The sequence below is a fragment of the Pteropus vampyrus genome, unplaced genomic scaffold, assembly GCF_000151845.1.
Source record: "Pteropus vampyrus isolate Shadow unplaced genomic scaffold, Pvam_2.0 Scaffold217, whole genome shotgun sequence".
Lineage (NCBI taxonomy): Eukaryota > Metazoa > Chordata > Mammalia > Chiroptera > Pteropodidae > Pteropus > Pteropus vampyrus.
This window is the reverse complement of record NW_011888998.1, coordinates 3407072-3478597: the sequence shown is the minus strand read 5'-3', so window position 1 is coordinate 3478597 and position 71526 is coordinate 3407072. Positions and strand designations below refer to the sequence as shown.

Below are 71526 nucleotides of genomic sequence, written 5' to 3'. Positions count from 1 at the left end.
AAGCCAGTGATCCTAATGTGCTCTCTGTCTTACCCTGATCACCACAGACAACCCTCAAAATAGCCAAACATCATGAGTCTAATCAAACCAGTCTTTGAACTGTTGGTTCTATGATCAAGGGATTTCTCTGGCTCTGGATATTAGAGCAATGGGATTTTATCACAATAAAATTGCATTTCCTTAAAAATAACTATTTGGAAACTTTAGGAATTCAGGAAAACAGAAGTTAAGTGGTAGTGTATAGGTGGATTTTCATTGAAAGGTAAAACTAAATTTACATTACAAATGAGGAAGGAGAGACCCATATCACTGAATTATTCCAGTTAATTTTCAAAACAACCTACCTCGGAAGACCACTGATCCATGAATCCCCATTTTACTAATGTTTCCTCTTGGCAGCTCACTGACAACAAATGTGATAGTTCCCAACCAAAACATTTGCCTACTCAATTAATCAATTAAAGCATTAAATCTGTGGCTGAGAAGTTATGAAATCATTCACATTTATTTATTAAAGGATGTTTTCATCATTGGAATCACTACTTAAGCATGTCATTTGTTGAAAGTTAACAAATTTGTTCTGGATTACTTTTGTAAACAGAACAAATAAAGATAAAATTAAAAACTTTAAATAAACAAAATTAATTTAGCATGTTAAATCATTAGGTGAAGAATTGTTTTGTACTTTATCAGTTTCATAAATTTAAATGGTGACATATCAAGTATCCTCAAGTGGAGAGGGACACACCTGGAAAAGATTAGCATGAACGTGTCTTGTTTTACATTAGTAATTATATTGTGTTATGAAACTGAGAAACTTAATCAAAGAACCAAATCACTTAGCCTCTTAAGTCTCAGTTCCCATATCTTCGAGATGAGAGCATGGAATAATCAGCAGTTTTCAAATGATATTAGCTACAAAAACACTTTCATCAAGTGAAATAATCGTAGCTAATAATGACAGTTAATCTTTGTGTTTTCATATATCTCCTCATTTCATCCTCACAACACCATATAATCAGTGTCGTTATGTGGCAGGTGAAGAAATCCAGGCTAGAAGACGTTAAGTAACGTACTCAAGATCACACAGTTAACCACAGAGCCAGACTCACTTCTGTCTGCCTTTGAATTCCATGCTCTTTAACCAGAGAAGGTGGGGCTCCACAAGCCCCACTACTTTTCAGCCTGGGAATTCAGTTCGAGAAACACCGTTTTTTTCCTATAAAAATGTATCTCAACTAAGAGTTTTACCATGATAGCTGATCAAATAACTTTTTTTAAATTTTTTCATCATGATTAAAACACAGTTTTTAAAATTCTCATAGCTCTCTTGTCCCTCCCTCTCTTCCTCCATTTGGTCCAGGGATTCCCAGGGGTCTGCAGACCCAGAATTTAAAAATTTAGGTGCAATTCAGGCTGACTAGTGACATCTACTGGGTAAATATTGGTATTATAGCCAATTTCTTTTTATAGGAAATAAAAGAAGCTGGTTGAGGCTAAATTCTAATCTTGCAGTGTAAATCAAAATAGAAGAAATTCCTGTTATACAGAAAAAGCAGAAGAAAAATCTTGGAATCTCTCAGTACAGTTAAAATCCTGAGTTCTCGTCCTGTCTTTGCCATCATTAGCTGTATAGATGAAGTCAACTCACTCGGCGTCCTAGCTGTAGGAGCTTCATCTTGAGTCATAGAAGATCTGGGCCACGTGGTCTCAGAGGCTTTATCATTGTACCCCAAAGCACTGAAGGCACTCTCAGAGCCATGCCAGGGAGGCAGAGCCAGGAGAGTGAGGCTCCTCTCTTCCCCTGTAAACTATGCATTTCTCTTTTTATCTCTTCATGTATTAATTTTTAAAATAATATTGTTTTCAAAAAGAATTCCACAGCTTGTTTTAAAATTTTCCAAAATTTTTGTTTCTACAAAAATGTCAGCATTCACTGTGCCTCCACATTTGAAGATCCTGCACTAACTCTTCTTTTTTCATACCCAACCCCAATCCCACCCCTTTGGCAACCATCAATTAGTTCTCTATATCTATCAGTCCATTTCTGTTTTGTGATATCTTGTTTATTCATTTGGGTTTTTTTTAGATTCCACATATAAGTGAAATTATATGGTATTTGTCTTTCTCTGTCTGACTTATTTCACTCAGTGTCATATCTTCTAGGTCCATCCTTGTTGTTGCAGATGGCAAGATTTCATTCTTTTTATGGCTGAGTAATATTCCATTATATATGTACTACCTCTTCCTTATTCATTCACCTATTGATGGACATATCTTGGCAATTAAAAATAGCCAAGTTTCCCTTCATATCTTGGCTATTAAAAATAATGCTGCTGTGGGACCCAGGCCTGGCTGGTCCCAGGACTGGCTGTGATCCAGGCTCACGGCTAGGACAAGGACTCTGGATTTAGAATGTTACATTAGTGTAGTAGGGTGCCTGCACATAAAATATGTAAACATGCTTCAGTTTATTGTATCACGCATGTGTGGCTGAATGCCACTATCATACTCTGATATGTGTGGAGCCATGCGGTCCCACGGAGAGCAGAAGGGGAGTACAAGAAGGGGAGCAGAAGTGTGTGCAGTACCGTGCTCCCCCCCCAACAGAAGTGTGCTCCCCACACTAAAGTTGGTGCCTGCCATTTCACTTTCATGTCAGCCTTTTGTGCATTCTTCCCTTCTTGATCAGCTAGGCACCGACAGCTGCAATGAACATTTCAGGGTTGCATATATCTTTTCGAATTGGTGGTTTTGTTTTCCTTGGATTAAATATCCAGAAGAGAGATTGCTGGATCATATGGTAATTCTATCTTTAATTTTTAATTTTTTGAGGAATCTCCATACTTTTTTCCATAGTGGCTGCACCAATTTACAATCCCACCAACAGTATACGAGCTACTATCAATAAATCAACAAATAACAAGTGCTGGCAAGGATGTGAAGAAAGAACCTTCATGCACTGTACTAACTCTTTATGAGCTATGAAATAGGAATCCCAGCCCCTTTCTCTTTAGAGAACTTACAATTTGATTGTGGAATGAAACAAGCGCATCATTACTCCTGCCTTAACTAAGCATTTTTGTCAAATCGACTGAAATATTTTTCCATGTGATCATCCCTGATTTTATAATACAAGTAAGTCAATGGGAGAGAGAATTCTTTTTATAGTTAATGTTGCTGGAAGGCATCTTTGCTATAAAATAAGTGCTTCAAGAGTCTCTCAGGAAGAACCCATGATGGAGTTGAGATTCACTGTCATCACTATGTAATAGTGTTCTTTCTCACAAGAAGTGAATCAGGTTACGAGACTTTATGAATATTATCTATTGTTCTTAAGCAAAGTATATAAGGTTCTGTGTGTTCCAATCTAGAAAACAAGCTATATATCTGCAACAAGGGAAGACGTGGAAGATAGCTTCAATTTCCCATTAAAAATTTATCTTTATTTAGAAATCAAGTTGTTTTATTTTTTGATTTTTTTTATTTATCTTTTTAGTGAAGTGAATTTTGCTCAACATAAAACTAACATTTTAGAGTGAACAAGTCAACATTTACTATATTTAAAATGTTGTATAGCCGCCACTTCTGTCTAGTTCCAAAACATTTCATTACCCTAAAATAAAACTCCATATCCATTTAGCAGTTAATCTCTGTTGCCCCTCCCCCAAGTTGTTTGATTTTTTAAACACTTCTATTAAAGATTAGGGAAAAATTTACTCTTCAGTGATCCAAATCAGGTAATAACATCATGAATAATTAGTACTGATTAGTGCTTATTCTGACCCAGAAACTGTTCTAAGAGCACTAACTCATTTAATCCTCACAACATCCCTAAAAAGTACATTCTATTTTTATCAGCATGTTATAGGAGAGGAAACTGAGGCACAGAGTCAGTCATTAAATAACTAAGGAAATTACAATTGGCTGACACCTCTGATCCAGACTTTCTGTCCTGGGGAAAATTATAAAAGAGGATTAGATCAGCTCCACCCTCTCCCATAGCCCACGGATTATTCATTGAGGCTTTGCTGTGGGCACCACCTGTGCCCAGCTCTGCGCTCTGGGATTATTTGGACACTGGAAGAATTTCACCTTTTGTACAGGGCCAGAAGTGGCATGGGCTATGCCTGAATATTGCTTAGCACTGTGTTCGATAAGAAAAAGGAAATTGAAAAAGAGAGAGTCAAGTTGTTTTGGCCTGTCTCTCTATCTTAGCATCCTGTATAAACAAATTTGATAAGATTAATCTAATTTAACCCTCTTTTAGATTAACTAAAAGAAGATTATCTCATCCTTCTCACACTGGGCCCACTTGGATGATGTTAAAGGCAAAGAGATGAGAGTTTCAAGACAACAACAGGCATAAAAGAATCAAAGAGTTATTTTACTTTACTCTTTCTCTATCCAAGAAACTGTTGATCATAATATGTGTAGTTTCCAGATCTTGGCTGGAGATGAAGTTTCCTTTTCAAATATCTGAGAACTTTAAGACCACCTTCCCTACCCTCCCCTAACTCTGACTATAAATTCCAGGCAGCCTTCAGGCAGTTTCCCTTGTAACCTGTTGAATGGGCTACGATTTTCTCAAGGTGTGGATTGGAAAACAGAAGATGTCTATCAATCTCTGCACTCTGCACCAGGCTCTGAGAGACCTCACAAATGCCCACTTTTCTATTTGAAAGTCCCACTTTTCTATTTGAAAGTCAATACACATGAAATAGGTAATGTTTCCAGTCCAGACAATCATCTGAGTCAATGCATTTAAAATTCTCTCTTTGTAATTCCCGGAGGAAATGATTTCTACGTCAGAAGAGGACAAATACTTCATGCCTCATTGTAACATGGACCAGAGAAGACTGAGCCTCATAGGACTATCATTTTGTAAAGGGTGGTGCCAAATTTGAACTTGTTCACTGCCTTGAGAAGGGGACAGGTGCTGGAGATCTCAAGGAGGGACAGGTGGCCGATGGCATGCCCAAGGCTCATTCATAGCATAGAAAGCATGAGAATGGAGCAGAAGTGCTGTGAGATTTGCTCTTGGTAAGGGCTGCAATGGTGGTTGGAGGGGTGCGGCTGCCCTGCGGGCTTCAGCTGCCACAACAATCACAAAGGGAGCCCTTCAAGCAGAGGTGAAACTGCCTGCACACATTGGCCACCTCTCTTCTTACCCTTCACACACCAAGAGATTTCTAAGGTGATTAAAGTCTAGAAAATATAAATTGTTTCCTAGGCTGAGACTGAAAGACTTCAAGAGGGACATATCACCTCTAAAAAAACATCTATTATAAAAGTGGAAATTCTCCAGTTTCAGGGAGGCAGTATCTCCAGGTGCAAACAGTAACTCAGTCACAGGGAGGTGATATCTCTAGGCGCCAGCCCCAGGAGAAGTGCAACATTCCAAGGTAAAAATAATAAAACTGTCTACTAGGCCCTGTTTGATCTGAGAGTTCCCCGGATACATTTATCTTTGTACAAAACGTTAATGACTAACTTCTGCTTCTTGTAATCTGCTTATTCAAGGATGTAGTAGGAGGCTTTATAAGCTTCCTCCTCTGGAAGCTCGGGGCTGATCTCCTCTAACCCTGCGTGGTTGAGAGTCGGTCACCGGCCGGCTAATAAAGGCTCATAATTCATCTCAATTGGCTCCGTGGGTCTCAGAATCATTCGCGCCACAACACTATCATTTACTATGCTGGACAAGCACGATTCTCCTCTGTAAAGAGAACATGGAGAAAAATACCAGATATAAAAATAATGGGACCAATATGAGGAGCGCCAGGCAAATTCAAAAAAAAAAAAAAGTTTCATCTGGCTATATTCTAGCAATGATTGAATGTCAAAAATAAAGAAAAAAGCCCGATAGCCATCCATGTAGAAAACAAAACCAACAGGCTATTTACACTGAGAAATCACAGATTTCTTTGCAAACTTAAATGCAAAAATGTCATTCACTAGCAGAACAGGTGATACATTTTTGTAATGGAAAATGATATGACAGTGAAGATGAGTATGCTGCTGCTACACACTTTAGTGCGGATGAATCACACACTCATAGTATTGGACAAAAGAGTATTATAAAAATACAGTGTGACTCTATATATGGAAAGACCAAATACAATCAAACTAAACAATGTGTTGTTTAAGAATATCTGCCAAGTAGGTTAAAGTATGAGTAAAAGCGAAGGTACATTAACTCAGAAATCAAGATGGTGGTTTTATCTGGGGAAGAAGTAGAGGGATGCTCTTGAAAACAACGTCTTGGTTTTGGTGAGTTTCTATTTCTCAGGCCAGTGGTGATTACGTAGGTGTTTGTTTTATTATTATTATTATCCTTTAAATTGTACATGTTATATGCTATTCTGTTTATACAATTGTTTAAAACTGTTATAAAAATGTTATTTTACTAAACAATTTATTAAAATTATCATAAAATACATGTTATACACTATTCTGTATATATGATTTTCACATAAAATTATAAAAAATAATTCTCAATCAAAAAATAAAATATATGAACAAAAAAGTAACTTTTTAAAGATTTACAGAATGTACCAGTTAATGCAGTATAAAAAATTAAGCATGGTCAGGATATGAAGAAAAAAACAACAAAACACCAAAAATAGAAAGAAAGAGAAGATTAATGAATTAATCTCATTTATGAAAATAGATGCAAATTCCTAATTCTTTAAAAATAGGAAATTACACTAAAAGGTGCGTTATTAGGACTTATTAGGTATTGTTAAGTATTGTTAGAGTTTATAATAAAAATACACATGTGATTTGACATTAGAAAATCTCCTATTATAATGTATTAGATTCAGAGAAAAGTCCCAGGATATCAGTAGGTGCTGAAGAGTCATTTGATCAAATTCAACACGTTACTGATATTATTACAAATTAAAACATCAGTGAACTATAAAAGCATACCTCTTTGCAAGAATGAAAAAATGTTTACTTCATACTTAGAAGTCAAACACCAGGGGCATTCCCATTAAAATCTGGTGTAATACAAAGAGGTCAGCTATCATGACTGTCATACAAAATTATTAGGAAGTTTTGGGCAAGTGTAATAAAGTGAGAAAAAATGAAAGTATACATACTGGAATAAAATATAAAATTAAAATTTTTGCATAATAATATAATTACTTGAAAAATGAAGAAAATTAACTGAAAAAAGTATTAATTAGAGATTTCTTGTAATGTGTCTAGTTATAAAATTAATATACAAAACTTAAGAGTAGTGGTCACAATTTTAAATACTTTCAGGAGGACAAGAAAAATTAATGGATCAGACTGGCAGGGACATTCTGTGACTACAGGAAGCAACAGCTTTATAGCTTCCCAGCTTCTACACATTTTTTTCCATAGGCAAGTGAACCCAGAGTTGCTAGATATTCTGATTTGTCAAGAGGATTTGTAAAACAAGATTTTTGTATAAAACTTCCTGATTTTTATATGTAGATTACTGATAATTCAAAATTATCTAAACTAAATTATCCATAGGCTAGACATGACCATGGGCCTCCAGTGTGCATCTTTGATCAGTGCTTTTCTATATAACTAATCTGCAAATATAATGGGGGGAAATGTGAAATGGGCCAAAAACTGATTAATTTTTGATTAGCTATTTGAAACAAAATTAAATTTCTATTTCTTATGTCACACAAAATAAAGACCACAGAGCAAAGATTTAAAATTAAAAAATGAAACTAAACAAGCATTTAAAATATACATATACATATATATGTGTATATATGTGTGTATATGTATATATATATGTATATATGTATATATATACATATATATATACATATACATATATGTGTGTGTGTATATATATATATATATATATATATATATATATATATATATATATATATAGTTGAGCTAGGGAATGCTTTCTAAGAATAACAACAAATACAGAAATCATAAAAGGCCAGTGGCAGAGTAGGAAAAATATTTAAAACACATATGATCAATATCCCTTATATAGAGACTGGTCTTACAAATCAAAAACAAGCACCTCCAGAAAAAATCAAGCACAAGATCTGGAAAAACAAGTCACAAAATGAGAAATCCCAGTGGCCAATGAATATATGGTAAATATTCAATCTTACTAGTAACCAGACAAATACAAATTAAACCAATAATGCAATGCTATTTTTCCCTATTGACTTGACAAAGATTTTTTAAAATTACTTTTGAGGTCCAGTGTTGACAAAGGCATTTATGTTGGTAGAAGTTTACATGAATACAACTTGTAGAACAATTTGCCAGAATCTTTTGACTGAGCTTCTTATTTCTGGAACTTTAAAGAAATAAGACTATATACAAGGATATAGTTGCAAGGGTGTCATTACTGATATAATAACAGACCATATAAAACAAAAACAAAACAATGCAAACACTGATTGAAAAATAGCTAAATTAATACACTCATACTGTGAAATACTTGGCAGTTACTAGTCTGAAGAAGTCTTGAAAAATATTTATTATTATTGAAAGATATTCACAATACATTATTAAGTTTTTTAGCATTTATTTTTAATTTATTTTAAATTAAAACTTAAATAAAATTAAGTTTATTTTATTTTTATTTATTTAAAAAATATTTTTTCTTTACTTATATTTTTTAATTAATTCATTTTTTATGGTGATATTGGTTATTTTATTTTTAAATTCGTGTAACTTCAAACTACACAGTATATACAGAGATGAGAAAGGATACACCCCAAGTGGTTACCTCTGGATTGTGGAGTTATGATTATTGTGTTCCAAATTTCGTTTTTTACCACTGTGGTTTTGTTTTTCTATCATGAATGTATTATTTAGATAACAAGGAGGAATATTTTATTTTTAATTTTAAAATAAAGAAATCTAGGGTCCTAAATATAGTTCATATGGCTTAGTTTGCTTTCTCTGTGTATAAATATATATACTATGTATAATCAGCAGCCTTGGATTTTAAAATAAAGTCATATGCTAAATGATGGTAAAGACAGCCACCCCAGAAATGCAAAATGCTAGAAGAGAGCTTTAGCAGGCTTTAATTTAACATTCTGAAAAAATAAAAGTTTATTGCAAATAAGCCACAAAGTGGATTTTCTGCGTGTAGTTTATTAGAGTTGCTTATGTACCTGATTTATCCACAGCAACTTAATACAGTTAATGGACCTTATACAAATATTTACAGGCCCAGAGAGAGATTTATTGGCAGACTTGGCCTTCCTTCCAGGCCCAGTTAACAGTAAAGTCCTGCCAGCCCCTACAACACACAGAAAGAGAAGCTAGAAAAAATTTGCCAATGGTATAGGCAAGGAAAAGAGTGGAGCTGTGAACAGTGTGGCATTTACTAGATGAATCTGAGAGTGTATTCATAAACAATAATGCAAGTGTCCAAATTAACAAAGTGGTACATGTAGAACCTACAAATTAAGAACCCATGCTTTAAAAACAAAAAGGCACTCTCTGACCTAATTGACCACTCCCTGTTTCTTTTGCCCATTGCTGCCCAGCTCCTACTGTGGGAGCACCCGGGCTTCTTTTAAGTAACATCTGTAATTTGGTGACTGACTCCCAGAAGAATATTCGGCTGCCCCAGTAACATCTCAGACTTGACAGGTCTGTTCCAAATTCTGTCTTCCTCCCTAAATATACTCCTTCCCTCAGTCTTCACGGTTCAGTAAAGGGCATTACTGTCCTCCTAGCTGCCCATGCAAGTTCTGTCAATTCTCTCTCCAAAACACAAAAATACGTGCCAAATCCACCCCCTTCTCTAGTACTACCACCTGATTTAAGACACCATCATCCCTCATCTAGATTATTGCAATAACTTCCTACTTGCTTTTTCCAGAACCCATTCCACACTGAGTGGCCAGAGTGATTGTTTAAATTTAATTTATATGTGCCTAGAGCCCTCCAGTGACTTTCTCTTGAACATAGGAAAAAACCCTGACCTTTTCACCTTGTATAGTCTACAGGTCTATGAATGTCCTTCCTCTGCTCCTCACTCTCTGCAACTTGTTCTCAAGCCACAAGGGCCTTCCTTGTAGTTCTGGGATCCCCAGTTTTCCTACCTCAGGGCCACTGCACTTTTTGTTTCCTTTGCCTGAAAGTACCTCCATGCCACTCTCACCCCATCCACATTAACTAGTTTTTAAAACAGTAAGGAATTCAGAATGTGTATTGAAGGTACGCAGTGTGAAATTGGCAATCAGAAGACAGGTATTCATCTCCCACTCTTTTTAAGATGTGACACCTACACCCAACCAAGAATGATCACAATTGCTGTCAACAGCAACTAAGGTGGTTCTTTGGCTCGTGGTTTCCTCTTCTCTAGGATGAGTCTCAACAGCAAACTTCTCTCTTGGGAATTTAGAGCCTAGACATCAATATCCAGAGACTGCAGGTAACTGAAGCTGGTCACCTTGTGTGCAAGTCCTCAAAATGCCCAATTTCTTGCATTCCTTGTTCGGGTTCTTCCCTTGGATTATGAAATGCCTAGTATTTTTTAACTAAGTCCTTTAGCTAATGTTGGTTTCTGTAACTAACAATTGAAATGATCTTGACTAAAACAATGAAGGATTCCATCTTAATTGCCTAGTTTGCTTCCTACAACTCAGTCTCACAGAATCCTTCTTATACTGGTGACTATCGGCTACCTCAAGGCATCTGTGGAATCCAAAATCAGCACTAATGTTGGTATATGTAGAACAATTTAATATTCATCCTCTCTCTTCACACACACATGCATATGTGTGCACACATGTGAGCACATACACATATACACGCACACTCCAGATCCTCTCATCATCCGTTGTGCCTTTTCTCCAGCACCTGTGAGGCTAGATTCTACTCTCCCTTGATGTTTGCTCACAGCTCATCTCTCCACTGCATGCTGCTACATGCACATGAAGGAGCCTCATGCATGCACATCAGTAAATCTAACTCTGAAAGGGAAACCTCTCTTTTCTAGAAGAAACTACTTCCCTTGCCTTTCCTGAGTAGTCTTCTCTATTTCATTGTCCCCATTAACTATGTTTCATCAGCAGGGCAATGGGCCTCACTTTTTAGAGATCAGGGACCCCTTTGATGAAGGCTGAGACATTTCCATAAAAAAAATTCATACGCACACATGTGTACACACACACACACACACACACAATTTTGCATACGACAAAAGTTCTTGGATTCTTGATTAAGAATCACTTCATTAGGAATAGTATTTCTATGACTTCCCTCCACCACTATACACACACTTCCATTAATTCTCACCCTTCTCTAATGATGATTCATCCACACCTCTGACGCCAGAGATACTGATAAAATAAACCCAGTTCATCCCTCTTAGAGTTTATTAGGCTGAGAAAAATTTAAAAAGCCAAGCTTCCTTAACAATTACAGATAGTTACACTTAGGAGTCATTTAGAACACTTCCTCAGGAAATATATTTAAAAACAATCTAGATTACGGTTTATTTCACACAGGTTACATTTTAAATGCTTCCCTTCATGGACCCTGGCTGAAATTAGGAGACAGCCAAGTCTTAACAGCAGCACACTTATCAAGAATTTTTTAGGTGGGTTATTTCCTGGGAAGATTATCACAGTGATTAATCTCATCCATATTTTTTGTTGTCAATTTCAGAAGGTGATATAATTGGCCAAGTTCCCAGGTTCTAGAGATCTTGTCAGTTTTGAAACCTGCAGCTTCTAATATACTAACTCTATCTTCTAATTTAGAAAAGAGGTCTGAAAACATTGGAGTTTTCTGGGTTGCCTTTTTTTTTTTTTTTTATGCCTATAGCACCTGGCCTTCCTATGTGGTCTCCCATTCAAGTACTAACCAGGCCTGACCCTGCGTGGCTTCAGAGATCAGATGGGGTCGGGCTTGTTCAGGGTGGCATGGTCGTAGACCATGGACTGTGGCCCCACTGGGGCGCAAACTCAGGATCTTCTGCATGTAAAGCAGACATGCTGACTGCTACACTATGGAATCACATCTTGAATTGCCTTCTCCAAGCTAAAATAGTCTGCTGAGGAAAAAGATAAGTGGAGAAGAGAAGATGGAAAGAAGAAAGAGTGGATGCCATAGTGAGAGAATCATAAGATTGGCGGCAGGTCAGAGACTGCACGAAAAAGTCTCTTTTTCCTCCCAGTGCCAGTGGTTCAAGACTGGCCCCAAGGCCCTAAGGCTTTACTTTAGTCCATTTGGCTTCCAGGTGGATTCATTTATTTTGTTTGATTATTTACTTTTCAATAGAGTCAGCATGGTCTAGAGCAGGGTTTCTCAATCTTGATCCTATGGCATTTGGGGCCAGAAAAGTCTTTGTTGTAGGTGGCTTTCCTGTGCATTGGAAAATGTTTAGCAGCACTCCTGGCCTCCATCCACTAGATGCCAATAACATCTCCCAGTTGTGACAACCAAAAATGTCCCCGGAGTGGGGGGCAAAATTGCTCCTGGCTGAGAATCATTCTAGAGGAAGGGTTCAGAGTCAGCCAGATTTAGCTTCCAACTCTAGCTCCATCCCTATAAGCTTATGACCTTGAAAAATACTATTTATCTGAGTCTGTTTTTTGTCAGCAAATAATATTTATCTCAAAAAGTTGTTTTGAGAATGAAGTGAAATGAAATGTGTGAAAAGCATATAAGTTCACAATAAGTGCTCAGTAAACATTTGTTCCTTCCCCATTCCAGCTTTATTTAACATATATTTATTGAGTATTTATGTTGAATGCTAAGGATATAAACACAAAAACAATTCTAGTTCTCCAGGAGCTACCTGACTCTGAGAGAAAGAGACAAACAACTATAATAGACAAAATGCATTACTAAAGGTTATTTACCAAATCTTACACAATTCTGGCCCTATTTTTCTTTAATTTTTTTAAAAGTTAACCTCTTTCCAGAAATTCACCTTGCATGCCTTCTGATAGAGAAAGGGTCCTGTGAGTTGGGTCTTGAAAAATTAGTAGCAGCTCATCTGAAAAACAGAAGCACACTAGACAGAGAAACAGCATGAGCAAAAGCTTAATAGTCTGGTAATTTCGGGAAACTGTTATCCAGTGGTCTAGGGTGAGCTGAATAGGAGAAATCAGTGCAAGACGGAGGAAGGAAGAAATTTGGACTTTTTCTTGCAGGTCACGGAACCTTCGAGGATGCTTTTATCAGGATGGTGACAGGATCAGATCTGCTTTAGAAAGCATGCTCTGGCAGCAGTGGGGAAAATAAATGAGAGGTGGAATGAAGGGCGAGAGAGACAGGAAACAAGACAACCAACCTGTCAGAAGCTATTCAATCCAGATAATGAGGGCCTGAACTGCAGACTTTGCAATGACAATGGCAAGATGCCAGTAAGCTCCACGGACATTAAAAGGTAGAACTGACAGGATTTAGTGACTGATTAGATGGGGAGGAATGTAGCCAGTGAAGAAGAAGGAATAGGAAGTGATTATAAGATTCTAGCTTAGAAAATTTGGTGGATACTGATGGCATTTAGAAATGACAGGCACCCAGAAACTGGTCCTGTTCTTTTCATAGCCGCCACCATTAACCATGCAAAGGAGCCCACCATCTCCAGCTCTCACTTGACTGATTCAAGTACAACTCAGTTCAACGAACCTAGGAGAGTATGGGGCACATCCAGCAGCTCAATGACATTGTTACTCCTGTCTGGCCTTGCTTGCTTCTGGGAAAGCCCCAGGAAAATATCATCATTGAATAAGAAATAATCACTGTATTTAGGGAGCTCACAGTCTAGATGGCAAGACGCACAAATGGGATACACAGTACAATGTGATCTGCGCTATATAATAGAGGTACCGAATCAGAGAATGTTTTGTGAAGGTCATTCTTAAACTGAACAGGAGCTAGTCAGAGAGATGAGGGAATGAGAAGAATGTTTAAGTCAAAGGAACAGCAGATGCAAAGGCAAAGAGGTGGTATAATTTGGTATAACTGTAGAGTGGGGTGAGGTGGAAGATGAAGCTTGAGATGTGGAGCCAGTTCATAAAAGGTCTTGTGAGCTAAGGATTAGCAAAAGTATAATTAATCACTAAGTGATTTTTCAGCAAGGGAGTTTCAAAGAATAGCCCCCCACACCCCAAACTTAACTAGTATTAAAGAAAAACAGGTAAGATAACAAAATTTTCAGTACCTAGTGAGGCATATTAAATTTTTTAAGAGTTTGTTTGAGCAAAAATTGATTTGAATTGAGGAAGTCAAACTAGAAGTATCCAGGAGTGCTTCACTGACAGGAGCTAAGGGAAAGACTTGCATAGAGAGAAGGCAGAAGCAAAGCAGGGAAATTATTTGATTGGCTGTAGCTTAATCTGTTGTGTTATTTGGGAAAGTTACCTTGGCTGTTGATGTTTGGGTTGTTCTCAGGTTTTAATTTCTTAATCTTGAGGCATTTACGGGCTTAGTTTTGGTTTGCTTACATAGACTGCTAAGGCATTAGAACCACCTCCGTCTAACGGCTTCCTTGTTTAATTAACACTAGCGTGTACTTAGGTCTGTGCTAGCCTTGTCCAACTGATGGATTAGTGAAGTGCTCCCAACTACTTCATATGTACTTTACTCTAGCCATTGTCACATTGAGTTATCATCTTTCTATTTGTATCCTCTATTAGGTATTGTAAGTTCCTTGAAACTAGGACTATTGTCATAATTATCCTTATCCTCCCAGCCTAGCAGAGTGCCTGGCACAAAGTAGGCTCTTAATAAGTGTTTACTAAATGAATGAATAAATGATCTGGTGAACAATTTTTTCCTGAATTTCTTGCCTTCTAGGGTCCATTGGGTAGTCTTCTCACCATATTTAAATAAGGGGAGTACAGAGAAAGGAGTAGTAAGTTAGGCTCCTGAAGATCTGGATTCTGGTCCTGTCTCTTAGGCAAACTGCATATATTTGGAGCCTTAGGGTTCTCATCTGTAAAATGGCATTTTTTAAAATCCTCACATCTCAAAACAATGTATGAAAGTACTTTGTGGCCCTGCTCTGATATAAGCTATTTAAATATGTTTCATCTTCCTTACAAATTAACTTGTGCTCAAATGTTAGGAAAAAATAGGTAGAACCCAGTTACTGTATTATAGGCCACTAAAAATGCTAATGTAGATTGTATTTTTCAACTAGCATTCATGTTGTTCTACTGGATACTGCAAATTACATTGTTTGCTCCTTGTTCACGCCAATCAGTTATATTCACCTTCTTGCTGGACTTTAAATATGCCTAACTCATTTCCATCTCAGAGTGTCTACACTGCTACTCATTCAGCAAGATATATTCTTTCCCCAGATAGTTGCATGAATGTCATGTCTTCACTTCAGGTCTCTGTTCAAATGTCACCTCAAGATGCCTTCTCTTAGTACTTTATCTAAAACACCACCTACTCCTCTCTTCACTGCCATCACTTGCTTCTTCCATAGCTTGCCCTACTTTTTCTTTATGACAATCATCACAATCATGTACTTGCTGATCCTTTGTCTCCCATGAAAAGGTAAACTCCATGAGGAAAAAGTGCCACACTCACAGCTGTATCCACAATGCCTAGAACAATGCCTGGCACTTAGAAGACACAACCTTTTGCTAGGTAGTTTCCTAAATAAATGACACTTGGTAAATAAGTGAACTTTTTCACTGTAATCACCTGCCATCATATGGAGTTAAGGACTTGCAAAATACAGAATTAGACCTAGTCTTGCTATTAACGAAGTGTTTGGCCTTGGAAAGTCACTTATTTCTGAGCTTCATTTAGTCTAAGCAAGCATTTCTGAGCTTCAACTTTCTAATCTGTAAACTAGGAACAGTATTATCCTCTACTTCTCCATTTTATAAATCACAGAATGGTTGTGCCATCATATCATTTATTATATCATGTAGCATTTCATTAATAAGGTACGTTTCTGTCTTTATTGTTAACTCCTCAAGAACACAGATCTTGTCTTACTCAACTATTATAAGACTTGGCACAGGTCCTGGATCTATAATTGCTGAAAGACTGGAAAGCAGAGAAAGTTGGAAATTTCCTTATGGAATGAAATGAGCTTCAAATATTCATAAACTGAGCTTCAAATATTCATACTCTAAATTATTTTTAAAGTCACTATTAGTGTCATTTCCTTTTTTTATACAAGTCATAACAATTAGCAAAGGGTCTGGGCAGCTAGAAATATTTTCATTTAGTCTGGATTTTGTTCAGAATAATGAACATGAATGCTTGCTTAGACTAAATGAATGGTTCTCCTGGTTCTCAGTGCTGAATATATGATTGTACTACTCTGAGAATTCTGACCCAGGCAGTAGGCATGTACTTCCTTTGACAGAGCACAAACCCTTGAATGACCCCTCAATACAATGGAGAGAAGTGCTATGTAATTTAGGGTCATGAACCAAATCTGCACTGTTTAGAGTTAGCTAATGTATGACAGGAATACACAAATATAAAGTTGTCAGGCTGGAACTAGACATTTGAAAAATCTGTACATATATTTACATATAAAACTGCTATCTTTTCAAAGAACCAGATCAAGATTAGAAGAAAGAGTTTATAGTTAAAACAATTATTTAGTATAAATCCAGGTTCTTTTCCTATATCCATTAGACTTGTGGGGAAAGGTTTAAGTTAAGTCTAAACTCCAAAAGGAGTTCCTGCTTTAATGACTTGTGTACAGATGTTAAAAGCTGGGCAGGCGATGCGGAATAGCTTGCTCTGTACCAACATAAGCTCTTTGGGTATATTAACTCACTTAACCCTTACGAACAATTCTATGAGGATTATATTATCATCCCCATTTCATAGAATGAAAACTAATTTATCTAGTTAAAAAGAATCTTGCCTAAAGTCACACACTGGGGTTTGAACCTAAGCTATCTGAATCAGAGCTCTCATGCTATGCTATCAGTCTAAATCATGAATTTGACCTGCATAGATACACACTGCAAAATGTACACTGACAGCAGGAGAAATTTAGCAATGATCATTTACATACTAAAATGGCCACAATATTTCTATAGTTTGATTTACAAATAGTTGGGCTACCGTGTGGTTTAGCAAATCAACTTCTTAGACCAGGCTATGGAAACAGCAACAAAGAAATTATACAATTTAGTGAGAGTTTCGATGTGGGAGCCGGTTATCGAAGTTCTGGAATTACTGAAGAGAAAGTTTGGGAATGAAAGAAACTTTTGCACAACTGCAAGAGAACTGCCTATCTAAAAGATTAGGAGGAACATATTGGTTGGCAAAACATTTATTAGTGTTGAATTCCATTTATATTCCAATAGCAATCTTCACCTGTTGGGTCTGGACACTTTGGAAAAATCCAAAACATAATACAGTGGAAAGGGTATGACATTTAGTCAGGGAAACTCACTTCAAATTCTAGCTCTGTCACTTATCAGTAAGTCATTTAATCTTTGAGCTTCTTTGTTCATCTATAAAATGTAGAAGGTGAATACCATCTCTAAGGTGGTGCTGTGAAAATTGCATGAAACCACATAACGCAGAATAGGTACTCCAAATCAGTTAATCATGAAAAGCCAGAACTTACCATCATCAAGATGTAAAATCAGCTAATCAGGTGTTTTTTTGTTTTTGTTTTTTTTGGCAGGGGGTGGACATTAGGAATCCAAACACATACAGTCTTTTATCTGGAAAACTTCTTAGGGATGATTACTACCCTATGTTTTCTTAGGAGGCAGACTTACACAAAAAAATTATTTGTTCAACTTGATGGGAAGTAAATCCCTTTTGTCTGTTTTAAAGACCAGGAAAAGATCCAAACTTCTTAATTATGGATTATCTATCATGGTATCTTTCAGGGTATCTTTAAGATCCAAGAGTATCTATCTGTTCTTTAAGATTAAACACGAAATTGGAGAATTTGAAAATGGACAGGATGTTAAATTGTATTCAATAACATTATAGATTTTTAAGACAATATTTCTAGGAGATGCACACTCAAGTATTTTGTGGTGAAGTTCAGTGATGTGTGCAACTTCCCATGGTTCAGAAAAAAATTATATAAACAAAATAATATAAACAAAGCAAATATGAACTTAGATGGAAGGCAGATGGGTAATGTTTAAAAGTGTTGATAATAAAGTATTGGGGGGAAAGAGGTTGCATTTAGGGACTATCCCCTGTGAAATTTTTCATCTTTTCCTTTTCCACTCATGGTACAGATTGTTTGAGGTGGGAGTGGTAGTGCAGAAACAGCTGAGGAAATATATTCTATATTAAGCCATAAGTCAATTAATTTCAAGTCTCACAAAACTTTTGAAACTATGTCACTTACAGAGTCATTCAGACAGATGGTAAGAAGTCAGTAACTAAAATCTATGGTTTTAAGAAAGAGATTCTTTTGTGTGGAGGTAGGGGATATATTAGCCTTTACAATGGCCCTAATCCAGGGAATTTATTTAGGGATATTTAGGGACCACATTTGGAAAACCTTAAGGCAACTACAGAAGAAAGTAAGTTATGTAGTCCCCTCTGTTTAGAACACAGACTATCTTGAGAACCAATCCTCATGTTAATAATTTATGCTTATCTGTAAATGGGTATATTGATCTTAAGGTGTGGTATAAGAACAAAAAGAATTATGTAGGAAATAAGTCAAAGTGCTATACAATTTTAAGGTGTGATTAAAGAACCAATAAACAAAAAAAAATAGCAAATGAAGAGATTTTATAAAACTAGAAAACCAAAACAAACAAACAAACAAACAAACTGAGACCAAAGAAAATAATTTGAGTTAATTTACTAAACTTTTTGCAAAATACTCTGCATCTTTTAAGAAATGCCTGCAGTTTTTTGGTAGAGAATTTCCTTCAAGGCAGGATCTGGAGTTGAAATTCCCTCCAGAGACCCCAACAAAACTCAATTGACTTTTAAGAATGTTTAAGGGAATGATCTAAAACATGGAAAATTTTTAAATCTTATTTAGAATATTAAAAATTAGAATCAATCTTAATGATGAGTGGAAGAATGATGCATTTACAAGGTAAACATCTATGTAATGAAATATTATTTAGCAATTTCAATGCAAGTATGAAGAGTGAGCCACAACAAAAAATGTTAAAGTAAAAAAATAAGTAAATGAATAAGTAAATATACTTATAACTATTTTTTAAAAGTCGGGAATATCAAAAAGACAATTATATTGAGAAATTGGAATTCTACTTCTGTTTCCCATCCTTTGCCCCACCAGTTCTGCTCCCCAAATTTTTTCGTTATTATGAAAAAAAAAAAAAAGGTAAGAATTCCATGGCTGGAAGGCAATTAGTGAAGTCATATACAAAGAGCCCTCAAGATAAAACCTAATGTGGAATATGAGACTAGATGTTAGAAGAAAGGTCACTACTGTACTCAACAATTAATTCTCTGCCATTTTCACCCAAACAGCAACCCATGCAAAGCCACCCATTCTTCCCTTCTAATGGCAGGTCTCAAAGATATCCATCTAAATGGTGTCAGTAACAGCATTCTTAATTATGACCAGCCTACAGACATCTTGTTCTCAAAGGCTTTTGTAGGTCTTACCCAACGTGAAACATACTTCTCTGGAGTTTTTTTTGTTTCGGTTTGGTTTTTCACTGTGAAAGAACAATGTTATTAAATTACTCAACTTTAAAAATCACAACCATAAAATCAAACTCATATATTGCTATTACAGTTTAGAGTTAGGGAGTCCCCAATCTAATGGGCAAGATTTTAAAAAATTTTTTAGGTTGTTTGGTTGAAAGCACTTTTTCCCAGAAATATTATAGTAATAAGGGAAATGAATCTGCAAAGCCTTATTTCCACAATCTCTCCCTCAATTTCCTGGTCTAGAAGACTAATGCATACTTAGGATGCCTCATGTTTTCCAGGGGCCTCCCAAATAAGTCTTCATTTCTACCATGAAATTTTTTAAGTGGGGTAATTTTAAGCTGTGAAATGCCTAACAATTTGATTTTTTTATCACCTAAAATCTGCTAACATTCACTTTTACAACACAAGTAACACCTGATGGGCTTAAATTCAAGATGAAAAATATTTTTTTAACAACCAGAAAATTAAAAACAATGGGGTATAACATGAAAATGTCCTAATCGTTTGTGGACCTCAAATATCAAAAGCGAGACGCTATTTTAAAATATCTAATAACTCAAGTTTAAAGATGGATGAATTTAATCTTTTTATAAAACCAAATGTTAGTCTAATTCCACTGGGACTAAGTGCTGAAGAACTAAATTATAAAGCAAATACATGAAACATGATTACAATTTAAATTCTTTGGATTCTTTATCTATGCCTCCGTTTTTAATACAGAATTAACTTTCTCAACCTAAGCACAGTAGTATTATTTAACACTTTATATCTAAAAGCTGTACTTTAGGAATATTTTGCGTCTTCATAGCTATCAGGAAAACTTTAAAAAGATAAGAGCTTCAGACAGTAGCATACCATAAATGGAACAAATACTGGCTTAGACCTTATGTCTCTGACTATATTGCTGTATTTTCCTACAAAAACCTTTTAGCATCTGACAGCTTCATCAGCTCTTCCACTTTCAAACAAGTAAGCTTTACTTCCCACCATTCCCAGATAAATGGGTCCTAAAATTTCCTAAAGGATGGACCTCAATTATTAAGTCCTCTTTGTGAGGCAAATACTCATTTTAATTTTCGTCAGAAATTAAATTTTTTCTAAGCATTCTTCTGGTCCATTAAGAACAATCAGAATGTAATACAAGTGGCAGAAGAACTGGAGTATATATATTAGTCATATTTGAGTCTCTCTGTCAGGGGTTCCTCCTTGTAATGGGAAATAATTTGAATTAGGATGGAACAGTTGATAAGAAGGAAGAACAAACCAGCTAACCAGATAAACAGAAAGGTATTCTTTCCTTGAAACTCAAGAACATATGCAGGAGCCAGCCATAAGGCCTGCCCTATAAACCACAACATCAGGAGAACTACAGCTCTTTTCCAAGGCATTCTCACTCGTGGCATCACAATGGGCAGTAGGCAGAGGTACCAAAGAAAGTACTGGGACGTGCAAACTTTGTTAAAAGTCACAAAAATGGAGGTATGAAGAAAACAACAAAAGACAAGGTCTCTATAATAGGCGAAAGACACTGCTGAAAGCAAGATGAACTGTGGTAGGAATGCAGCAATTCCCAGGGAAAAACTCCACTTGCTCTCTGCGGTCAAATACAGCATGTAGAAGTATGGAGAAAAGTTGTGACGGATATCCCGCCTAGTCAAGTGATAAAGGTAAGTGTGCTCTAGAAATTCCCAACCATATTTATGGTAAAAACCGAAACTCAGGGCAAAAAATGTGAGTCCAGCAACTGCTACAAAGAGCAGCACAGCCCGATTACACAGCCTCTTCAGGAATTCGTAAAAACGAGCCTGGAAGCAATACCGGGATCGACAGAGGCTTTCGTCATTGTCGCGTTCCGGAAGCAAGTGGAGAGCTATGGGAAGGATATAGGTCACTGGATACATCTTCATATGCACTGCGAAACCGTAGAATACAGCGGCACACGCGACGAGTCTTTTTTCTATTAGGTACAGGGCCATAAGCACCAGGGAGGCGACGATCGAGTCCGCATTGCCTCGGCTGGATACCGCCATAGGGAGGGGGTTAAGAAGCCAAAAGACACAGTAACCGCAAGCCTGGCGTCGACCCAGCTCCTTAAGAAGCAGCAGGCGGTATAAGAGAAAAGCGGTGAAGAGGTCGCAGCTGATGAAGAGAAACTTTCCAAAGAGTTCACTGAGGTAGATGTTAGGAGTGAGTAGCCACGCCAACAGTGGAGTGTAACGATAGGTCGCCCTGAGATAAGGGGAGCGCCCCTCGGTGACGAAACGCGCGGCGTCCGTGAAGACTTGGTAGTCGATGTCTGTGTACCTCACGAGAAGAGTCCGGTCCTGGAAGACCCCATAGAAGACCAAGGCGACTCGGGCAAGAAAGGCCACACCAAATACCCCAGCGGGGGGCACCCGCAGGCTCAAGAACCATTCTCCCCAGTGCTTGGTCGAGCCCATGATCTGGCTGCGAGGCAGCCGCAACGCCCCAGCACCAAACTGCCTTCGAAACGCAAACTTTCACTCCGTTTCCGAGCCTCAGGTGGACGGGGCATCTCCCACCAGCCACGCTGCCAACAGAAACAACAGCCTACAAGCACTTCCGGCATGAAGTCCCGCCCCCGCACTGCTTCCGGTCGCGGGCTCCACACTGGGTTCTCAATCACCCGAGCCAGAAAATTACATTCCTCTGTATTGGCTGTCTCGCTTTCGCTCCGCCTCCGAAGGGGCGAATTTCCGGTCGTTTTCTGGAAGTGCCGCAATGACTGGCGTTTTACCGAGGGAGGAGAGATTTTCCCGTGTGAATGAACCCTTCATTCTCCCGCCCCAACTTCAGTCAGTGGAGCCAGAGCCCTGAACGCAGGGAGCTTCGAGTTATATCCCTCAGGGCTGGGAAGCAGACCAAAGCGTGAAAAATGTAGAAGTGAAGGAAAACTAAACCTTTGATAGTCTCTCATGCTTTACTCACCGCTCGCGGGTAATCCTGGGGAGTTGTAGGCCCCAGGGCCGACTGGAATGAGTTTAAGGGAGCCCAGAGTGTGAACGTTCCGTGCAATATTTGGGACATAGTTATACGTACTTTGAAATTATTAGTTGTATATCTAAATTCGAATTTACGCAACCCTAGGTGGAGGGGTGGGAAGGAGGACCGGGAAGCTTCATAACGTCCCTAAACTGCGTTGGGCCTTTAAGCCGCCGTGCCGTTGTTTTTTGCTGTTCTGCCGAGGTTGCCTTCCCCTCCCCAGTCCCTACTTAACCCTTAAGGCCTCGGCTCAGGCGTTAACTATGTCTTAGATACCAGCGACAAATAGGCTCTAAGCTCTGGCAAGTCATTCACACAGAAGACCCTACCTTGCTACATGAAAGTCCTGTCCAGCTCCCGCTGTCCCAGTGCTGCAAAACTACCTCTTGGAATGACCATCCTTTTATTATAGCATTTGTCACAACTGATTTTTTTTGTTTGTTTCTCTCTTCTAGTGTCCCATCAGGACACTTTGAGCTCTTTAAGAAAAGAGCTAATCCTTTTCTGTACCTCAGCATCTAACACATTACCAGACCTATAGTAGGCATTCAATAATAGTTGAATAGATTTTAGATGTTCCCGTTACCAAAATACCTCTGGAGTGGCATCCTTGGAATGCCCCCAACTCCCAATCCTTTTTTCTTTCAAATATCCTTTACCTGCCTCAAGTTCTGCCCCCTTCAGCCACCCCACTCCAACCCTACTTCCATGCATTTTTCACCAAGGACTCTAACCTATTAGTTCTTTCCCTTCTATGGGCACTTAGTGCACTTACAGTCTACATTGTAGAATTTTATATTTTATTTTAGATTGTAGGGTTTTTGAGGTAGAGATTATATCTTATCCTTATTTTTTTTTTAATTACTCATATTTATTGCAGTCTTAGGCACAGAGCGAATGGTCAGCAAATACTAATTTACTTGGTTTTACAGATGGATCTTATTTCCTAGGAGGAGTCTTCTAAACTAGCATAAGGAGAGTAGGAGATTCCATCCAATCTGAACATGCAGCTCCCAAGACTACCCTCCATTATCCATCATACAATTTATAGTTAGTTATCCTTTGGAGGAACTATGTTAATCTTTTACATTCCTTATTCATATCCTGATATCTTTTCCCTTTTATAAGCCTTGGTGTAATTATATGCCTTATATTGATAATTCCTTTCAACCTTTTTTTTGGCAGTGTGATAGCCATGTATGCAATGGCAGCACATCACCATTTAATGAATAATAATGCTGGTGTTGATTTCTTAATAGCCAGCTTTGTCAAGGAATTATTTGCAATGTGCCAGGCATTGTGCTAAATATCATGGATGGTTGATATTCTGACCTTTACAAATGAAGAAATCAAGGCTAATGGATATTAAGTAATGTTTCTAAGTCATATAGTGAACTAGTGATAGGTGGAACTCAAAAGCAGGTCTCCAGCCCAGAGCATTCTTTTTATTTATTTATGTATGTTTGTTTATTTATTTACTTGTTTGTTTAAATTTGTTTCAAGTATACAGTACATTGGTTAGACATTTATATAGTTTATAAAATGATCCCCTTAATTGCTCTTTCTCTCCTCTGGTTTTCCACCTAGCCAATATATTAATGGTAACTGCATTCCCTATGCTGTGCTCCCCATCCCCGTGACTATCTATCAACTACTAATTTGTACTTCTTTTATCCTTAACCCCATTGTCCCAGCCTCCAACCTCCCTCCCCTCTGTCCATCACCAAATTGTCCTCTATATTTGTGAGTCTGTTTTTGATTAGTTTTTTGTTCCTTAGATTCCTCATATAAGTGAAATCATATGGTATTTATCTTTCTCTGTCGACTTATTTCACTCAGCATTAGAACCTCTAGTCATCCATGTCATTGCAAATGGTAGGATTTCATTTTTTCTAATCAGCCCAGAATATTCTTAACCACTATGTGACAAACCTACAAATAAAATGTTGATGATGAATTCTAATTTCTGCCTCCTCTCATTGATCTCTTATCCGAATCTTTCTGATAGTCTCTCTGTGACTCTATCTCTGACTTATTCTTTTCCTCTGCCATAAAAGTGAGACTTAGTCCCAGAAGGTAGAGGATGTGGGAGATAAATGTCTGAGGATTAACTAAGAGTACCCTTGGCTGGGTTAGTTTAGGTGTTATGGCAGAAAGGCCTCAGCCAATTTGTCCCTGTAGAGCCGACCTAGTAAAGAAGGGAGAGGCACCTAATTTGAACAGATAGAAAAACAACTAAACAAGAAACTAAGTTTGAGTCACTGAAGTCAAATGAGTGAGATGTAGATAATAGTTGCGGGAATGAAGAAGGGACTTAAGTCCAGTAAAATAAATTGGACAGGGAGGTCTGATTTTCTTTACTTTCTAGGTGATACAGAAGTACCACAGAGTCTACGGACCCCATATTGAGCTTTTTGCATTGAGCTTAGGAATTCTACTGACCTTTCCCTGAAAGGGCTACTTCGTTTCATATGCTCAACTGTTCATTACCTCTTGAACTATTACAGTCCTAATTTCCCCTTTCTCTGTCTACCTCTAGGTTTCCATCCTTTTAGAGCCAGTGACTAGGGAAGCACATGTGAATAGCTCATCCTTAGCTAGCAACCTCACCTAGGACCTTGATCTTGGTCACTGCTATATATGCTCTCATTACGTTTCCAGATCCACTGTCCATGTCTATGCTCTACGTGGTTAACTTCTATGGGCAACATCACATGGTCTCCCTTGCCCTGGGCCTTCACATTAGAATAGACCGATGGGAGGCACTAGCAGGTCTTTGTTAGTGGCTGAGTTCCTCTACCTAAGGCCATGACTTCCACTGAAGCCGTAACCCTCTCCCTTGTCGACAATTCCCACCAGAGTCCAATAACTGTCCCAGTCGGTTTAAGACTTGTAAAGGTTTCCTACCGTTTAGAGTTCCTGGATGCTTTACTATCCCTTGTTGATTTATTAACCCAAGCCACACCTTTGTACATAATCTCTTCATTAAACCATGTCCAGTTAGCCCTTTGAGTGTGCCATCTGTTTCCTGCTGGAGCCCTGACTAATTCAATCACTTCTTTTTTTTTTTTTTTCTAGATCTTGCTTATATTTCCTGTAATTTCCTTTGACTCTACTTCTAATTCTTTTCATTCTCAGCATCGTTAGTCCAGACCTTCGACAACTCAATTTAATAGGTATTGAGCACTTATACTATACTAGGATCTGTGACAATTACCTTTCCCACAAACTTTTGCAAGTCTCTTAACTGGTTCAGTGTCTCCTGTCTCTGAATTCCACTGCCAGATTGATATTCATAAATAATACTTTAATTAGATTCTATCCTTCCTCATACATCTTCAATAGTTCCCAAGTGCCTATAAAAAACAATAAACTATTTAGACTGATATTTAATCCCTCCACTACCCTATCTTTTCAATCTATAGATGAACAACCTATAAAGCCCTTAATTCTACATTTATTAACCATCCCTTAAATTTGCCTTGTGTTTTCTTCCTACAGTACTTTTGCTCATGCTTACCACCTACAAGTTATTGTATTTCTCTGCATTTATTCAAATATTATTTGTCCTTTAATGCTGAGCTTAGATCTCAACTCTGTAAATTCTTTCCAGACCTTAACAAGTAGAAATGATCTCTCCCTCCCCAAAATGGTGTTTATTGTCTGTTCTATTTTTTAACATTTAATGATGTCATGCCTTATGAAATATATTCTCTAAACTTTTTATGGTTATTTAACAATTATACAAACTCTGCTGCATACTAGCTGTGTGAACTTTCGGCAAGTTCCTTCCCTCTCTCTTTTCCTTTTGTTGTATTTATTGAGCATCATACATGCCAGGTGCTTGGTATTTAGCTTGGTCACCTTGTCGCTGGGTCCCTGGTGACCAGACATTGACATGAATCCTATTCACATGACCTTAAGTGCCATGAGACACTTACTGTCTGAGCAAGACAGACATTAGTCAGATGCACAAGTAATATAAAATTGCAGCTGTGGTAAGTACTATGAAAGAGGAATATGGGTACATTCATAGCTTTTAACAGGGGTTTGCTCAAAGATAGGCATAGTAAGAGTTGGGGATTGGCAAGTAGTAGAGAGAGTTTCACAGAACAGCAGGTGCAAAGCCCAATAAGTCTCTATGTCCCTTTATGGCATGTATCATGTCTTCTATATCTGTTACCTGAATTGTACCTTCCACCTAATAGGAACTCAGTATTTGCTGATTTTTCTTGATTCTCATGTCAAATGTGTTCAAACCAGAGTACTTAGATTGAAACCATCCCTTGCTTAATGCCTATCCCTATAAAATATTTTCCAAAGAGATCTCACTCATTGAAACATGTTAATGGTATATCTCTCCCTTAGTGTATGCTGCTTGTTATTTTATCTTGTTTTCTTCACAGATTCATAAGTTTCTTCAAACTTTAAAGGACTACATATTTCATGTATCTTATATATCTCACATGTCTTATGACTCAAACTAAACTAGTGTTTCCCACATACTATAGATAAGTATTTACTGATGATGATGAGAGCTCCTATTTTCTCCCCCATCCTACCTCAGTCCTTCCATTTCTGGGAAACAAGAGTCGGTGACTGGAATCTGTTGCTTCTTGTCTGAGATAATTCAGGGCTAGATACTGACAACCAGGGCTTTTTCAGGCTAGTGACAGATATGAATAGAAGACAAATCCATTTATTTGAGAGTTGGGGAAATAAACACTCAACAATGAAATGAGTAGGCTTGTAGAGCCTTGAGGATAATAAATAAGGAACGTCTACATGATAGCATGGAAGAGAAACTGGCCATGCGATCACTGGCCACAAGGGACAATGCGTGGGATCCAAAGAAACTTGACTTTCCTGGATTAACTTGAGCCAGTTTTCGGATTTCTGGGTCTTAATTTTTTTTCTCCATAAATCTTGTCCTTTTAAAACTGAGTTTGAAAGGTTTTTGTTAAAGGATCCTAAAATTAATGAAAGGAGGTATGGGAAAGGAGTAAAGGGAATGGATGATAACAGTAAAGGGAAGGCTGGCCCCAAGATCAGAGTTTCTTCCAGCACAGCCTCCTTTCCCATACATAGGCCTATGAGTTCAGGTCTTAATAATAGGACTGTTTGGATTTCTGAAAGAAGCTAGAGTGAAGGACAGATTCATTCATTTTATTTAGTAGCTCGTTCTGAACAGACTAAAATAAACCAAAAAATCTCACACGTCTTTTTCCTAGGTAAATTTGACCTGGTTTAGTCTTTAATGCAAGGCATGGGAAAACTATCCTTAACTACTTTTGCTTCAGTAGATTTGGCCATTACTTGAGTCTGGGGGCCAATGCTAACTTTATAGCAAAGGTAGAGTGTTATTTTACAAATAAATTAGGTTAACTAGCAGGACCAGGGTAGCAGCCTTGGAGAAGGGACAGTGTCCTGGCTTGTAGCAATAGTAAAACTGGCTTCCTTTGCTCAGGCCTCATAGAGAAATCCCCAGATGATCTTATTAACTGACAGAGGTCAGAGAATAATGAGGTGAAGCATAGAATAGGGATTTTAGAAGCCTCTCATATAACTGCACCATCTCCTAGGGCATCTGATAGCCCACTCATTTTCATACAGAAGCATCAAAGCCAAAGCACCGTGCCCCATGCCCAAATGCCAGGATTAGGACCCCTCTAACACAGACAGCATTCACTTTGGGCTGCTCACAGCCACACTGAGAGCTGGGCCTCTGCCTCTCTTTGGCTCAACATCACTTTCATCCTGGTCTTTGCTTTCTAGGGTCGAGGCTCCTTTTTAGTGCCTCCACACACCAAAGTGTTCAGCTTCTCAGTTGAATAGCCATTACTTCCAGGGGCTGGAGCTGCAGTTGCCCCTACCCCTGTGGAAGAAGGAAAATACAATGTACTTCAGGAGGGAAACAGAAGGGTGCTTTTATTTAACATTTTTAAAAAGTGCTACAGTGACAGGACATTTCTGGGGATGGGAGCACACAGAATAAGTAGGGCTTCTCCTAGATTTCCATGGATGAAGTGTCTCCCTTTTCCTCCCATCTTCCTGGTCCTATCAGCAGCACAGGGTTTATAGAAAGCCTCATGAATGCCTCTTTATTTCTGAAGCTTCCACCACTCACTTTCCCATTATCAAACCTGAAAGCCTTCATCAAGTATCTCACTTCCATTTTGAAACCAGGATCACTGGTTGTAAGTTTGGAAATCTGGGGAGCCCTACCCTGAAACCATATCTGCCCCCATGCTAAGATCTCTGAACACTTCCTTTCTGTACATTCAGTATATTTGGTCCTATATACATCTCTCTAAATATATATATTATGTTTCTTTCTTCTTAGATAAACTTTTTCATATATATCATATTCTAAGTCCCCAAGCTTCTACCTACCTTCTTGTTTGCTAGCCAAGTAAAACTCGGGATGTCATCATTTTCACTAAGTTCCTCAGTAGTGGCCTTTCTCATCTTTTGTTTTGCCTTTATCAGTTGTTTTGCCCATCCTCTGAAATCTACCCCCTGAACATCTGTGCCTAGTGCTCTCCTGACATGCCAAGTCCCTGGTTGGTATTGTCAGGGGCCCCATTTCTCAGTAGACCTGGCTGCTTCTGAAGCCCATCTGATAGCCTAAAAGAGGATTTCAGTTCAGAGGAGATGGGGGCTACAGTCTAAAGAGCCTTTTGGGTTGGGGGGATAGGCGGGTTATGGGAGAATAAGCCAAGCTGGATTAAAAGGACAGTATGATTTAAAATGCAATTTAGAGCAAAGTCTGGGATCGTGGTGGAGAATCAGAAAGGGTAAGTCAGAAAATGTTTTAATTTTGTCATCCAAGAATGTGAGGAGAATCTGGGGGCTTAGAATAGACATCAGAGGGTGGGAAGAGTAATTCCCTCAGGAGGGAAGCCGCTGTGTACAGAAGAAACTAGATGGAGGATAACTTGCTAATAGATAAGAATACATACACACACACTGCAGTGCTTTTTGCCCTTGCACATTGAAAGAAATCGGGTAAGTTTAACAAACAAAGTTAAGAAACCAGAAGCTGGCTCTTTGCCTTCTGTTCTCTGTTTCAAGGTTTCAAGTTTTTCCGGTTTTTGTTTTCTTACAGCTAGGGAGTAATGGTGGGGTTTACAGTAAGTGGAGAATAAAGGGTCTTCATTTTCAAGGTATAATTAGAGTTCAAAGAGAGATCAATATAAGAGGATCTTGTGCCATTGTAGTAAGTGGTAACCGTGGTTTCAGCCTCAGAATTTTGTGATTTTCTCTGCATGGCTCTGCACACTGATGCAGCACACATTCTAAGTAAGTGTGTAGCTTATAACAATTGGCTGAGTCCACCTTAAACTGCCACTTGATTCATACAGGGATTCTATGCCAAACCACTTTGGGGCATGGGAGGTATTTCCCTGGTTTATAAATGAGACTGGGAAATACTCTTGGGATTTGAGGTGTTAGAGAAAGTTCTAGTACCCATATACCCTTCCTGACCCCTACTCCAGTCCCCAAGGAGAAAAAGGAACGGCCTGAGTCTGATCTTTTAAAGTATGCCTTTAACTTGCCTGAAACTGGCCTTATGGCAAAGGAGAGATGATACTGCTACTCATTTTATACTAAATCTCGGAAATAGCCAAGGGAGACCATAGTTATTTGATCAGGAGGTTTAATTTCCTTCCCTCTCAGCATTGCCAAATGAAATAGCTGGCACTTTTCAGAGGGCACTGTAAGGGGTAACAGGGAGAATAGTGTCTGCCGGCCACAGAGCCCTGCCTCTGCCCAAACCTTAACAAAGCATTCCCAATTCCCAGAGGCTCTATAGAGCAGTCTGGAAATCTGAGAATTTACTCATTCCCAGTGGGGTTGGTTTAACTTTCCTGGGAACTTTGTGCCCTGTGAGTCTAGTTTTAGTCAAACATCAGTATTAAGAGGGAGATGCCCTTGCATTTTCACTCCTTCCCTCTGAAGTTTTGGGGTTAAGGGAAGAATAGACTGAGCAAAAGAGAAGCCAGGGGGAGTGTAATCTGGAACACCATTTCCAGAGCTTTCCATGGGGTCTAGGTGCTGGACTCTTTCCAGGGAAACATATTGATGAGGGGCATCCCATTCACAGGACACAGGGAAACCAATCTTCCCAGGGCAGCCTGGAGGACAGGTTTAAGGATTTGGACAACAGCTCTGCACTGGTCACTCCACATTGAAGAGTTCAGAATCCAAGATGGATGCAGGTGTGGTTGTGACTATCAGTTTTCTATTTCCTGGGTCAACCTAATTCTCTGAGAGCACAGGAATCTGTGAGAGAACTGGGTATCCTAAGAGAGGGTTCACTTTAGAAAGAGGAGAACAGAGGTAACCAGGGTCCTAGGTTATAGTCAGGAGGTCCCAACAGAAATTCGCCATGAAAAACCCTGACTTCTTTCAACAGGTTGGCAGAGACCCCAGGATAAGTTGATTGCAGATTCCTATATTTCTGAGGACACGAACCCCAAAGGGACCATCAGAGAATCTTGCCTTAAGGAACTTGCTAGATGGAAAGTTAGAGAGGGAGGGGGCTTCATCCTCAAGTCAGCAAACTTTCTGCTGGTGGTGGGAGGTGGGGGGAGTCTCTCCATCCAACTGCATGGTCCTCCTAACATGAGTCTCCAAGCATGGCTGAGGCCTCTAAACCACTTCAGCCTAATCTTCCCTCTCCTTCCCCCATCCTGGCTTAGGAGAGGTGTGTATAATGCGGTGGAAGTGGGGTACAGTGAAAGGAGAGAATGGGAGGAAAATTTGGACTCCAGTTGGCCTAGACTACCCACAGGCCACTGGGTTAAAGGAGAGGGAGTAGGGAATGAGTGCTTCTGGAACTCTCCAGTAAGCCTGGGTAATATCCTCACCCAGCGTACCAAAAGGGGAAATGAAACCAGAGGGATAGGGAGGTAGGAAACCAAGCTATCAGACGTTGCTGATACGCACACTAAGGGCACTGCCCTCCTTCTCAGCTTGTTCCCTTAATGACTCCTCCAGCTTGAGCTTTTCGGGGTCTCCATAGCGTACAGTGCTGTCACGGAGGCCACTAGGAGGGGCCACTTTCACAACTTGGTCAAAAAGGCTAAAGTCAGCTACGTATTTGCCACTGGCTGACAGTGAGATGGCAGGTGTGAACTCATAGCCCCAAAGGATCTCCTCTGGCAGGTAAGAAGTACGCACTTGGCAAGTTGCACTGGTGGATTCCACTGTCCCACTTAGGATTAGCACCAGCTCAAAGTCACCCTCACCACTGCGAAGCGGGAGGTCTTTCAAGGGACTGGTTTCATCTACCACATGGTAGAAGGTAAGGGGTAAAATGAGGAAGGGGCTGTCAGAGGCCGTGTCTACTTGGAAAGTCACGTTGACCTGGTTGAGCCGGATATTCTCGCCCTCCTTGGTCTGGTGTGTCTGAAGCAGTTTGCCTGTCACCTGGCAGCCAATGAGGAGGCTCTTACGCATATTGGCAACTCGGATCATAAGGCAGGGCTTCCCATTGTGGGCTGCTACGACTGCGTGCTGGCTGAAACGAATGGTCTCAGCCCGCTTCTTGGGACGAGCAATCTTTGCCAGGAAGGTACCTGTGATGAAGATTTCCAGGATGGTGGTGAGTACCAGCTGGGCAATCAGAAGCACAATGGCCAGTGGGCACTCCTCACTGATGTAGCGGAAACCATAACCAATGGTGGTCTGGGATTCGAGGGAGAAGAGGAAGGCCCCAGTGAGTGTGTGTACCTGTACCACACAGGGGGTATGGTTGGCTGGGGGGCCCAGCTCCAGCAGGTCTCCATGAGCTACAGCTACCAGATACCACACCACGCCAAAGAGGAACCAGGTGCCTGCAAAAGTTGCAGAGAAGAGCAGAAGCTTGTAGCGCCACTGCATGTCGATGAAGGTTGTCCACAGGTCCTTGAGGTAGAGGAAGCGTTTGTCAGCAATATGCTCCATTCTCACGTTGCTGCGACCATCTTTTGTCAGGACTCTCCGCCGTCGTATCCCTGGGCCCATCAGGGGCCGACTTTCTGTCTGAGTGGTCTGACTGTAATATACCTTGGCAACTGATGTCATCTAGAGGGAAGAAGACAGTGTAATGGTGGTTATTGCAGAAATCCAGCCAACTCCTAGCCTCCACTCCATGGAAAGGAAGAAGTAACATTCATTTTGGTACCACTGACTTGTTCTTTTATTAGCAAATATTTATTGAGCATTTGCTATATGCCAGGCACTGTACAAGATGGTGGTAAGTCAAAGATGAAAATGACATCCTTGCTTTCCAAGAACTCACAGCCTAGTGAGAAAGAGGTATTCAATAAGCAAATAATTGCAATGCAGTCTAATATTTGTAATTCTTAGGAGAGGCTGAGAGAAAAGATTAATAAATTCATAGTTTCTTGAATGTGGGGCCAGAGTAAAGAAGGCTCTACTGATTTCCATTTATACCACAAAACAAATTCTGTGAAGATCTCTAATTCTGAAGTAGGGTTCCTCCCTACCCTCATTAATGGCATCAGCAAGAAAGACTATTCTGTTACCAATCCCCATTAACACATACATACCCTTTCTCCATGTTTTCTCCTAACTGCAAGTCTATACTATTGGTGATACTAAGATATTCATCTGGCTCAGAAAATAACAGAAACTGCCCATTCTACTTTTCAAAATGTTCTCTAAGCACCCAGCCCATTTCACTATGTATCAGTATCATCATCATCATCATCATCATCATCATCATCATCATCATCACTATCATCTGGAGAACTTTGGTCTGAGTTAGGTTCTAGGGTGGTGTTAGGAAGAGCACAGACAGGACAAAAAGAGCAAGAAGAAATAAGCAATGGCAAAAGGAGAGGCAACATGCTGAAGCTTTCTGGCAGCACTAGAATATTTTCCCAAGGACTGGGAGAAATTCCAGATTGGAGGTGGCAAAATTGTTTTGAGTAAAGTAGGAAGGTTAGTAGTGTATGTTAGTGGCTATGTCTGCATAAACAAATTCAGGATTGCTATTTGTCCTGATAGTAGAAAGTAGGACAAGTCTCTGAAATAGGAGACAGATCACTTAATACAAGGTGCCTGGTATCCCTGCCCAAGGAGTAACTTGTACTTTTCCAGCAGAGAAAGAATTTTAATCACTTGAGCCCTTTGACTCTGGATATGATGGCCGGATCTTCTGCGAAGGAGCAGGGTGTTCTCAGGGGTGTTTGATCCTTGGGGGACAGAGGCTCATCACATTCTCCTTTCCGAGAAGTCTGAGCCATTGCACTTTGTCATTCTTCTTCACACTGCCCCTACTCCACCTTCTCCACAGCCTGGAAAACTCAAAATTGTTTGGGTCCATTCATATATCTACCTAAGAAAGCACTAAAGTGGCGATTACCAAAGGGTGAGAATCTCAGAATGTTCAGAATCAACCAGAAGCTCATTTTACTAGCCCCTACCCACTTGGGACATTTGCCCCAAGTGAGACTACTTGGCCAAATAGGGATTCCATCTGCTGCCCAATATCCTTAGCTACTTCGGAGCAAAAGGGAAGCTCTGTAATTCTGAAGTTTGAAGAATTCTTATTTAGATCCCAAGTAAAGACCCATTCACTACTCAGTAGTAAGAAACCACCACCATGATGCCTGCATATATATACCATTTTAAAGTTTACACATTAACATGCCTTTTCTTTTGATCCTCAAACTCTTGAAAAGTAAAACCTCCATAAGAGATTTTTGAGGAACTGTTAGAGAACAGAGGAAGTGCTAAAAAGTTGTGGATGAGTGAACATAATTTTAATTTTCCATAAGAAAAATGAGGTACATTTCACAAACTACAGACAAACAGGTGAGATATTGATCCTAGGCAAAATTCTAGAATGGAATATTAAGATTGTGGTATGTGGGCAGAGTGAGGGAAAGGCAGTTATCGGTAGAACCCAGAATGAGGTTACTAAGAACATGTCATACCAAACTAACCTTATTTCCTTCTACAACAAGGTTACCAAAGTGGCAAATCAGAGAAATGAAGCAGCTAAGCAAGAATTTTGACCAGATCTCTCATTATGTCCTTGGGGATACATCGGAGGGGGGGGGGGGGGGGGCGGCGGGGATGAACAGAATACCACTCTAATTGAAAAAAAATCAGTGGTACAGGTGAGAGGATCGTGACAGCCTGCAATCAGTTTTCTAGTGATGTACCAGAGCTTTATCTTTGGCCTTGCCCTATTCAATGTCCTTAACACTAATTTTATTCAAAGTATGGAACACATGGCCATCAATTATGTGGATGACACAAAGTTGAGGTGGATCACAAATGCAAGGTCGGGGGCAGAACTGGGATCCAAAAGGAGACAGATGAGTGGGCCAAATCTAACAAAAAAGATAAATGTTGGGTTACGTATTTGGGTCCAAAAAATTACCTGAGCAAGTTCTGGATTGGAAAGATGTGATTTAGTAAGTAGAACCAAGAAAATAAATTTTAGCAGGAAATAATCATGTATGAGTTACCTATGTGTTTGGGTTGCCAGAAAAGCAATACAGTCTTAGACTAGTTGAATTAAAGTATATAGAATAAGGAAGGAGATGATTCTGCTCTGCTCTGCTCTGTTTATCTCACACCTACGATATTGAGTATCAAGGAACAATCAGGATATGAGAGGATTCAGAACCAGATCATATAAGAAATGGTTGAAGGAAATGGAATTTGGTCAGGAAAAAAAAAAAAGATTATCTGAAAGATATGATGGCTGTGTGCAAATATTTGGTTTGAAGGGCTGTCAAGTGAACAGGTTTGGACTTTACTTTGAGCTCCAAAAGGAACAACCAGGAATAGTGAGTTCAAACCACAGAGAAAAAGAGTCCAGACTGTTATGACAACACTGTAACAATCAGGACATCCAAATGTGAAGAGAGCTTCTCAAAAGGTAGAGAGTTCCCTCTCCCTGGAAGTGTTCAAGGACAAGTTGGACTAGCACTCAGCTTTAATCTCTAGAAGAGATTAAAGCTGAGACAGAGAATGCAGAGCCTGGAGCTTCTAGAGCCCAATGTTAAGGCTGCAGACTCGTGGGCACTGGAGATTTGGGTTACTGGCTAAAACTGTCGTGATTGCCGCCCTCCAGCTGTGTACTCCGCTGTTGCCAGCCTTTATATCTGCCTCCCCAAGCTGTTGTGCCACCACCCACAGCCAAGCAGTTTTGTTCTCCGTGGTGGTGAGAGTCAGAAGCAGATAAACATTCAGCTACACTACACCCCTTGCTGGCCAGGCCAGCGGGGAAGGGAGCAGGCCAAAGTTCCGGAAATGATGGTTGCTGCCCCACCTGAAACACATACTCTTTCCTCTAGAGGGTGCTGTTTCCCCCAAAACAGTCCCTGCCAGATGCAGGGACAGAATCTGAAGAATTCTGAAGATCAGATTCTGAGTGCTAAAAAGAGACAGAAACAGAGACAATCACCTTCTTTCTCTTCCAAAAATTGAACTAATGATTCTTTCCTTGAAACAAAGGCCAGTCATGCCTACAGTGATGTTCCCTCAGCAAATACCATTCTCACCTACTGCTTCTTGTCTGTAGAGTAACTAACTCGGGGCGTGATTTTTTTTAACCTGAAGCTCATGAATGATTTATTCTCCAGAATGAATGGATTTATCAGAGCTTTCTTGAGTACAGGACTGCTCTGGAGTAAAAGCACTGCTCTGGTGCCTCTCGTAACTAAAACTGATCCACAGCTTCCTGCTGCTTTGAGGAGAAGCTCCAAGCCTCTGAGCAAAGTATTCAAAGCCCTTCTTGATTTGGTCTCTGCAGACATTTTGGCTTTAGTCTTGCCACTCTTCTACACAGACTCTGGACTCCAAGCCCCATAAAAAGCCTCACTGTTCCATCCTTTCTGCCTTTGGGCATGCTTTCACATTGCCCTGCTCCATGCCTATCCGACTTATCTTTCAAAATTCAAGTGTTAGTTGCCCCCTTCAAAGTTTTCTCCAATGATCAAAGAAGTAGTTCATCTTCTCAATTTGTCTCACTCCCCATGAGTTTACTAGGCATGGTCTTGTACACATTCCGATTTTAAAATATAGTGATTTGCAGTGGTTTGTTACCATTGTTCTCCATCTGTGAGCTCTCAATTTAAGGCCATAGACTGTGACTTTCATCTGTTTCCCCAGTACCAAGTAGAGTTTGTTAAGAGAAACTGAGTAAAGGAATGACTGAAAGCTTGGTCTTGATGGATGGAAGCCTGAGTCAAGGCTATAGCCTTGATCTACCTCGTAAGAGATGCTGAGTTTATGGAGTCCTTCAGGTGGCACCATGGCAGATTGGGAGGAACTCAAGTTTACACAGGTTCCACTAACCCTGCAGATATCTACAAATCCTTTTTTCAAAAGGTAGGAGGAAGCATACCCCAAGACATCATGCCCAGCTTTCCTCTGGATCAGCTGTTCCCTTTGCAAGTGGATGGAGAGGGAGAGTAATCCTTGAAAGTAGTCGTGGGCATTGGAGTGGACTATGTCAGATTAAGTGACTAGAAAGGATGCTTCAACCCCCTCCATGGGCAATGGCAGAGTGGGCAGGGAAGAGCTGTGCACCTTCTCCTAAAACCCACAGGTTAGAAGGGCAGAGACATGACCCTGAGCACAGAATTTTATGTTTTCTCTTAGGCAAGAGCAACTTGACTGGAAGGAACTTTGAGTACTAATACTAAATGCATTCATTTCCAAATGTTAATGAATCCTCTTTCTCCTCCTACCTTTTTAGTTTCCGAAACAGTTAATGGTGCCATCATCCTCTGCGTTACTACATTGAAAATCTTGAGATCATCTCAAATTCTCCTTTTGCATCTCGATCTTCCTCAATTATCTTAATGTCTTTAAGCTGAATCACTTCATTAGCTTCCTACTCATCTCTTGTCTCCATTCTTTCTCTCAAATCCATCCTATACTGTTCCTGGATTATTCTTCCTCAATTACACTTCTGATCATGAACCAATGAGCATGTATCCAGTACTTTACAAAGCACTTCATCCTCTTGGCATTCCTATAAGGTATTAAGATTATAATCCTTATTTTATGAATGAGAAAACATGACTTGGTAAATTGTAGAACTGAACTCATGTTCAGGTCCTCTGTCTCCCAAACCCATCCACTTTCATTATAGTATAACTGTCTCAATTCATTCCCCAGCTCAAAAGATAATGCAATGTCTCTGTATTATCTACCAGAGAGGCCAGACTCAGTCTGGCATATATGGCCTTCCTTGATTTGCTTCGAAACCTCCTTTCCAGCCTTATTTTCCACCTATTCTCTTGTATTGCAAGCTTCAAGCCAACCAACTATTCCCTGTGTCCTGTTGTACACACCTTGTTGTACACCTGCTCTTCTCTCTTCCTGGTCTCCCCTTCCTTTTTGTCTCTACATATCCAAGATCTCTTTCAGAGGCCATTTCAGTTCAAATGATCCCTCTGCCATAAAGCCTTTTCTTATCACTACAGCCTTAATACCTCCCTTCTCTGAATATGTATAAATATATACACACACAGTTAACCCTTGAACAGTGTGGTGCTTAGGGGTGCCAAACACCTGTGAAGTCAAAAACTTGGGTCGGCTCTCCACATAGATTCCCAACTGTGGTTCAGAAGTACAGTTGACACTTGAACATGGAAGGCTTGAACTGCATGAGTCCACCCATATGCAGATTTTAATCAATAAATACTGTAAATGTATTTTTCTTATGATTTTCTTAACATTCTCTCTCTGGTTTACTTTATTGTAAGAATATAATATATAACATATAACATACAAAATATGTGTTAATCAATGTTTACATTATCAGTAAGGCTTCCAGTCAATAGTAGACTATTAGTAGTTAGTTTTGGAGAAAGTCAAAAGTTATATGTGGATTTTCGACTATGTAGGCAGGTGGGGATCAGTGCCCCTAACCCTCACATAGTTCGAGGGTCAAGTGTATATTCAGCTATACCATTTATTGCGCATCTATTTGGCACAACATGTGTCTTCTACTACAAATAAGCTTATCGAAATAAAGATTCAGGTGTATGTTTTAATTAGTCTGATGTACAATTAACACAGTGTATGACACACATAGTAGGTGCTCAAGAAGTATTTTATGAGTGAATGAATGAGCTGAAGGGGCCTTCCAAACCACTCTCTTTGTAGGGACCAATCTAAGAGAACTGTGAATGGACTTCATCCCCACACTAGGGCTAAGAAGGTGTGGAAGCTCTTTTCCTGGGTAGGACGGATCAAACTTCCCTCTGGTCCAGGGCCTCTTTCACTTTGGGGCCTTCTCATTCCCCCTTTTTGCTTGTGTCTTCTCTTGATTTTTCTTATAATGTTTTCTCTTTTTCCAAATACACGAAACTCAATAACTGATTATCAACTCTAACAGATATGCAAATGAACCAAATGTTCTCATTTGTAATGTTGTTGCCCACCACACAGGAAAACCCATGCAGTTCCAGCTGCATTTTCATGCATTCATGAACATTTTTCAAACATCTACTAGTGCCAGATTTGAAACAAGACACTGGACTATGGAGATGAATTAGATGTAGATTCTGACAATGAGGACCTTATAATCTAATAAGGGAGGCAATCATAAAACAGGCAGGAAGTGATAAGTGGTATCCTGATAAAAGAGGTATCCTGAAGTGCTGGGGAAGTTTATGAAGGGAAAAGTGACATCTAGCTTAAGAGAGCAGAGCTGGGAAAGAAACTAACATGTACTGATTGAGTGCCTCTTATGTGCTAGGCACTGGACAAGGTTTCTGGGGATTTTTTCATGCTAGCTCATATAATTCCCCAAACAACCCTATCAAAATGCTATTATCCTCATTTATATCAGGAAACAATCAGTAAGTAACCAGGAGTTTAATTTTTTCCTGCATATATGACTGTCTCACTCAGGTAAGACTTTACAGAGGAAGGTGGCAATGGGACTGGGCCTAAAGAATAGGCAAGATTTAGACCCTTGGAGATTAGGGTTTGGGGGGTCAAAGAGAAGGCCTTTCCAGGAAAAGGAGCAGTATGAGCAAAAGATATAACACTGAGGAAATTCAGAGCCAGCCGGCAGGCAGGAGCCATTCGTTTTGGTTGAAGTGTTAGGAGCACATGAGAGAATAAAACAAACTGGGAAAACAATAATGTGCTCTGATCCCTAACACCTTCCCCTCCTGCTGCATGTGTTTAGAAGTCAGATTGCTAGAATGAGGGGCAACAGCAACCCCTCGTGGGAGTGGAGACCTCTTCCCTATGGTGTTCTGGCCCGCTGGACATCCTTTCCTAGGTGATTTCTCTTTTTTAGACTGTAGGGTCCTTCTTCTTCCTAGCATTCTGTTCAGGGAAATGGAAGGAGAGAGGGAGAGGGGACCACCATTTACTGAAAGGACTGCTTGAGACCAGTACTTTATATTTCGTCTCTGCGAGGCCTCTGTAAAATGAAGTTTTCTCTTCATGTTTACTGATGAAACTGAGGTTCAGAGAGCCCAGGTGACATAGCTTACGAGTAACAGAGCTGAAATTAGTACCTAGTTCTGGCTGTGTTCCAAAGTCCATTCCACTATGCTTTCAGGTGAATCTTATAGTGATTTTGCCTTCACTGAGCAAATCCAATGCCAGAGAAGATGACACCTAGAACATGCTAGGCAGTGAGCAGGAGCCCACCTGGTGTGAAAACTCCCCAGCAATGCCACCTGGGGTGTGTTTGATGGTTGGTAGTGAGCTCTTTTTGTCATTGTCTTGTCCTAAGTTTCAACTCCTGGGTTTGCATGGCATGTCTTTATTCTCCCCATTTCCTTCTCTTGGGCTGTGCTTGCAGCTCTCTTCCCATTTCTTCTGTCTGTGCTGCCCTGCTTGCCTCCTCTTGTATTTCATGCTAACTCTTACTAAAGTGTTTCTACCTCTGCCTTCCTTCGCATCTTCCTCTTTGTATTTTCATTCCCTACACATCTGTCTGGACCATCCTTCTTCTCCTCATAGTTTCTTCAGTTTCCTGTATCCCATCCCGAAGAGCTGATTTTTAAAGATGGTGATATGGAGGAATAGTATGCTATCCATCTAATCACAAATCTGACCTAATTCTGTACCACGCTGTATCTCCATTGACATGTCCACATCAATAGAGGTATTCTAAGCCCTAAAGCCTCCTTCTTCTCCCTACTTTTTCCCTCCAGAAAACAGCCTCTTGATTTAGGGATTTGGAATTGGGGTCAGAAAGGGAGGCAGTTTCCACTATAGGTATTAACTAATCTAGTTATTTTAAGTTTGAAGGTATTCCTGAACCAATCACTGTAGGGTTTAGATAAATGAGTAGGTGTATAGAAATAGGGAGTGGTGGTACCAGTTTGTTCTATCCCAAAATCTGCCCATCATGCTTAAGTGCTATGTGTTGAGAGAGCCCTGTATACAGAGGGGTTTGGAGCACTATCAGCCTTCGAAGCTGAGGCTAGGCTGGTCTCTAAGTCCACACTCATCTTAGCTGAGCTAGGTATGTGCCCAGCATAAAATTCAGAGTTGGAGTGAGAGAATCAGGTACAAGGGTATTTGAGGATCCTGCCGAGAACTAAGAGGCAGCATTGCCTGGTGGAAAGTAGGTTGGGCCGGGAAGCAAGAGACCTAGGAACCAGTCTCAATTCTGCCATGGACTAGTGGTGACCTTGGGCACATCTCTATACCTCACAGGCCTTTATTTACTTATTTGTGGAATAAGGGTGTTGTTTTAGTTCCACATGTCTCAAACAAGCACATGATTCAAAGCCACATGATTAAATTCAATGTATTTTCCTGAGATATCAATTTTACTCAAAGATTTTGAAGTAAAATCTTATTTTAGTATTAAGCTAATGATGCGCGATAGAGTAAAATAAAAATTTACATAATGTAAAAGACAAAACAAATTTCAAGGATGTCCAATGTGTGGTTCATCCCTGTATCTTTAGGAGTATAATTCTCTATCCTCTGCCTTTCAGAATGAGTTGCTGAGTCAGTTTGGGAGGTGCTGCATTTGAAGACTATCAAGGTCACTTCCTGCTTCAAAATTCTACGTCCAACTTGAGTCCCTCCCACTGCAGTTTGGTCCCATCCCTTCCAGTGGCCTCGGTGGAGAGAGAAAACAGCTACTCACTCAGCCTCCTCTCACCAACCATGTATCTCTTTTGAATACAAAGCCCAACTTGAATAGCAACCTTGGAGGCCTCCAGAAGGAGATCAGCTTGCACTGGGGACTGAAAAGAAGCATTTCTGAGTTTCCAAGTGTTCTTAATGAGAAAGAGAGGGGAAGAGATGAGAAAGGAAAGGGGTATAAGAGGAAGGCCAGTAAGAAAAGCACAGCAGGATTATGTAAGCCCTCAAGGGTAGAAGAGGAATGGAGTTAGGTTTGGGGTTCTTTCCAAACTTGATGTCTTTATTCATTAATCTCCCTCCTGTCCTTCCCCCAAAGAGAAATAAACACTTAGAAATAAAGCCAGATGCACACAAATCTTAAGGTGGGGAAAAAGAGGGCCATGTGTGCGTCCAAGGCCTGCCTTGCCAGCTTAGTCACTGTTGCCTCTGTCCCCCACCCTCAGGTCTCCATCCCCTTCCCTCCCATCCACTAGCCTCAGCCTGACACCAAGGCCCTGGCCCAGGGAAGAATAGGCTTTTCTTCCCTTGTGTCAACATTTGGAAAGTTCTCATAGTCTGATCAAAAGAAAGGATAAAAGCTTTCAGAGCATTTCCTGGGAGCCTGTGACCTCTGTCTGGCCCTTCTGACCACCCTATGTATTTTCTAGCCAAGAGAGGGAGGGACACAGAGATGGGGCCATGTCAGATGTTCTCCTCTGTCCAGACACCAAGCCTGCCTTTCAGTATGGGCTGATCAGATCAGGACTACTGCCCCTTCCTTCACCCCAATCCTCAGGCAGTGCCTTCTGCCCCCTGCAGGTAGGGAACAGTGTTCTCACAGAAAGCGGGCACCTCAAAGACCCCCTCTTCCCAGCTGGAGAGGAAAAATACCTTCCTGGCACATGCCGCAAATGAGCACTGCCTCTTTGATGCATTTGCCCCTACCCCCCACCCCACACTCATAGCACCCCTGACTCCAAGTCATTACCAAGTCTGCTCCTACCCGCTGTCTGGTCCTGCCCATCCTGGTCCTGAGTGAGGAGCTTGGCACTGGGCAGAGTTCAGCTGAGGACAAAGGATGCACCACTGCCTCCCCAGCCCCAGCTCTAGGAATCTCAAGAGCCTCTTGGCCTGGCTCCATCTGGGTCCTCAGAAAAACATCTACTTGGAGATGTTAACCCATACTTCCTCACCTCCACTGAAGAGTCAGAAAAATCAGTATCAATGCTAAGATACAGCTGGAAGCAATGACATTAATAGGAATAACTTCTATTGCCATGGTTATTCTATTATTATCAGTAAGACATGAGACATTGAAGAGGTTCACAAGGACACTGGAAGAGATCTCAGAGGGTCTGGGCTGAGACAATGACTGAGATGTCTGTTCAGGAGATCTTGGTCATGTGCCAGCCTGCCTTGGCTCTCTAATCACTCATCATCTGGCCTCAGCTCCTGAGACTCCACAGTGAGATTCTATACCCAAATGATTCCCAAAGATACTGGTAGAGGGGCTCATACTAGTTTAGAGTTAGAGGTATTCTTCTGGACAGAGCCATCTCAGGAGAGTTCACCTCCACCCCAGCAGCACTTACATCAGAGGGGGCTGGCAAGATTACAGATGGGGACAGGGGAAGCCAGGCGGTGAGAGGGAACTCCTGCAAACTTTAAGCACCAGATAGATATCTGACCCTCTCTGCCCAGCACTGAAGATTTATCTCCCAGCCACCAGGGGGCAGGTCTTGCCAGCCCCTAGGGGCTACCCTCATCTCTGCAGCTTGCTTTCTCTCGTAGACTCTTCCTGCCCCATCCACACCCCAACCCATTCCTTTTACTATTAGGTTGAACCATATGAAATTGCCAATTTAAAAAATTGGGTCCCATGTCAGCAATATCAAATGATTCAATCTACTAATATTTAATAACAATAAGAGTATCAGCGACTTTCAGACCATGAGGCTCTGCAGTCTACAAAGCATATTAGAAACAATTCCACTTGACCCCACACTGCCAGCTGGGAGGCAGAGCAGCACGAAGCTCTCTCCAAGGTCACAGCTGACCTTCTAGTCATTAAATCCAAGGGCATTTTCTCAGTCTTTGACCCAAGCGGCCTCTCTGCAGCATTTGAAACAGATGACAAGCCCATCTGTTCTTGACACTTTTCCCTTTGGCTCTTCCTGTGATATAGTAGGAATCCACTGATTTCGTAGACCTTGATAGCCGTTCAGTAGCCCTGCCACATCTAGGCTTCATGATTTGGGGCAAATCACTTAAATTCTCTGAGTTTCCATTTTCTTTATCTGCAAAAAGGATCTAAAGAATACCTCCCTCACCATGGTGTTGGAAGAATGAGATGAAAGCAGATATGTGAGAGCATTTCATGGGTTGTGAAGCACTAAGTACTCACTGTTACTCTCTGACGTTGTGGTCCAGGTTCCCTCTCTGTTTACTTTTGATCTGCCTCTCTTGCTGTGGTCTCTCCTCTGCCCCTTAACTGTTGGTGTTTCTCAGGGACTCACCATTGGCTCTTATCCCTAACCACTCCACTCTCCCTTCCTGGGCTGTTTCAATCCCTCTCCTGGATTCCACTTCACCTCTGCCTGTCTGTCCAAGTACTGAAAGGTTTCTCCCATGTGGAGCATTCCAGTTTTAACATGTTCAGCCTCATGTCCTCTCTCCTCAAAAGGGAGTCTCTTCTGTTTCCCCTCTTGTTCAAAGCATTACTTACTATCCATTCAGTACCCTGGGTTTCTCTCTTGCCCCTCATCCAGTTTAGTCTCTAGGTCTTATCAATTCTGCCTTTGTGGACTCCTCTTGTGGAAATCTCCTTGGAGCCCACTCTAGTTCCACCTTGTATTCACTCTTACCTGAAATGTTGCAACAATCTCCTGTTCTTCCTGCCTCAGCCTCACCTTCCTCACCTCCACCTGCCTCAGCTGCCACAGGGCCTTTCCCATCACTCTTGCTTTAAATCCTTTAATGAGTTACACGGCTTTTGTAATGAAACCCAAATTTTTGACATAGCATTCAGAACCCTTCACCATCTGATTCCACCCTAATTTTCACAGCCTCTCTTTTGATATTTCCCCCTAGGTCCCCCATCTTCTAGTCACACAGCACTTCTGTTTGCTCTTCAAATATGGCTGCACTCCACTTCCATGTCCCATGCCTTTGCTCATGCAATTCCATCTGCCTAGAATACCCTCCAGAAGGACTTACTCTCCCTCTTTGTTCCTGGAACATTTTGACACATGAACAATATAGCACATCTTTGTCCTTCTTGAGAGATCTTGAGCTCTTTGAAGGCAGAAAGCTTCTCTTTTTAAACTAGTATCTAAATTTAACTTAATTGATTAGTTTAGAGGAAGAATTTGGACTTGAAGTCCCTGATCTGATTCTAGGCTAGGGATGTCAACCATACAGCATGGGGCCACCACTCACCCTGCCCCTCACCCTTAACGGATATCCCTAATTCATCATAGTACTTTTTTTCTCATTAAGTCTCAGAATCTTTCTCAACATGGTGATACAGAGAGCCATTTTCAATCAAATGGTGTTAGCCTAGCAAATGAAACCTGTTATCCTGGCATGTCTGGGTCACAGCCAATGTCCCTATCTGTTCTTCTTTCCCACTATTTGCCATCCTGGTCTGTGTCAGTTACTAGCTATGGGAACTTCGGTTAATCTCTTAAATTTCTAGGGCTCAGTTTTCTCACCTAAGGAGTCAGTAAAACCTTCCATTGTGTGGTCAGAGTTACATGAGATAAAGTATGTGAAATCTTTAAGGGCCTTAGGCAAATATAAGATATTATTATTATCCTACTTTGTAGGTGAAGGAAAGTATCTATTGAATTAGACAAACTAGGGCTCAGACAGGTGGAGTAACTTGCTGACATTTATTTAACAGCTGAGCCGGGAACCTCTGTCCCCAGTCCCATAAACTTTCAGTCACACCTTAGTGGGCTTGATGATGTTCAATGTAAACCCCTACCTTATTTCTCTTTTCTCTAGGTGAACAATGATTTGTGGGGTAGGATAGCCCCAGAACTGGAGGAGGCTTCCAACCCACCATGTTTATCCCACCTCCCTATAATCTCAAGAGTAGGCCCCTTCTACAACCCTCCCAACCTGCTGAAAGATAGGAGAGGTATGCAGTGAGGGATGCTGCATGGAGCCAAGTTCCTCAACTCCTTCCCTTTAGCTCTTTGCCCTCCTGCTTGTCCCTAGCCTTGGTGGCTCCAGGTAGCTAGAAGGCTTCTCAAAGCCCAGGTTGGCCAGGCCCCAGGAGATAAGATTTTTGGGGTGGTGGCCAGTGAGCCACTGAGCTGTCACCAGATCTGCCACCAGAGTCTGAGAAACTAGAGAGGGGCCAAGCTGATGGGGGGACCAGTATGGTTACCTACCTGAGAGAAAAGAGGCAGGCCAACTAGGTCCCAGCTGAAGGCCTCTTTTCTATACACTTTCTCGTCTGTGATTTTAGAGGTTGCATTGGCTAGCGACGAGGGAGGGCTTGGGCCTGGTTGATTGTGAGTCCAAGTGACAGTGCAGGCAGGGAGGCAGGAGTCACACTCCACAGTGTGGAAGCACCCTCAGGAGCAGCTCCCATAGGGGCCATTTTATCTCCCCACTTTTGCCAAGAAGGACCATGCCCACCTTCCCAAACAAGAGAATCTTTTCTGAACAGATTCTTAACCTGTGTTTTGTTCACCGTTATGTCCTCCTCATTGCCTAGTATAGAATTTTGGCTAAGTATTTATTGATTTAAAAGAGCCTATAGGATTGATTTCCATTCATTTTTCCTTCCTCTGTCCCCTCTTTGGTGTGTGACTTGCTTCTTCCTTGGGAAGTTCTCCCTTTAAGCTTCCCACTGAAGTTTCAACCTCCCAACAGTTCGAGGCACTGACTAGATCTCCCCACTGGCCTTCACTACAGGCCACAGAGCCATCTTTTCTCTAGTTTCCCTCAATCTTCACTCCACATTGCCCTCAGCCCACCTGCATCATTCTTCCAACTCTCTGTAATGAGGGGGCCAGATGAGGAAAACGAGGCCCAAAGGGGGTGCACAGTACTTAACAGGAGGGCCCTAATGCCAAAATCCAGTCTTCCACAGAAGGTTGGTTTCTCTTTCATGGTGGGAGAGAGGTAGAAAACTTCAGACCTGGGCCAAAATGGGTCCAGAGTCAGATAATTTTAGACATGAGCTTCCCCATGGATGAAACAGGTCCTTCTGGGAAGCCCAGGGCTTCCTTGTGTCCATACGACCAAGGACAAGAGAACTGAGACTTGGGACAAAGGGAGAAAAAAGACTACGGAAAAAAATGGAAGGGAAGCAGAGGGGTACCAGCTCCTAAGTCCCTAGAATTACAGGTGGAACAGAGGCCATAATAACCTGATCTCTGCTGACCTCGCCAATGTCAGTGTTCTCCACCCTCTACCCACCCCCTCACACACGCACTCCGCTCTCCAGCCACACACTAAGCTTCTCTTGACCAGGCTCTGCTTTCACTTACCAAGAACAGTTCTTGGCAAATAATGAAGCCTCTTCCATGGAGCACTCTTCCTCTCCTCTCTTTGCTTGGTTAATTTTGACGCCCCCTTCAGGCCTCAACTTAGATGTCACTTTCTCTGGGAAGCCTTTCTCGATGTCCACACACACCCAGTAGGAGTTGCGGCCCCTCCTTTGTGCTCTCACGGTGCTATGGACGTCCCCACCTGAGCCCCTACAATGAGCCAGGCCTTGAGCTGGGTGTTCGCACATCATATCATCCTATCCTCTCTGGGAGGCAGGTAGTTCCATTTCCTCATATTGATGGTGTGGAAATCAGACTCGGAAAGGGTATCTGACTTGCCCAGAAGGACGATTAGGAAGTAAAGGTTGACTACAAGTTGAATCTAAGCCTGCTTAAACTGACGTTTGTACTTTTCACCTTGTCACTGTACTGTCATAGAATGTCCATGCTGGGAGGCCCTTGTGGTCATCCCATTCAATCCTCTCATTTCACCGAAGAAAAAACCCAGGCCTAGAAAAGCTGAGTAACTTTCCCATGACTAGACAGATGGCTAGTAGCACAAGTGGTTTTAATCAGAATCAGAGCAATAACCCTGGCCTTCTTTTCCATTCCAGCCTCCCCCTTCCTACAAGATCCTTTCTTGCCCCTGAGGTCCCAAAGGGCCAGGTGCTATGGAGCCAACCTTGGAACATTGTCCACTGAGCTCTTTCTCTGTCCAACCACAGCCGCAGCCCAGGAAGTGTCCGGTGTGACATCAGCAGATGTCAGGAATCCTCCTCATCCCTGCAGCAGCTGACCCAAAAATACACCAACAAGAAAATCAAGAAAAAACAGCAAATAGCAGGCCCATGGCAGGAGATGGGTTCAATGATGCTCTCTGCTAGGGGTGTGAAAATGGGCAAGGAACTTTGAGACAGCTGCAAATCTCATGCCCCACAGGGGCTCTGAGTGTCCTTGGAACTATCTCCCCTCCCTGGCCACCAACCTTTCTTCAGTAGAAGATCTCTCTCATCAGGAGGTGTAAGTTCTCCACCTTTTTCCATCCTTTCCCTTTGCCTAGTACTACCTTATACCACGGGTATACTTCCTGTTAAGTCAAAATTTACTTGCTGCTGCCTAAGCAGTTTATTCTTATTTGTACCTTCAGTAGAGATGAAGACCCATAGATACCCTGGACTTAGGATGCACATTCAGGGAACTGAGCCACCTTCCCCAACAGAAGTCCTGTCAACTCCCTTTCCTTCTCAGGGGTCATTGTTCCATGTATGGAGAGCAACTTCGACCCTCACACAGAGAAGTCTAAGGGGGTCACCCCAGAAGTGATCCCTCTACCCCTTCCCCAATTTTCCACTTATTCCTTATCCACTTTCCTCGTTTGAAGAGAAGGATGGGGTAGGGGTGGCATGAAGACCCTGACTAGATGCAGAACTAGATTCAGAGGTGGCTATGTCCCAGTTCTCTCTCTTGCAGTAGCTAACTGCCTGAGTATAGCTGGAGGGGTTGAAATTCTACCGGGGTGGGCCTCTTTCTCCAACAGGGGACATTGGAAGGGGCATTTGGAGGCAGAAGAACCATACCAGGGTATAAGGGTAGGGGAAGTGTGCTCTAGATGAGGCAGCTTTAGCAGAATCCCGCAGCCAGAGGCGGGGCATTCTAGGTGAGGAGCAGGGTTAAGAAATAGAAAGCTTCTGCAAAGGTGTGTGCCATTCTGATGTAAGGAATCATCATGGAGGTCAGAATTTGATAATATCTGCAGTTAAGCAAACCAATGCTCTCCATCTGACGGAGCTGTGACTCCATCTACCACCCTAGGTCCCAGCACAGCATCGAGCAAGCAGCTCTCAAATCCTTGGGGACCTGGTGAGTCCTCCACTTACTCCCCTTTTAAGGTTCCTGCTCCAAGCTTCTAGAAGATGCCCCAGACCAGAATAGTAGCAGAGGCATAGAACTCCTACAGATCCTTGTATAGACATAGGATATTAGTAGGGAGGGTCAGAGTCAGGCATCATAAAAGACTTGTAATCAATAGAGATCTCAAACTCCGAACCCTAGTAAGAAGCCATGGGGCTTCTCTCTCCAGCCATCCAGAGTCAGAGGGGAGGAGAGGGAATGAAAGGAGGTAGGCTCCCCTGCCTAGAGGCAGTGGACAGGTCAAGGTGACCTTTTGAGGTTCTTTCTAGACTCAGAATCCTAGTTAAGGTCTCTGTACCTGTTATTCACACCTCCCCACCTCCCTACCATGCCCCTACTCTTTCCCAAAAAAGGTGGGTAAAAGATAGCTCTGTGGAAATTCCACATGCCTGTGGGTCATCTGAGTGAAGCAAGGAGGCAGATAATGACTCTCAAAAAAAAAAACAAAACACCTAGAGGCAAGAAACCTCCATTCTCACCCTAGCTCTGCCACCTGGATATATCATGTCAGCTTTCACAAGGGAAATAATAACTGTCCCATCTACCTCACAGGGCCATGAGGGGCTGTGACATACCTGAGTTCACGGGACAAATGCAAGGATCGTCCCCCTGGGCCTCTGCGGCAGCAGGCCAGGGTTCGGTCATTCACACAGAGCTCCTGCAGCGTGCATGGCTCTGCTCTGGGAGTGGTGGTCCTGGCCTACCCAACTTCTCCATGGTTGGCGACATGGGGGCGCCATGTTCGGAGTTCAGCAGAGGCCCTGTCTGTGGTTAACATATAAGCAGGTGGGTCTGGGGCAGCGGGACATTCCCTGCCTCAGGGCTACATTCTTGAGGTCACAACAAGTGCAAACTTGTTATAACCTGTGTTAGAGCAGCAGGGGGCAGCGAGGGCATGGAGTGGGGGATGGTGCTGAGCTGGCTGAGGCTGGCAGTTGGGGTGCCAGGGGTAAAGGGGGGCTGGGCCAAGGGCAGGTGTTCAGGGGCATCTGCGAGTGGATGGTGGCAATCATGGGGGTCTGTGTGCCTAGGGAGGCCACTCCCTGTGCGGTGTGTGGGGCTGCATAGATGAGTGTGTGCCTGTATGTCTCTGCATATATGAATCCTGTGGTAGGAGGAGGAAGAGAGGCGGCAGCCAGGCCCAGCTGGGCAAGTTGAACCGAGGAGTGGGCAGGCTGTACCCCTTCCCCTTCTCTGCTGGCTGCACAGAACCTACATTCCAAATCCATCCACAGCTGCCCCGCCCTGCCAGCTGGTGCCTCTCCCCTCCGCGTGCCCATTTCCTCAGGCCACTCAGGGAGTCGGTGGGGGTGGGCTCCTGCCCATCCCCCCTGGCCCTGGGCCCACTCCCTCATGCTCTCTGGGCCCTCCGGACACTGGGGCGGGTGGAGGGTGGTGGTGGGGGGAGGCTCTGAAAGCAGGTGACTGTTTGGGGGAACTTGGGGACAGAGCCCCCATTGTGCCCGCCCCTGAGCCGCCTCAATGGAGCTCTTTGGCACAAAGGGGCTTTGACAATGGGCAGGACATTAGTATGCAGAGCCAGCCCCTCAGCCCTCTCCCTGTCCCACAGCCCAGGAGGGGGAAGTAAGGGGCTGCTGGCTGCTCCAGTGAAGGCAGGGGGTGGGGCAGGGCTAGTCTGAAGCCATATCGGCCCACAGGGGCTCCCTGGGGGACACTGCCCAGGAGTCAGGGCAGGGAGACTAGACTAGGGCCCCCAAACCTGCCACTCGCCAGAAAGAACTTTTCAAGTGGAAAAGGCCACGGGGGACTGGCAGGGGTAGGGGAGGAGGGGCTGTGGGAGGCCAGGCAGGTTCTGGAAAGAAGCGGTGGCAGTCTGAGCCCACCCACTTTTTGCCTCAGTTTTACCCTTTATTCAAGAGAATTGTGTGGGCAGGAGAAGAAAAACGGAGCAACAGACAGCAAGATCTTAAACCGAAGCCCGCAGCATCTGAGTTGTCTTGGGGCCTGCGGGTGGGATCTGAACCTCTGGAATGCAGAAAGGGCGTGCCCTCAGGACTGGGGTAGTTGGGCTTCTGAGGAAGGCAGCTCCTGCAGCCCAGCTCAGAGGAATTTGGCTGATGGGCCCAAGAGCCAGAACTAGCTGTTCCCTGGTGTGTCTGCCTGTCTCCCCATCTGCCTCATCCTCTTCCTCATGCTGTGGGGAGAGGCTTCTCTTCTCCTGCCCAAGGACACCCCAGCCCCTCCCCCACCCCCACTAACACCCTCAGCTACCAGCTGCCTTTCCTAAGGTGCAGTGCCCTGTCCTAGGGCACCTCAGAGCAAAGGGCAGGTCAGGAAAGCCTGGGAAAAGGAGCGGGGCGTGGAGTGATGGAAGTGCTGAGAGTAGGCTCTAAGGAAGGGGCTGCAGGTACCACAGGAGAGGCAGCGCTGTCCACTCACAGACTTCCTCTGCCCTGGGCCAGGAACCCCCAGGAAAGAGGGCTGCTTTACAGAACTATTCCCCACAAGGCAAGACAGAACGATCTTCTGGGCTTAGGAATGTCTTCTCCTGGCGTTCTTTCTCCTCTTTTTAGTTGCTGTGATGTCAGGAAGTCCTCCCTGCGATCTGCCCTGAAGGCTTCCTGCTATACTACCGTGGGCCCTGAATGGCTCACCTGGATTGCTGAGGGAAAGGTAAGGTCTGCTTCCTTACCCCTCTCAGGACCTTGGGTTTTCTTCCCACTGGAAAAGTCTGGTGAGGAGAGCATAGGGCTAGGAGTAAGAACTCCTAAGTTCAGAGCCCAACAACCTTGTTAACTTTCCCTGGGACTTTGCACAAGTGCTTTCCCTCCCTGAGCCAAGAAGTCCCCATCTGTAAAGCGGAAAGAATCAACTCTGTGGCTCCCTGCCTTCTGGGCTGATGGGCAGTGACCCTGGGGACAAGGGTGTGGAATTTAATAAAAGCTCACATTATTCAGCACTATGCTAAGCCCTTTCTAGTTTATGTCATTTAGTTCTCAGCAACTCAAAAAGCAGGCACTTTTTTAAAGCCTTGTATTATAGATGAGGAAACTGAAACACAGAGATGTTAATAATTTGCCCAAGGTCACACAGCTAGTGAGTGGTAGGCCTGAGATTCAAGCTCAGATAGGTAGTCTGTTTCCAGAACTGACATGATTAACCATGGCCCCGTACTTCTTCCCTCATGAAAACATTCAAAAGACCATGGGAGACTGGGGGAAATCAGTCAGGATATCCAGATTGGCCCAGTGTGTTTTGAAATCATTTCCTGAGGTTCCTCTAGACTGGTAATTCTAAGTGTGGTCTGGGGTCCCTGAGGGTTCCTGAGACCCTTTCAGAGGCTCTCTGAGGTCAAATCTATCTTCATAATAATGCTAATATGTTCTTTGCTTTTCTTACTTTAATTCTCTCATGAGTGTTCAGAGTTCTCCAGAAGCTGTGGGACACATGATATTGCAACGTGTTAAATGCAGGCACAGCCACGAGAAATCAACTGTCTTCTATTAAGCCAGACCTAGATAAGCTCTGTGAAAATGTGAGACAATGCCACTCTTCTTACTAAACTTTTCGTTTGTTTTTAAAATATAGCTATTTTTTATTAAAAATATCATTCATATTGACAGGCAATGGGTTTAATGTTTTTAAATGAATTAATAACTATTTAAGTCTTCTCAGTTCTCATTTCTAACATATCAGTAACAATAACCCACATAAGCAAAAGCTCTTTGATACCTTCAATAATTTTAAGAGTGTAAAGGGGTCCCAAAATCAAAAAGTTTGAGAACCACTGCCCTAGACTAAGACATACTCTATCTCTCTTTTTGCAAGTTGCCCATGTCTTTTTTATCAAAGGGTCAAACAGGGAGGTTTACACGTGGGGAGGAGATGTGTGCCAGGGTCTCATGGTTGGGACTAACTGATGGGCTAGTGAGGGGACAGTCCCTGGAGGAATGTAAGACTAAGAGGTCAGGCCTAGGCCTCACTTGGAAGGTGTCCCAGCTTACAATCCCCTGCTCAGATGTATGCTCAGGACAATGGGACTGTCCCAGGTTGGACCCTCATCTTTGCCCTTGTTCCACCTTGTATGCCTGCTGACAAGCCGCATCAGGTGGAGTAGCCCTTCCTGGTGAGGAGAGAAAGGCTCTGTGGGGCCCAGATACCCAAATGGATTTTTATGTTTGGGCCAACAATGTTTAAAGGACTGTAAATTGGGGGTTCTGGGGTCTGCTGCTTATAATCTTCAGCTACACTGTCTCCACAGGATGGGGAGTTGGTAGAAGAGGGATTTCTCTTGAGGTTCCCTAGAGAGTTGGAAAATAGGGTCTTACATATACCCTACTCCAGGACACTTGGCCTCTAAAACCAGGGTCCTGGCCCCAGAATCAGCAATCAGAAAGGTCTCCTAGCTAGAGCTAAACTGGTTAGCAGGCACTCTCGGGCTGAGGGCTTGGGGCAGAAAGAGATACCTTCATTTCAGGAAGTTCACATTCTGACACAGGCAGAGCCCCGACCCTAGAGGAGCCCCCATGCAACAGGGAAGACAGGATATCACCTTCAACATCGCCACTGCATTGGCATCTTGGGAAAAGTCAGACACAAGGGACAAGGGACAAGCAGGATGCTGAGGAGAAGGGAGCACAAGATGACAGAGCAGATAGGAAAATGGGAATGAAGCTTGGCGGTAGGGGTAGGACTCAGACTGTGAAGGCCCAGAGTGGGAGAGTTTGGCACAATTGCCATCGAATATGTCCCCTGGAACAAAGTTTGAATGGGAGAGTCCCAAAGTATGGGGGTGCTGGAGGGAATGAGGAAAGGCTTATATAAAGTATCTTGAAGACTATGGGAATTTTCATCTGAAAACTAATGAGGATGTCTGGGTAGGAAAGGAGCAAGATAAAACTGATGCTTCATGGTGACAATTTTAATGATAATTTGTGGTAGAGAGGGAATCTAGGAAAGACAGGCTGGACGTCTTTCCTAGAGAGGTCATTATGTGGGTATCCAGGCTGATGACATGGACAAGCTGACCAGGGGACAGAAGAAGAGAAAGGCACATACACCTGAGAGAAGGTGGCAGGGGGATACCTGGTCAGGGAGAGGGACAGGCAGGGCCATGGAGGGAGGGGACAGAGATGAGAAGGGGGTAGAGAGAAGCTGAAAGAGAAAAGCTGCTCAAAATGGGGAAAGAGACTATCTGGGGGAAGCTCAAAACCTCAGTTATTGAATCTAAGTTGAAGACAGGACATCCACTTGGTCAAAACTACAAGAGGAAGGTGACCCAGGCCCTGGTGCTGGCCTTCCTATTGGAATAAAGAGAGGAACCTCATCTTAAACTATGTGATAATTCTCCCACCATCCCAAAGTTTAGAAGGGCAGAGGGATAGAGATCTAGGAGAGAACCTCAGAAAAACCACAGTGAAAGGCTGGGGCAAGGCCCAGGAACCAGGAAAGATAACAGTAGAAAGAGTCAGAGCACTTTCTCCAGGCCAAGCACCATTTCAAACCCTTTACAAATATTGACTCTTTCCATCCACAACTATTATTAGCCCCATTGTAAGGATGAGGAGATTTGTGTAGCTAAGTGGTGAAACCAGGATTTAAACCCCAGGAAGTCTGACTTCAAGGCTGTGCCCTTAACCACTACGCCTACTGTCTCTCAGAAAAAGCCAGAACAGAAAGGAGCCCAGGGACAGCACTGTGGCATGGGACAGCCATCTAGGAGAGGTCTCTTGACAGTTGCCACAAAAATCCCTGCGCTTACCTGAGCTTCACAGCTCCCCTCAGAAGTCTTCACGATGGGCTCTTTTGTTTTGGGATTTTTGTTTTTGTTTTATTTTTTGGTCCAGAGGGTGGTCTCCCTTTCTTTCCCAATCTTCATTTCAGATTTCTTTCTTTTTATGGTATGTGCTTCCTGAAATTTAACTTAAGTTCTTCTGGCTGCAGCCTCGCCCCTTTCCCAGATTTTCTGCCATTGGAAGAGAAGGAAATGGCCATATACACCCTTCCTATGTTACATCTTTTTAGAGGCCTAAGTGCTAATTCAGTTGTCTCAGGGTCCTGCTTCTCCAGCCTCTTTCTCCAGACCACGCATTTCAGTTTTTACTTCTCTCCCACATTCCAGAGCAAGTCCCTCCCTATTCCCCACCACCTCAAATCCAGCGCCAAGCTGGCAAACACCCATAGGAGAGTTTTTCTCACAATCCTTTTCTCTTTGCCCTTTCAAGGTTCTGATGGGAGAGGTGATGAAGAGGGGCCACCTAAATGCACTGTCTCCATAAAAAAAGGGTGACAACATGTATATTAAACTCAGATGAAGAAAGAAAGATAAGCATTGAATTTAGGCTGTGATAGAGTGGGGTGATGCGGTAAACTCAAAGAGTTCTGATTCCTGGCCAACTACCCTTCATTGGGTGCTAAAACACTTGGATTCCAATCTTCCCTCTCTCTCCAGTCTTTCTGCTATTTCATTTCAATGGTGTGCCTTGGATTATCCCTTCTCTCTGCCCTCTTCCAGGGCCTCACCTCTATCCTGGACAGCTTGGTCTCAGCCTGGACAGTAGCACTGACCAGTCAGGAAAGAGAAGAATCTAGGCCAGGAAGGGGAGGGAGAGTGGAGGTTTTCCCTTCTGTCCTAAATAACCCTTGTCAGGAAAGTTGAGGGGCTCCATTGCCCAATGTCTCTTTCCCTCACCACCAATGCCTATCTTCCATCTTGTGTGCATTTTGCTAAAAGGCCCAGGAGGCCTTTTCTCCTTTGAGGAAGTGGGTGTTGCTACATGACTCATGCCCCAGAGCCCTAAACCCCTTATCCCACCACTCCGAGGATGACCCCAGAAGACTTTAGTTGTGCCCACCCAGATCCTAGTGTCCTAGCCTCTCTGGTCTCTAGGGAGAGCAAGAAAAGGAGTCCTCTGGGTCTTCTGCCAGGCCTTTCCCTTATAGCCCAAGCCAACAAAACTGGAGCTATAAATGAGCTCATGCACAGAAATGCAGGTGTAGGGCACAGGGAGCAGGTGGGGGATGCCAGAGGGCAGACAACGAATCCTCCCACACAAACATATGTGTCAATAGACTGGATGTGGGGTGGATGTTGAGGGATAGATTTTTTCTTCCTCAGAGTAGGGGGCAGTAGTGGGATTCTTCATTACAACCACAGAAGGAATGGGACCATAACCCTGACCCCCACCCCCACTCAGTGGAGTCACTGCCATTTGATATCCAGAGACAAGTTGGCTGCTGGGCTCCGGGTGGGGGTTGGGGGGATGGCTCAGAAAACAGCAGCTCCTTTCAGGACCCAGGTTGGCAAGGGCTTTGGGAGGCTGGACTGGCCCAGATCACCCCCAAACACCCCCTCTCTCCTTCACTACCACCACCAAAGAACTGGGGTAGGGCGGAGGAAAGGAGTTGGCACTGCCTGGGCCATGCCTATTGCCTCCGCAGACCAGCCCTGGCCCCTCTCCCAGGCGTGGCATCTTCCCTCCCCCTCTTCCCTCATTTCTTCCTCCCCGAAAAACTAGCTATGAGCCAGGACACCTGCTTCCTTCTATACTTGGTCCCCTATACCCATCCTATACCTTGAGGAATTAACAAGCCCTACCCCTCAGCACAGAATGGTTCCCTCCATCACGCCAGGAATGAGTTCAGAAATTTTTGGAGATTAGAGAGAGGGTTTTGGGATGAAACTAAAAGGAACCCAGTTGTGGTTGCTGGCCCCTCTCAGGCTGGTCTCTTGATACCCACTCCAGGCCCTCTTCAGCACCCATGGCAAGTGTCACCCCTCACAGAAAGGCACCAACTCTCTCACATCATCTCCATCTCCATCCAGAACTGCCTAAAGCAGTCCTGGTGAGGAAAAAATTCAAACCCCACAACCAAAGGCAGACTGGCCAAAAATCTTTAGGCAGAATTCATATTGATAAGCAACATAACCAGGCTTTAAGCCTTGGCTCCCTTTGGGTCCAAATTTGTACTGGCTTCTTCAGCCCCCCCACCTCCCACCCCACTGCCCCATTTAAATGCCTCACTCTGCCTGGGGCACTTCATTAACAGGAATGAAATCTCAAGATAACAGAAGCCCTACTCCAACTTTTGCCAGTTTTATCCTTTTATCCATTCTAGGGTTCAGCTCTCCTCCCTCAAATCAGGAAGTTCCTACCCTCACTTCTTTCCTATTACAGGTGCCCTTGGTTAGTTCTTGATGGGGAGAAGGGATGGGATGGGAAGGTCATCACCATCTGAAAGTAAATGCTAGAGCCCAATCTGTCCTTCATCCTCTAGCAGGAGTAGCCCTGCTGCTTTCCTCCTGGGGATCTCAGTGTGAAACAGCCAGGGGAGGAGAGCGGTAATGGGGAGGTGTCCTGAAGTGGAGGGCAAGTCAGAATGGAAAGAAGAGACTGAGTGGGAAGGGATCTCAGGCACACCAGGCTACTGAGGCTAACCTAAGCTATATGTGTTTTTCTTTCCATATGTGAACTAGTGATCAGTGGGCGTCGCTATGTGAGTGTCACTTTATGGGGAGGGGGGAAGGGGCTGAGAGTGGGAGGAGAAGTAACCTGACATTCTGGGAAGAGAAGGCACTGTCTGGAGTGCCAGTGTGGGGGATGCATGGTTACAGGTGGTGGTTACTATATTTGTTGGAGGAGCTATGATCTAACTGCAGGTCTGTCCAGTGGGAAGGGGCATCAGGAAAGCCCCTTCCTTCGCCTACAAGGCTGAGGTAACCAGCTTGGGTAAAGTTACTTTTTGGGGGAGCCCTTCCGAGGAGGGCCTAAGGCAGGAGGCTGGGGAACAGTGCCACACTGCTGAGGCCAGCGAGGGTAGGGAACGGCGGGGGGGGGGGGGGGGGCTTGTGGCCCCTATAACTGGAGAGCAAAGTGGACAGGACTCCGGAGGAAGCGGCAGCACTCCCTCATCAGGGCCGGGGACTTACCTTGGGTCCGGGTGGAGTAGCCCCTCGGATGGGTAGTGGTACAGACAGACAGACGGGGCGGGCAGGAGTGAGGAAACGAGCTGTGTGACGGTCAGGGCCAGGACTCTTAAACCGGAGCTGGGATCAGATAAGGACTGGTCCTGGGGCCGGGGCCGGGGTCGGGCCGGCTAGGGGTAGAGCTGGGCCGGGCCGGGCCGCCCCCTCCCTCCGCAACTCCGGAGCCAAACTTTGTGTGAATGGAGGGCCTGGAGGAGGGAGCCAAGCGGGCGGGGCGGGGGGGCGCTCTCCGGACCGGCCAATGGGAGCGTGGAGCGCCAGGCCCGCGCTGCCGGGATTGGAGGGGCTCGGGCAGGGGGCGGGGCGTAGGGCGCTCCGGAGCGGAGCCTAAACAGAGAGAGACGCAGGGCAGAGCTCGACACCCGAAGACAGAGACGCAGACAGGCTCCGGGGAAAGAGAAACGATGAGACGATCCGCGAAGCGATAGAAGCTGCGCTGGCAAGATGACAGGGAAGAGAGAAGGAGGCGGTCGTTTCAGAGTGGGGAACAGAGCGGGAGCCGGCGGGGGCAGGCCTGGGCCAAGTTAATGAGTTGGAAATGCATTCAGGGCAGCCCAGTGGGGTGGACAGGGGCTGGGCTCCGAGGGCTACAGGGTTATATCGTTCAGCACAATTTCCATGTTGTTCACCATTCCCTAAGTACTGGGTGAGGTCCTAGATGCGAGATGTAACACTCGAAAGAGAGATAGGGAGCTGGAGGCTGCAGTGAGAGAAAGATCACTCTACTTAGGGGGTCCTCCGAGATGTGGGAGGACACAGGTGACATCTCATAAGGGCCCTTATCAGAATGCAGAAGACTTAGGTACTGGGAGATGGTGGGAAGGGCATTTAAGGCAGAGAGACTGCATTCACAAAGTCTTAGGGGGGAAATGAAAATATAAGTCTGCTTGGAAAACTGCAGCAAGCTGGTCCATTGGACTAGAGGACAGGATGGTGGTGTTTGTCAACCTTTTCACCACCAAGGACTTCATCATCATCAGAATCCATGTTTTGAGAGGTGTTTATTCACAATCTCCAACCCTTGGCATCTATTAATGAAGAAAATAATTATTTCCTCATGTTTGTTCATCATAGATATTTAACTACTAATCAGTATTATCATATTGGGTTGATATATATCTTGAAAAAAAGCAAAGAAACTTGACGTTTTTAGCTTAGGTCAGCCTCTAAAAGCCATATGACGGATAAATGTACATTTCAAATTGCACCTAAGAGGGGAGGTACTGGGCTACAGATCAGGCACCACCTGCAGAGTGTGTTATGGGGAAGACTTGCAGTAAATATTGAGCTGTGCCAGTTCCTGGGCAGCCCTGAGCCTCTGAAGGCAATGGACAGCAATTGCACATTCTCAAGGGGGACGGGGGATGGGGGTGAGGGGGGAACATAGTGGAATTTTAGAAAAATTAATCAGGAGGTAAGCAAGATGGTTTGAATGAAGGGAAAATATGACAGCAATCCCTAGTTTCTTCATTCCTCCTCACCTCATCTCCCTTATCTAAACAGTGTCTCTATTTTTCTAAATCACCTAAATCTTGTTCCTTTCCTCTCGATCTCATCATCATGGCTGTGGTCCAGAGCACCATCACCTCTCACCAGAGTTACTACCAGTATGTCAGTCCCTGTGCCCTTGTAGCAAAACTCCAAACAGGTGCCATTTGCTTACTGGTCACAGTTCAAACTCCTTAACTCAACACTTGGGGTACTCCTCTGAGAGGGCAAAGGAAGAATCAAAGGCAGGGAGCACAAAGAGATACCTTGTGGTGAAGAAGAAGTCTCTCGGGAAGTTCCTTCCAAATGGTCTTTACCTTTTCTGTAGAGCAGAAGAGTCATTTGCTAAAACTCGGTGTGGGGGGTGCGGCTGGGCAATTAGAAAGAGTTTAGACATTCTAGAAGTGCAGGGGTAAGAGATTGTAGAAAAGTGCACAGATAGCTTGAATGGCACTATAGCTTTCTAATTGTAAAAGTAATTCTAATTGTAAAAGTAATTTGAGTTTTTGTCCTTAAATTATGTTTTATAACATATATACATCCATCCATCATGTATCATGTACAAAGGAATATACTTTGTACATATCAAATGTCAGTTTTTAATTTTTAGAGTTTTCTGCAAAAGAGAAGTCCTAGAATAGTCACTAGGGTCCCAATAGGGAATCAATGATAAAAGAGCATAGGAAATTAGTATTTGTGAGTGTTTACTATGCATGATAAATATATTACTTGTGATGGGAAAACTGAGGTTCAGAGAGAGTAAGTGGCTTGTCTATGTAACATAGGTAGAAATTTGTTAGATTCGGAACTTGAATCCATGTGTGTTTGGCTCCAAAGCTTGTCTCAGTGTAATACTAGGGTGAATCTGCATGGTTTAAACATAATCATCGTCAACATGAGCATATGTGGCATGAAAAATTTGCCAGGATTGTGATGTCCAGTGTCCACCACACAAAATGGCAGTCAGGGGAACCATCTTTCTTTGAGGACCTCCCTCTCTTCTCTCAGTTTAGAAAGTTATGTCTTTCTTATTCTTGGCCGCTTCTTTCAAACTCATTCTTTCCAACTTTGGCCTCATCTCTTCTTTCACCTTGTTTGTAATGCGGCAGGTTCCCTCAGAGCATGCGGGAGGGGAGCAGGGGTGAGTAACCTGTTCTGGAAGGAAAATCCACAAGAGGGGCTTCTGCTGGGAGAAGCAGGTGTGGGCAAAGGGATGAGGGAAGCTTTGGGTCAGGAAGCATGACGAGGCTCAGAACAGGCAACATTTCACAGTCAGAGGAGTTGGCTGGAAAGAGTAGAGACCCTGACAATGCTCACCACAGGATTCCAAGTGATATTTTAGTGTTCAGGCCCCACAAGGCTGAATAATTTCCATGAATATTGGGGTGCCTCATAGCTAGATGATTCATGATTCATACTACAGAGGAGAAATCTAAGAGATGGGCTGAACTACAACCCCCACCCCCCAGTCACTGAAGATCATTATTTAGGTATACTGCCTCTTTTCAGTAAATGCAACCTACACAAACTCACATTTATAAGACATAAATCAAGGTATGCCTAATCACATTACTAAAGGATTCTTTCCAGAATATCTTCAACTAGGTGGTTCCTCTAACAACTTTCCAATTGAGTCTGATGGATAAAATTCCATTAACACCCAATGCACTGAGGTAGGAAAAAGGCAACAAGAAATAAACAACAAGGGACCAGGACCCAGGAGTCCTGAGTCTTAGTCCTGTCTGTTTTCTTGGGACACATCTCTTGCCTGTAAAGTGAGGACTAATTCTGGACTACCTCTAAAAGCCATGGCTTGTAAATCCTGGTCTACCACCATGCAATCCTATAAAGCAAGATAGAGCCATGTATGAGAAGTCTTCTCATCTTCTAGCTCTGCTGAAAACACCAGAAAGCCAGCAAGCCCCCCGGCCTCAGGAGCTCAGTGGGGTTCCATCTGTCTTGGAGTTGTCCCCTGCTTCTCTCATTTCACTCTAATCTCCTCTGGCCACATCCACTCCTTCAGCCATATCCTCTCTCTGCTTGGAGTTTTCTAGGGTCTCAACTCCCTTGAATTTATAGATATTGTTATAATCTACCAGATAGGCCTCCCTGCTCCATTATACTCATATCCTCAACCATCTGCTGTTTTCCTCATCATGTTTCCTCCCCACCTCCAAGCTTTTACCCAAGAAGTCTCATGATCTTGTTCAAGAAAAGCTTCACAGATTGGTCGATTCCAGGGCTTCCATACACAGTTGTACAGTTTGTGGACTGCACAAGGTCACCCGCTGAGGGGGCAAGTTGAGAACTGAACTGCATTTACTTACCAATTCTTGTGCTGTGGCTCAGAGCTATGTCAACTGGAATGAGTCCTATTATTATCATCATCAGTAGTAGTAGCAGTAGTAGTAGTAGTAGTAGTAGTAGTAGTAGTAGTAATAGTAGTAGTATTGCCTCAAAGTACCACCTTCTCTCCAAGCTACATGCCATAAGGAACACATCTGCCCAAAGAAGTCTGTACCAAGGGTCTTCATAAACCAGTTATGTGGCCCCAGCTGTGCCCTCCTGCCCTCAGTATTCCCCAGTTCCAAACCCAATCTCCCAGCATCACAACTGTACTGATATATTATATTGATTCCTTATAAAGTTACTTTCTTTATTTCATAATATCTGAAAGCTGGGATCTTGCCCATTTTTCTGCGTACTGGTACCTAAGAAAACTTTCTTTTCCCTCCTCTCTTCGAGCTCAATGATAAACAGGAATTGAGGTTATATACCAGGTAAAATCTAGAATCTGCCGGATCAGTAAATCAGGGGAGAGGGTGGTGGCCTTCTTCCTTGTCAGTTAGGCTAGGCTCAGGACTGAGGCAGAGGGCTGGTTGATCTACCTTCTGGAAGGCCCTGCCAGTCCTGTGATGCCCCCCTTCAGGAAATGGGGCCAGTTCTATGCAAATGCGTTCTTGCCCAGGAGTTTGGTTTCTTCTCTCTGAGCTCCTGGCACAGCGGAACCAACGTGAGCAGCTGCTTGGCAGGACAGAGAGGAGCAGACTAGAAGTCCCAAGGCTCAGGTGACAGGACCAGGACCAGAAGACGGGGATGTTGACTGGGGCTTTAACAGCCCTCTTGATGCCAGTCTCGGCTGAAAACTCAATATTTCCACTTGGAACAAGGAACACCGGCAAGAGGGCTGGGGAGAGGAAGGCCATGTACCAGGAGTGCCCCCTGCAGGTCTCCTTGGGTGGTACCAGGACAGAGAAAGGCAACGCAGGCTGGATGGAGATTTCAGGAGATGCCTGGGATGATGAGCATGATGACAAGGAGAAGGATGAAGATGTAGTGAACATTTACAGAGCACTTACAATGTGCCAGGCATTGCCTCATGTAATCCTCACGACAACCCCAAGAGATGAGTAATACAGTTAGTCTCAATTCTTAGGTAAAGAAACTGTTTAAAGAGGTTAAATAGCTTGCTCAAAGTCACCCAGCTGGTAATAGACAGAATTGGGATTTGATCCCAGGTCACTGCCTCCAGAAATCGTATTATTCAGTACCACCTATCCCATCTTGGGAGTTCATTTCAGGAACTTCTAACCCTCTGGTGTCCATTTCTATCTCTTCCTGCTCTTCTCTAGCTCATATCTTCTTGTTTTTGACTTTAAGGAATCTGGAGAAGAATAGATCAAAATCTTGGGTATAATAACACTGATAATAATACCTGGCATTTGTATACCACTTTCTGCTTTTAATTACTTCCCTGGAGAAAATGAACACCGAAATATTTCCAGTCACCTAAATTTTCCCCTGGTTTTTATCATTGTTCCTGCAGCTATTTTTATGAAGTTAGGCTCGATTTATAAGAATATTTTTATGTTCTGCTTTTTCATATATCAGTGTACCTACATGCACATATGCATAGTATCCTATTATATTGATATGCCACAAATATTACATTACTGAGGCAGTATAACTAGAAACAGCATGGGGGGGGATGACAAAGATGTGTGAGTTTGACTACTATCTCTGCCATTATCTAAATTCTGAGATATCTGATAAATCACTTAACCTTTCTCAGTCTTAGTTTTCTCAATGAAGAAAATAATATCTGTCTCATAGGGCATCTCATAGGGTTTTTGAATGAGGTGTATATCTACATCATAGCTGATGATCAACAAATGATTAGTGGTCATGTTAATATTATGTGTTTCGGTGTCTTTCTCCTCATTGGACTGTGAGCTCCTCCAGGCAGAGACTTATTCATTTCTGTAACCACTCCCACTTAGAACATTGCTTGGCACTTGGACTCCGTAAATGTTTGTTGAATGAATAGTTAGTGAGCCCTAAACTAGCCTTTTCCCTCTATTGGAGATTTGGATTATTTCTAGACTTTTTGTTATTAATAAAATACACTTCAAAGCCCTTCTATTTATATTACCTCATTTGATCTGCATACCTGTGAAGTAGGCAGAAGGGGGCTATTTGCACATATCCACACCCTGTAATAGATACAATTGTGGTTAAGGGAAGTTAAGTGACTCCTATGGGTCACATCACAGATTAGTGACAAAGATTAAAACTCCTTACCCTGCTTCCCTTCCTTGGTGGATCTCTTTTCCCTGTAAGTACCTCTTTCTGGGTCAGGGTAGTCTTCCCAAAAATGGAGACCATGATGGTGGACCTGACCCAAGAACAGCACCTGCACCCAGAGGCCCCTGTTGGAGGTGATGAGCTGCCAGCTTCCAGATGGCCTTTGAATCCCCAGGAACCAAACACCTTATTCCCAAACATATTGGAGCCTATATTTTCCCAGAGCAAGGAGCTTCCTAGGAAAGAGTCAGCATGCTGGCTTTTTCTTTCTTTTTCTGAGGGAGTGAGGAGGCAAGCTCTGAGTTGTCCAAGAGGAGGGACTTTGGCTAAAAATAGCAATGGCATGTGGCTCAGCCTCTAGTGGTACCCAGGACTGGGGAGGGGAGGGGGATGCTCTAGAGCTGTCACCAGACTGGTTGCTGTGGAAACAGGAGAGGAGCAGGGGAGCCTGGGAAGTGGGGATGACACAGATAGCAAGTCCTAGTCAGAGCTGCTGCTACATTTAGGAGAAACAGCAGTGTCTGCGGCTCCCACCCTCCAAGGGGGCCTGGGGTTGAGGGCGGTGTCAGGGGCATGGACGTTCCCCTCCAGGGGTCTCTGCTGCCGGCTGCTCTCCTCTCCATACACTGTGAGTTGAGTTGTGGGGGACTTGGGTTTGGGCCCCTATATCCAAGGCAATGGGGGCTTGAGATGAGCTGGTTCCTGAGGGAGATTTCCCCAGATCCTCTTCCAAAAAATAAGCCCCCTTGCTAGCCAGCACTTCATAGAAGGAGAAAGGGAGATCCAGGAAAATGTGGCACTGGGATCTTGGGGAAACAGGTCAGAGCATGCACAAGAAATAAAGAAGAATAGGCTGGAGGAACAGGACTCTTTGAGGGGAAGGTGCAAAAATCAAATCTTTGATCCTGGGATAGAGGTAACAATTTCACACTTTTTCCCCCATTGATAAAAATGCAGCCCCCACTGAGGAAGGCAGGAGAGGAGACACAATCAAAGTAAGGCTCACCCAGACCCCCAGGGGCATTAGAGAGCAAGAGAGTTCTGGGAGTGATCAGATCTGGGGTTCCTTCTCCACCCCTAGGCAAAGAGGTCTGTAGGCTGACTAGAGGTCAGATTGCCCGATACCCCAAGAAAACATCTGGAAGCCCAAATATGAGGCTGAAACTAGGATAAGTGGGATCCAGGTACTTTTCGGCAAAACCTGGGGTCTCTGAGCCTGTCAGTACTTAGAAATCACTTTTTGAGGACATCATGGGCTGCAGGGAGAGAAAGGGAAGCCCATTGTCTGGGGAGGGAAAGACCCTAATCTGCCATTGCACTGGGGCTCCTGGACCCTGGGTCCCCTGACTCCTCCTAGAAAATAAATGTGGGGGTGCCTCTAAGGTTTAAATCATCTCTTCTTGGTTTCTCCTCCTGCCCCAATCTACACTCACACAGCCTGCAAAGGTCTAGCTGCAGAGCACCTGACTCTAGAATTTGAATTCTGGAGCACTGGGTTTGGGGTTACATATTCAGGTAGTTTCTTCCCACATACCACCCCGGCCAGTGCAGGTTTCCTTGAAATGTGGGGAGAGGATGATTCCCAGGAAGAAGGGAAGGTTGGAAAGTCTGGAATCCTTTTCCTAAATCTTTCCTTATATGGTCCACATCTCCTGGGGCGGGGGGGGGGGGCCTACGTGCCTGGGGGAGGGCTCTGGATTTCTCTCTCTGAGCAAACTGCAATTCAGAGAGCTCCTCCTTGGGAAGAATTTGAGGCAAAATCAGGTGGACTTCCCTTGGAATGTGAGCTTTGGTGCACATGGGAGGTAAGGTTGTTAGGAAAATCAGTGGGAAATAGGATGCTAGGGGGAAAGAACTGGAGGGAAGGGGGAGGTAAATGTGAGTGCTTAGTGCTCCGCTGGATCTGATTTACTAGATCTCATTAAGAATAAAATAGTAGAGGGATACAAGCCTAACTCCTGAGGAACTCAGTGCTACCTTTGCACGCAGGTAGGTGTCTGTGTTGATGGCACAGCCCTCTAGACAATTTTCAGATTGTCTCCACTGTAGAAGGAACCCAGGGAAAATGGGGCGATGTTACAGCAGCAATGAGCATGATTAGCCCTCAGGGAAGGTTTCCAGTGGGAATTTCCTAGCGTGGGAATTTTCGATCTTTGCCCATTGGAATTTTTCCTGTTACTCTACACCACTTCCATTTCTCCTTTGTAAGCTTGATAAGAGGAGGAAGATGCAGGTGGGCATAGAGTAAGCGAGGACCAGGGAGGGAGGAATGGTAAAGATTTTCTGTATGTCAGTCTTGGGGTGAACTTCAGAAGAGCCTGGTTAGGCTCATCAGGTTGGACTGTGGAGAACACGATTAGGGGACTGCGCTGGCAATAGCCAGAGAGTAGGTGTAGTAGAGGAAGATAAACTGCCTGCCTCCATGAAGCTCACAATCTAATGATTTCAGGAAACCGTCCCCTGCCTGGGCCTCTTGCCTATGGAGTGCTGCACACCCCATTTAGAGGTGGTAGGGACAAGATCTCTGGCACCGCCTTCCCCTAAAAATAATCTTCAAATGCATAGTGCTATCCAGTTCAAATACATTATACCATTTAATCCTAACGATTCTGTGAGCTAGCAGGGCAGCGAGAGTTGTATATATTGTTCCCATAATAGTGATGCAGAAACTGAGGTCGAGAGGCTCCAAAGGGTGGCCTCACGCGGGGTTGCCCAACCCCTGGGTGCTGGCCTGGCTCTGCCTCTTCAGCAGGTCGGTTAATTTGGCCAATCTTAAGTCCCTGCAGGAGTTACGAGGCCGCGGAGGAGCCGAGCGAGGGGCGGCGGGCGGCGGCGACGCAATCCCCGGCGCGCTTGCGGGCGCGGGCCCCGACCCTGACCGTGACCCATTCCGCTGCCGCCGCCGCCGCCGCCGCCGCCATGGCACAGGAGAACGCCGCCTTCGCCGCCGGCCCCGAGGAGCCGTCGCGGCGCCGCGGCCGCCAGCGATACGTGGAGAAGGACGGCCGGTGCAACGTGCAGCAGGGCAACGTGCGCGAGACGTACCGCTACCTGACGGACCTGTTCACCACTCTGGTGGACCTGCAGTGGCGCCTCAGCCTGCTCTTCTTCGTCCTCGCCTACGCACTCACCTGGCTCTTCTTCGGCGCCATCTGGTGGCTCATCGCCTACGGCCGCGGGGACCTGGAGCACCTGGAGGACACGACCTGGACGCCATGCGTCAACAACCTCAACGGCTTCGTGGCCGCCTTCCTCTTCTCCATCGAGACGGAGACCACCATCGGCTACGGGCACCGCGTCATCACCGACCAGTGCCCCGAGGGCATCGTGCTGCTGCTGCTGCAGGCCATCCTGGGCTCTATGGTGAACGCCTTCATGGTGGGCTGCATGTTCGTCAAGATCTCGCAGCCCAACAAGCGTGCCGCCACGCTCGTCTTCTCCTCACACGCGGTGGTGTCACTGCGCGACGGCCGCCTCTGTCTCATGTTCCGCGTGGGCGACTTGCGCTCTTCTCACATCGTCGAGGCCTCCATCCGCGCTAAGCTCATCCGCTCGCGCCAGACGCTCGAGGGCGAGTTCATCCCGCTGCACCAGACCGACCTCAGCGTGGGCTTCGAGACTGGCGACGACCGCCTCTTCCTTGTCTCGCCTCTCGTCATCAGCCACGAGATCGATGCTGCCAGCCCCTTCTGGGAGGCGTCGCGCCGCGCCCTCGAGAGGGACGACTTCGAGATCGTTGTCATCCTCGAGGGCATGGTGGAAGCCACGGGTGCGGGCGGACCCGAGGAAGGGAATGGGGCGGGCTGGGAATTGGACTTAGAAGGGCACGGGTGGAGGTGGGCAGGGCTGAGAAAGGCAGGGGCAAGAGAAGGGGCCAGGGGTAGGAGAGAGGCTAGACAGAGAGGCTGATGGAGTGAGAGTGCGAAGATGGGATATCTGAGTTGGAAAGGGCATGTGAGCATAGTGACCCCGCAGAGAGTCCAGAGAAAGCATGGGGGATCCTCTGAAGTGGCCTTTGCCTGGGGCCCTGGGCTGAGAGGTCTGTGTCACTGGGAATAGGGCAGAGGACTGATCATAGCTACTCTGTCCTGCACAGCTCCAAAGGATCTTACCTTTCTCAGTTCATCTTAACGAGAACCCCATGAAGGTAACTTCTTGGTATTGTGTTCATTTTTTTCAGAAAAGAGATTGCCCTCAAAGTAGGGTTAAGTGAGTTGTCCACAGCCGTAAGCTATTAAGTGGCCATGCCTGGATGGGACACAGGCAGTCTGGCTTCAGTGTTTAGTGGTATGGAGTTGGAAGTGAGGGTTAGGTTCATGGTTTTTGTCATTCTGAGAAGTCCAGGTCCCTGGACTTTAGTGGGGAGGGTTATCTGTGACTTGAATTAGTCCTAGTCTGGACTTTAGAAAAAAGTTGATACCTGGTCTCACTTCTGCCTCTGTTTCACCATCCATCAAGATTCTCAGCCTCTACTGACAAAGGAGACAGTTGATCTTAGCATTTCTAGTGGCTTCCCAGAAGGAACTGATAATACACCTGTAATGTCAGTACCTCCAACTCAGGCCTGCACAGTGAAGGGCTTGGGAGCAGGCAGGAAAAGGCCAGCGCCGGGGCAGCAAACGAGGTACTTTACGACTTGGAATCTAGGAGTGGAGAAGAATTAAAACACTACAGGTGGATAACCGGAGGCCCATGAGTGGGCCACAGTTCCTGTTGTCCCAGCTGTTGCCCTCTTCTGGCTTCTCCCACAAGCTGGGGCCCTCAGACTCCTTCCTGGCTCCTTCATGCTGAGCCTCTATGCACCACCATCTGCCTCAGTGTTCCCTGTTCCTTCTTTACCAACCCCAGACTCCCTCGCTCCAGCTCTTTCCCTCACTTACCTCACCCCTTTTCCACTCTGTTACTTCCTTTCAGTACCTGAGGCAGCCCCTCCCCTTACCTAGAAGACCCTGCCTACTCCTGTTCTCCCTTTGTAACCCCAGCCCCTGCTCTCTTTCTCTCATCTTCTCTCTCCCCAGGGTCCTTTTTGCCTCTTTTTCCACTCCCTCACTGGACACTTCCTCTTCCAGCCTTCATCAAAGGAATAAAGGGTACCAGTGACCCTAAGATGTCTCAGGGTGGAGCTTGCATGGTGAGAGTCAGTCTCTGGTTAGCTGATGTTCACTCTTCTGTCACCCTTTGTTCTGAGGTGGACATGGGCTAAGGTGGCTAGAAGAGACCCTGGGGTAGTGGGAGGAAAATCACTTGCCCTGGGAGATATGCCCACCCAAAGAGAGGACAGGACACAGGCCAGGGCAAGGAGGGTAAGGTGAAGAAGATAGGGAGGGAGCTTATCTGACTTTTCTAGAGAAACGAAGCTGGAAAGGAAAGTAATATTTTGGGTGAGAGCAAGGATAATGAGCCAAAACCGAACAAGATGACATTTAAAGGGAATAAATATAAAAGTCTGCATTTAGGCTTTTAAAAAAATCACTTATGTAAGCACAGCATGGAAGAGCTCTGGTGAAAAAGAACTGAGGGTTTTAGTTGGCCACGGGCTTAATGTCGTAGCAATGTGACACAGCTTCCAAAATGTTTATGTAATCTTGGGCCCTATTAGCTAAAGCATCATGGACAGAAGAGAGAGGTGGTGTGCTCCCTCTTATGCAAGGATCAGGCCATGATTGGAGTATTTATCACAAAGTGCTTAAAGGATCCTCCTTTGTCATTCTGGTTTATACTCAAGAAAGTAAAATTTTGGGAAGCCAGGTCACATGAGGAATGGTGAAGGGTGACAAGGACGTTCAGCCTAAGAAGAGAAAATATGATGGAATCTGAGACTCCAGTTTTCAGATACTTGAAAGGGTGCCATATGTAGGGGAGTGAAACCAAAGGGTCGAAATCCCGGGAAGCAGATTTTAGCTCTATATAAAGAAGAACCACTCAACTATTAGAGCCATCATGCAAAGGAGTAGACGTCTTGTGAGACGGTGAGCTCTCAATTATGGGAGATAATCAAGTACAAGCCAGAAGCCCATAACTGGGAATGCTCTAGTGGGATGCCCTGTATGGAGAGAGAAGTTGGACTTGATGATTCCCAAGGCCAATTTCAAGGTTAAGCTCTGATTGGCATCTTCAGCACAGAGGAGGAGAGAGAATGGGCTGGAGATGAAGAAGAGTTGGGCAGTTGGAGGAAAGGTGGGAGACTGAGCAAGTACAGGAGAAGGGATGGGGGAGAAAGTAGGCTGGAACAAGGGGTGGGGCCCTTGGGGAGGGATTTAGAGAAGAGTGCTAGGAACGGAGCTATGGAACAAGAGGCAGGAGAGGGAAGCCTGGGGCTGGGATTCCCCTTACCCATACCCCTCCCCCCAGGAATGACATGCCAAGCTCGGAGCTCCTACCTGGTGGATGAGGTGCTGTGGGGCCACCGCTTCACATCAGTTCTGACCCTGGAGGATGGTTTCTACGAGGTGGACTATGCCAGCTTCCACCAGACCTTTGAGGTGCCCACGCCCTCGTGCAGCGCCCGGGAGCTGGCTGAGGCAGCAGCCCGCCTTGATGCCCATCTCTACTGGTCCATCCCCAGTCGGCTGGATGAGAAGGTGGAGGAGGAGGGGGCTGGGGAGGGGGCTGGGGGAGAAGTTGGGGCTGACAAGGAACAGAATGGCTGCCTGCCTCCCCCAGAGAGTGAGTCCAAGGTGTGACCAATTTCCTCCAGACCCCTGCGGCAGGGCCAGACACAAGTACCTGGGAAGCTGGATATTGGAGGTGGAGAAGGAGGCAGGCGAGGTCCCTGGGAATGCACTAAAGCTGGAGAGGGCCCTCAGAACCTCGAGTCCAGGATCCAATGTGGAAGGGAGGGATCCTGATTTCAGGAGAATGGAGGGTGGGGATGGATGAACTTACCAGCCTGTCTGTGTCTGACCTTCACATCTGTTCATGGGTAGATGGATGGACAGAAGGATAGACTTATGTGGGTTGGATGGGAAGGTGGAAGCAGATAGAGACACCAGGTGGATAGGTAAATGGACCTACAGACAGGTAGTGCACTCAGGGCTGCTACTAATTCATAAAGCATCTTTGTGCAAATTCTGAAAAAGCACCCTTTTCCTCCAGACTGATGCCCCCCCACAAACCAGGGGAGCAACCACAGTGTGGGCTGGAATTTAGTCCCCATTCACCTCTTCAGCCAGCCTCCCTGTGTATGGCACACCTGTCTCACTGAACACAGTAGCCCCAGCTGACCCAGAGGAGAGAAAGCTGGATGGAAGTGGGCAGAGATGAGGAAGGTGCCCTCCCAGCTTCACCCCCACCACTGTGACAGGCTCAGCAGAGGAAAAAAAAGGCTTTGGGGCAGATCAGCAGGGTGTGAATGACCTTGTCTACTGGACAGGGAAACAGGAAGTAGGGAGC

The 71526-nt window shown here is 43.7% G+C and overlaps 3 protein-coding genes and 1 pseudogene across 3 annotated transcripts; 1 reads left to right on the top strand and 3 right to left on the bottom strand.

Annotated features, from left to right (window-relative positions):
* Positions 1 to 11799: 11799 nt before the first annotated feature.
* Positions 11800 to 11918, bottom strand: LOC111747322 (annotated as a pseudogene).
* Positions 11919 to 20158: 8240 nt separating this feature from the next.
* Positions 20159 to 22292, bottom strand: PIGM (phosphatidylinositol glycan anchor biosynthesis class M). The gene has a single exon (XM_011373086.2). It carries the CDS (start codon positions 22041 to 22043, stop codon positions 20772 to 20774), a length of 1272 nt encoding a protein of 423 aa, XP_011371388.1. The 5' UTR covers positions 22044 to 22292; the 3' UTR covers positions 20159 to 20771.
* A 7935-nt stretch (positions 22293 to 30227) lies between these two features.
* KCNJ10 (potassium voltage-gated channel subfamily J member 10) lies at positions 30228 to 58222 on the bottom strand. Its single transcript, XM_011373085.1, has 2 exons — positions 58006 to 58222; positions 30228 to 32676 (listed from the first exon to the last, which is right to left on the bottom strand). Exon 2 carries the CDS (start codon positions 32674 to 32676, stop codon positions 31537 to 31539), a length of 1140 nt encoding a protein of 379 aa, XP_011371387.1. The 5' UTR covers positions 58006 to 58222; the 3' UTR covers positions 30228 to 31536.
* An 8831-nt stretch (positions 58223 to 67053) lies between these two features.
* Positions 67054 to 70817, top strand: KCNJ9 (potassium voltage-gated channel subfamily J member 9). Its single transcript, XM_011373084.1, has 2 exons — positions 67054 to 67903; positions 70486 to 70817. Exons 1-2 carry the CDS (start codon positions 67054 to 67056, stop codon positions 70815 to 70817), a joined length of 1182 nt encoding a protein of 393 aa, XP_011371386.1.
* The last annotated feature ends 709 nt before the right edge of the window (positions 70818 to 71526 follow it).

What these genes read in the sequence shown, in the direction of transcription:
- PIGM (XM_011373086.2), bottom strand. Translation starts at nt 22,043, where the DNA reads ATGGGCTCGACCAAGCACTGGGGAGAATGGTTCTTGAGCCTGCGGGTG.
- KCNJ10 (XM_011373085.1), bottom strand. Translation starts at nt 32,676, where the DNA reads ATGACATCAGTTGCCAAGGTATATTACAGTCAGACCACTCAGACAGAA.
- KCNJ9 (XM_011373084.1), top strand. Translation starts at nt 67,054, where the DNA reads ATGGCACAGGAGAACGCCGCCTTCGCCGCCGGCCCCGAGGAGCCGTCG. An exon ending in GGGCATGGTGGAAGCCACGG is followed by an intron (nt 67,904 to 70,485) that starts GTGCGGGCGGAC and finishes CCCTCCCCCCAG; the next exon opens with GAATGACATGCCAAGCTCGG.